The following is a 52677-nucleotide window of genomic DNA, read 5'->3' on the forward strand; positions in this document are numbered from 1 at the left end:
AAAGAATACTGTCAATGGGCCGGCCAGAACGGATGCTAATTCTTTGAGCAATCTGGGATGGAAGCCGTCTGGTCCACATGACTTGTTGGGATTTTGAGCTACCAGGCGCTTGAGAACCTCTTCTTCGTGTATTTCAAAACATGTTAACTTCGAGCCGACTGGGCGCTCCTCAATATCTGGAATACTGTTCAAGCTGTCTCTTATACACATTGGTATCCAAGATACTTTACTGGTCTACTTATAGGACTCAAAAATGAACTTGAGGAAGAGTCTAAAAAACTCTCTGCTTTGCCACTATGTCTAAGTCTATAAAGCCCCTTGCCTAAACTGGGTTTAATTGGTTATTGGTAGCCTACCCAACAGTCTAACAGCTCTGAGAGTTAAAATCTGAAACACAGACAGAACACACTGTTACACACACACACACACACACGGAAAAAGAAAAAAAAACAAGAAAAAAACTAAAAATAACAGAAAAAAAATAATAATAAAATTAAATAATAATAAATAAATATAAATAATACATTTTTAATGCAAAATTAAACATAGATAAATAATAAGGATAAAAGTATTGAATGAAATAAATATTAAGGAAAAACAAACAACAAAACAGCAAACAACAAAATAACAAAACAAAGAAAATACAAAAATTATAAATTAATAAGAAATAAATAAATAAATTATAGTACAAAAGAACAATAAAATATGAATGCGAGGGCGGCGTTAGAAACAGGACGGATTTGAACTCCACGGGTGAAGCAAGGACCGGACAGCTGTCGTTGACAACAGTTTTCCGGAGTCCGGACAACTCTCATATACAAAAAAAAATATGGAAACTCTATGATTTCTGAAAATATTTGATGATTGCCTATCAAATAGCTGCGTCGAAAAAAAACTTTCGTTTTAGACCCGTGCATGACAGTTATGGGAAAATCATATGTTTATCAATGTTTTAACATAACATAACATAGTGATGTCGGCTCTGAAGTGTAGGCCTGATGTGGCCTGTCGCCGATTCTTTTCCATTTCGTGCCTTGTTCATAGATCACGCTGGATACTACTTCTGGCAGATCATTTATAAAAGCAACGAACAAAATAGGCCCCAGGACGCTTCCTTGTGGCACGCCACTGCGCACTGATGCCCAGTCTGACACGGTTCCCATAATACTGACACGTTGTCGTCTACCTACTAGAAAATCTCTGATCCATTGGAGTACGTTTCCCTCAATCCCCAAGGACTTCACTTTACGCAACAGCCGCTCATGCAGAACACTGTCAAATGCTTTGGCAAAATCGAGGTACAATGCATCCACTGGCTCCCTTTCGTCCAGCAGACCAGTCCAATCGTCCAACGTAGATAATAAGTTAGTGGTGCAGGATCTGCCGGCAATAAAACCATGTTGACAATCTGATATGAGATGGTGAGCAGTCAGGTGATCGATAATCCTATCCCTCACAACAGATTCCATCAGCTTACAAACAACACTTGTCAGACTGACAGGGCGATAGTTGCCGGGGCTGCTTTTGTCACCTTTTTTGAACAATGGTGTTACTTGAGCATGAACTTTTATTTAGAGTTGCGTGGATATTTCTAGTCAAACTTCAGCAATGAATAAATTGTAATTATTTTAGTATATGTACTGCTGGTCAGTAGAGCCTCGTACGTGACCGAGGTCATCAGGTCGTTTTTAATCCATTTCTTTCTTTCACAGCAGAAAATCTATTGCTAAATCCTCAGTTGTCTTCCTCTTCATCCCGTCTATCTCGCAGGTAAAGTTATCCACTGTTTTCGTGGTGCAGATTTGCAACTATCACTCTTCCTGGGCGCTGCATTAGGTTTGCTTAGATTTTCAGCATTGCATTACTGTGTGAAAATTATTCTACAATAAAAAAATCGTGTGTATAACTTTTATTGAAAATTTACCAGAACCAATCAAAACAATCGTAAGATTTAACAAATGAAGAGATATTTTGTTTTGAAAACAATTAAGTGAACTTACTTGCAAATCAAAGTGTAGTCGCAGTAAGTCTACATAGCTGCGTGGTACACGTCGTGCAGGTAAGGCAGGGAAAAAGTAGCGTTATCTTCAGCATGATAACGGATCTCGTACAAGAGTTTGGGTCACAGTGAGGTGTAGGGAATAAGATTGATATATATGAATGTTTATATCTCTGAATATCTGCGATGACGCTTAATAAAGTATAGTTCAACATGTTTAGTAGTATTTGATCCTCTGCTATTCAGAAACGCCGTGTTTACTTTAGTCACCCACCCGCTCACGTACAAAAAATATGTTTGTGTCATCATAATATCACATCCATTTTCAATATAAATTTCATGAACGTAATTTAATTTCGTATAATTTCGCTTAACTTTCATGCACTCCTTTTGCTTCGTGCATCGCCGCTTTGAAACAAAAGATTATCGTAGATAAGATAAGAGCGACAGACAACAGACAGATAAGAGCGATAACTACAAGTTTGATAGGGCCAAATGCAACCACTGATCAGTCTGCCGTCTAATATTACGAGGTAAAGTGTCTATTGGAATTGCGCATAATAATCGTAATAACTGTGATATAAATTCCATCAAAAATGTGTTATCTGGTGTCTTCTTATATAGATAAGGAAAAAAATTTTTGTCACGTTTTACCATACTTTTTGGGCTTGGGTACAGTAGATGTTCATCTTTTCTACATTCAAGAAGATCGTACAGGCTCCGCGTATGACAATGAAAATTCGACTAAGATTTTTCATAAACATAATTTTAGCCTTACAATTCACAACGATCCTGATGAATCTAAATTTAATGAAATTCTAGATGAAATAAGAAGAGATAAAAATCTTGATGGCACAAGTGGACTATTTTTACTTTTTTCTAGTTATGGTTGTGGACGTAATAATTTCCGCTTAGCGGATGGGAAAATTATCAATATCATGGATATCATAACTAAATTTAATGATACTAATTGTGCAATTATGAAGGGAAAACCTAAGATCTTCAAGTGCATCTCCTCCGGATTAGATGAGACAGACTTGCCTTCAGTTCCTCGTCGTCCTTATGATCCAGATTGCAATGATATGTTCGTAGCTTATTACTGCAGGGAACGCCGTTGGTCGCCTCGAAATCCAAATAACGTAAATTGGTTAATTCCAGCTTTTTGTGAAGTCCCGCAAGAATTGGACGAAGTTACCATGGCAGATGAAATATTTGCTCTTTCTAAAATTATAAAACCAGTAAGCCTATCGTTTTTCAGTGAATATCAACTACATCTTTATGAATCACTTGTCCAAGTCTGCAATTTGTACAAGGTCTCACTCGACGCACTCATAGATCTCCCCGAGTGCAATTTAATGCGCTGTTGTTCGCTTTTTTATCCTATTATTGGTATGGACGAAGCTCTTAAGCTAGCAGGTATTTCTAACAAGCAGAAAACCATACGAAATAATATCATATATAAGATTCTGAATGAAACCCAGATTATGCGAAATGATTATGCGCCCAGATTATGCAAAATTCCCCCTAAGATTGTTTATGTTCATTCTCTAATGAAATTTATTATAAATTTAATGAAATTAGACCAACGTGAAGAATTTTGTTTCAATTGGAATGATATCCTTCAAGAAAGGTATGATCTTCTTGCGATCGAAAGACAATTTATAGATATTCAAATTACAAAGCTATGGAATTCGTTGCCAGCTTCTTTTCAGTATCAAATGTCTGATAAGGTATTTCGAGATGAATTGAAAAAATACTTGAATATTTTGTTAAATAATTAATTTTTCATATGCTCAGTTATATCATTGAAATTATATGTAATTTTAGAACTGATTACACCACACTTCAAATTTTATTAAAGATTTCTCTAAGAAACGTACAAATTTTAGTAGCCTTCGTGTCATAGGTATAATTTAATTTTACTTATTATTTCAACGGTACTAAATTTAGTGAGATAACAGATACGATCGATCACTACAAGTTTGAAAAGCTCGAGTGCGTGTAATATTACAATTTAATGGCTATATGACAATGTACGTTTGATGATTGATGGAATTTGTATCACAAGTTAACACAATTATTATCCGCCTTTCTGTATGATACTATGCCTTCTGGTGGAGTTATGTCCATCACACGACTATATTTATATATATGTATATTGCACAACATGTGTATATATATACGTCAAGAGTGTCACCAAGCCATCAGTGTTATCAGTCGTGAAATACGTATAACACTGCTGCGCATGTCGCGAGGCCGTTGGGTTCGTCGATATCTAACTTTAACGGTCGTGAAATATCTAAATTCATCGAGGCAGCTACGACTCCTGTAAGCACTACTTTGGCATATTTGAGTACGGTCAACTTCAACACTACGGTTGTGACTCAGCCGTGAGACAACGCGAGAGGCCACGAGATGTCCAACGACTATAACGCAGGCAATTAGAAGATTCAAGTTTCGAGCACTGCGCAAGAATTATATCATCGGTACGGTCATCAGTATCGGTACGGTCGCTACCACCTGCCGCAGAAGCACCGCAAGGATCCGGAGTAATATCATCGACGATGAAGACTACTCCACTATTCAGAAGTACGGTCGTTGTAAAACAATCTACGGCTATACTGGCCGCGAGACATCTATATCAGCAAGACACGACGGTTATGAAGAACAGCGACCACGAGTAGGCGCGGCTACAGCTGCAGTACGGCCACTTGGAATACGGCTGCAAACGTGCACGTTAGGTACTGTAGTTGCGGGAGTCGTACCATTCTACGGGAGCGTTCTACGGTTCAACGTTTTCTGGTAAAAGTAGAACATTTTAATGATGTTAACTGTTAGATTTTGTACTTTGATTGTGTTCAGATTACCTTTTTCATGTACTATCGTAGCGAATTTTGTTCCCAATTTAATATGAAATAAACCAGTGTTTCATTACAACCCTCTTTCTCTACGATTTTTGCCGTAACCTATTCATGCTAAAACTGACATAGGCGCCAGTAAGCCACTTCGGCAACCAACCTGACAAACGATAAATAATAAAAATTTTGAACCATAACGTAACGTAAAACTGAAAGAGCAATCACCCCAATTGTTCAACGTAAAAATATTAGGCGATAGAAAAACTCTTCGCCATTCACAGTAACTCATGTCCTTGCACTTAGATCTTAATTTAACGTTTCTATTGTTCATCCTTTATAATGATCAATGTTTAAAATAATTGTTTGAAGGATACGTGCAGGGCACTCACAGAAATTATAGGATCACTTTTCCCAAACGATGCACTTCTCAGCTTTAATTGACCCACTCCGTTAACTTTTTCTCGAAAAGAGCCATGAACATATACTTTTTGAGAACGCATTCATTTTATGTTTAAAGTTTTGGACATTTCTCTGAGTGTAGGAGTGGCTATTAGTAGATATGGGCAAAAAACCTATAAGTTTAAACACATTAAATGGCAATGGGCATAAAAAATATCATATATATATATATATTAATGAAGCATGAAAAATATAAAACAAATATAATTATCCTCGTCAAAGATGGACCAGAAAGTGGTCTACTTTAGTGATCTAATTCGCCACTCCATGGGCTCATAAATGTAGTATTAAAAATCTAAAATAACCACTGTTATTGCCACATAGTGTACCCATGAACGTACCCATGAACGTTACCATTAACGTTCATATTAACGTACCCATTAACGTTAACATGTTTAAAGCCGACCACCTTAAAAATTGATGGTCCGCAATTTTTGCGCATACCTGCTTACAGGAGTGTTGGGAGGCCACTTTAATTTTTTAAGTAACAACGCTTTGAATGACCTAGAAAATTTGCTGTCAAGATGCAAACTATCGTCGTGCTAGGACATGAGATGCTGTTATTGTGTTATATTTAACAAGAATATCTATGTTTTGCATCACAGACATATGTTTTACCCACAAGCACTCCTATACACGTGGTGTCAGGTTACGTGTATAGTGATCGAAAAGAGTTACGTATCGAAAAGATTGTATAGACATTAGTCTATACACTCTTTTTTAATCACAGCTAACAGTTCACTTCTTTTGTTCAAAACAGAATCCGCGTTCGTATAAAAACATTTTAAAACTTCTTGTGCACACTCACTTTGATGCAAGCGCCTCTTGCAAGGATAAGCTCCTGACATGTCATTGCGATCTTGATCCCGAGGAACTAAAGGTAATTCTGTCTCATTAAATTTTCCGCTGCAGACGAAGCCAACAATGAATTTAGGTTTTTCCTTCATCATTGGACAGTTGTTATCACTGAATTTAATCATGATATCCATGATATTGACGCTTTTACCATCCGCCAGGAGAAAAGTATTATATCCGCAACCTTACATGCGAAAATTGAATTCAAGGTCCGGGTAGGATCAAGATTTTTATCTTTGCTTTTTTCATCAAGAGTTTTATAGAAATCCGATTCAGAGGATCGTTGTAAATTTCATACTTCCAATTCAGTTTTTCACAAGTCTGAATTACCTTGTCATTTTCCTTCGCGGAACCTGGATGATCTATTAGAAAGTTGAAAAAATGTACAGATAGCTTGCCTAAGCCCAATAGGTATGCTAAAGATGTATTTTTACCCAAATCTTTACGGAAACACACCGGATGATCCATTGCAGAGTCAGAAGGAACTTTTATCCAAGTTATTACGATTATTATGATCCGTTTTAATAGTCAACTCACTTCGTTGCCGACAGATTCTAATATGAGACGGTAGACTGAAACTTTGGTTGCATTTGGTCTTATCGAACTTGCTATTATCGATCTTATCTGTTATCTTTTCTTTCAAGGCGGCGATGCACGAAGAGTAAAAAGTGTATCAAAGTTGAACGATATTATATGAAATTAGGTTAAATTTCGAAATATGTATTAAAAATAGATGTGATATTATGAAAACGCATACCCACATATTTTAGTGTATATGATCGGGTGGGTGACAAAAGTAAACACGACGTTTTATATAGTGGAAGATTGAATGCCTTGAAACATGTAGATCTATACTTTATTAAGCGTCATCACAGATATACAAAGATTTACCAATTCAAATATATCAATCTTATTCCCTATATCTAATCTTGACCCAAACCCTTGTACAAGATTCGTTATCATGACGGAGATAACTTTGGTTTTCCCTGCCTTACTAGCTCGACGTGCTTCACGCAGCTATGTAGACTTACTGCGACCACATTTTGATTTGTAAGTAAGTTCACTTGTTTTCTAAACAAAATTTCTCTTTGTTTGTTTAAGCCTATGATTGTTTTGGTTGATCTCATTCAATTTTCAACATTAGTTATATACCGGAATTTTTTATTGTACAATAATTTTTATACAGAAATGCAATGCTGAGAATCTAAGAAAACTCTACGCCCCAGGAAGAGAGTGAGGTTGAGGCAGACCATCTATCTAACAGCAAATTTCATTCTTCTTATAACAGTTGTGTTGTAGAGAGGGCCTGGAGACTGCAATGTTCTCAGTTTAACGTTCATGAAATGCCAATCAAATATTTATAGAGAAAGAAGTTTTAAATCCTTTTCATTTATTTCACGTATGATTCTTGCTTATGGAATTTCAAATCAAGCTAATTAACAAGGTTTTAAACTTTGGATTCGTATCGCCTGATGGAACAAAATTTCAGCCGTGCACTTGAATGAATCAGGGTGGCCCAGTGGTTAAAGTTCAGAGTACCAAGATTGGAGCAGAGAGGCGCGGGTTCGATCCCAGCTCTGTGCGCCAGTTTCTGGTCAGAATCGGCAAGGAGGCCGGGCGGTTAAGCACAGCAAAAATTGTAGCAGTGAGTTGCGAGTTCGAGACCGCAAAATGCTGTGAATGTTCTGCGATGTCAAGAATCGGCGACAGGCCAACGGCCTAATAAACGCTGAAACCGCTATTATTATTATTTATATTTATTAATCGACTTTTTTATTGAGCGATCAGTACCTCGTCATAAACAAGTCTTATCACAAAGATTTATGAGGGTTGTATTTTCTCATGGTTTGTTTTATGTATGCTGTGAAAATATGGCCGCTAAATCTACCAGAATTTACGAACTCAATTCCTGGTATACCACAATTCCACATGCGCAGTATGTAAAGCAGCACCTGAAGTTTTATTGGAAAATGGTAATGTAATTTATATGTTAGTAAATAAATTGTTCATTGTTGATTTGCAGAATATATATAGTCTCGATTATAGATTTTGAGTTACTCTCATTTTTGAAAATGCTTTGCTATTGTATCTTTTGCTGGCATATACAGATAGAAAATCTTCTTTCATTTACGATCGCATCATTTATAAAGTATTTTTCTTTTTCATTAACAATCAACAATAGTTGTCAGAAGCTCTTAACACGTTGCACCAAGCGAAGAAGCATTACCCATAAATCGCGCTGTTTAGGAGCCTTAATAAATCACTAATAAATTACCCGTCGTTTTATTACACCCCTGTACATGAAGCTGGAATTCCGCTGCTAGTTCACATAAATCTTAACATGTCATATTTGATTAATAGAAATGTATTTAAAAAATAAACTGCATGACAATCTTCAACTTTCAGAAATTCAACGTACATTAAATTCAAAATGAACTGAAAAGTGCATTCCTTAGAATTTTTAACGGTTTTGCGGCAACTCTTGAAATTATGCGAGAGAAAAATCTTATGAGGATTCATTTGCAATTCGTCCATATGAAAAACAAAAATAGGATAGCGAATTTCTAAAGAAATTGTTTTTCGCTGCACTGACATACATTTTCTTTCGTACGCGACGATCCACAACTACGTTAATCGTTCCACTGATCGCTACGACTTAGCAAGTAAAGTTTACAACTCTCGTACATATTAACACAAAATTGTTAATAGCGAAGAGAAACCTACAGAATAGAAGAAAACTACAGAAATTAATAGCGAAGAGAACCTACAGAATCAAGAACAGAATTAAAGAAGTGGGTAGGCTACGATTACTACGGATTTTTATGCAAGCTCATTCATTGTGACTTAATAAAGCTAACTAACGTTATTGAGATAATAAAAATGCTAAAATGAGTAGTCAACTCTCCAAATAGGAGAGAAATTGGAACTTGGCTCTCTTCTGTACTATAATCATTTTACATTTTTACAACAATTAAAAGTAACTGATGATGGCTGTGAAGAAGATGCTGATGATTCCTCCGCCGATTGACTCATTGTTTAGCAAGTCTACATGACAGCCATGTTCACCAACATTTTCAAAATTTAACGAAATAGTTCACTTACCATTCCACCATTTCGCTCTTGCTCACTCTCAGTCTTTTTAGAGCTAGATGCTTCTTGAGGCGAAACGGTTGAATCTTAGAAACCTGATACATCCTTTACATTGAATAAGTGATTGATTCACCTTATTTCATCAGTCCGAGATATAAGCGTTAAAACAGTTAAACCATACGCGTTCGTTTGGTTTTAAGCGCTATTGGCGAGTGCTAAATGTTATTGTCGAGTGCACAGTGTTGATATAAATTTAATAAGTGCTTGATTCTTCTTATTTCATCACACCGCATGCTCCTGGTTGAACATTTTCTGAGATATATGCGTTTAACCTGTGGAACCTGAAGCGATCGTCAGGTTCACTAGAAATGATAGGAGATAAGATCGCTGAACATGTCTAAACAGACAACAAGTATATATGTCTCAAACGCTATGGTTCAAGCTTCTAGATTCAATATAATATGAAAGGTTGTGGTTCTTCTGGCACCACTGAAATACAGTGATGTTTTATTACAGCGTCAGCTTCTAAAATTACGGAATCACCCAATTCTCCGCCGCAAACGATCGATCAATTGTTCGCCACGTATTCAGCTACTCACTCTTCAGCGCCTGGCTTGTGTGAGTGTCTGTGACCTTATCCATGTGCGCCGTGCGGGCTGTGCGTTAATGTCCAATATAATCAAGAGAGAATATGTCATCACCACCATGGACATGGTTCACTGGTTCGGCATTAGCAATGGCTTGCACTTTTTGATCAGCTTGCTCGGTTGCTCCCTGAAAAGTTCTTCTGGTCTTCCAGCTGATGACTCCGCCATACTTCTTGCTTTCACACCAGATTCTGTGAATTCACAAACAAAAACAGAAGAGATTTGAATTGATTCTGGTTTTACGCACTTTGATTTTCAGGATTTAGACTTTTCAACACTTTGGCACAACACGTCTTATCACCATGAACGATCAATAGAAACTCCAGGATGGATTTGAACTCTTTCTTTTTTTTCTTTTCAGATTTGCGGGAGCCTCTGGAGACCTAGTCCAATGCGGCCCCACGACCGAGTTTTGAGTTATAGTTGTTAATCACTTTAATTAATCACTTAATTTACTTTAATTAATCATTTTAGTTACTTTAATTACTTTAATTAATCACTTCAATCACTTTACTTAATTGCTCTTTACGTACCAGCTCATTGAAAACCCTGCCTATCTCAAGCTGCCTGCACGGCGGATTTGAACTCCGCGGGTGAAGCAAGGACCGGACAGCTGTCGTTGACAACAGTTTTCCGGACAACTCAAAAATATAAAAAAAAAATTATGGAAGCTTTATGATTTCTGAAAATATTTGATGATTGCCTATCAAATAGCTGAGTCGGAAAAAAAACTTTCGTTTTAGACCCGTGCATGACAGTTATGGAAAATCATATGTTGATCAATGTTTTAGATGATTTACCAATTACCATCACCTTTATTTATATGATCATGGTTTGACATAGCATTTTCGATCACGTTTTTAATAGCATATATTTAGTAAGCGTATGTTCAGTCTTGAAATGCCTCGTATCCTACGGAACAACTGAAATCTAGAAACGATTTTCAATCTACCGTCCGTTGAAAAGATTTCATCAAAACTCCAGTCTTTTAGATCTGCGAACTAGTCAAGAAAAGTACAAGAATCGGAGACAGGCCTATTATCCAATGCCAAAGATACTATACTATTAATTGATCCTGGTCTGAGACTCCGAGTTGTAGGCACTGCTTCTTTGCACATCAGTTCAGCGGTACCGTCGTCCCCAGTCCTCCCTCCAGAGAGTTTATTCTGATTGCTCATGGACGCTCAGGGCGTTACGCTCACGCCTCTCGTGACCAAGTGGTTCAACCCATGGTTGAACTAGTATAAGGTTGACCCATGAGAAGCTCATTTCCGCGGATGGAGCTTGTTGTTCGCATGAGACGTCACTGATCTCAGTGACGTTCCGGGCATTAATCAATCACCGAAATGCGTTCAAACCAGTCAACCAATCCCATGACGGGTTTGTTTACGTTTCTCGATCTCAGTGACGTAACAAAAAAGCTGAACTGACAGGCGGAACTTCTCATGGGTCAACCTTATATATTTCAACCATGGTTCAATCTACGCGACACGATCTACTTCCCCAGTCAGTTGACTATTTAATATGTGTGAGCGTTATACATTTGTTGCATGTTATCCAAATTTAATGAAACTTTGATAGTAACAGATAGTCATGTTGGAGAACAAATAGTATGAAGATGGGGGTTTAGCACAATAGCATATAAAAAAGAATAAAATTAACATTGGCTCCTGATCTCCTCCGTTGACTATGAAATTGGATTAGAATTTATGCTTTTCTCTCCCTTTCGCTGTTTCACAAAAATTATGCAGTTCGCACTTATCAGCTCAAGTCGTTACGACTGAGGCATAAAAGCTCTTGCGATAGAACGAAAAGTCACTTCGAGCCGGCCTACTTTGGTCGGTTTAAATTAACCGAGGCCGCTGATTATAATTTGTCACAAAATTTACCGTCGTAAATTTTTTTGCGTTGGATTTATTGTGTTTATATCAATATTTTGACGGTTATACTTTCGAAATTTGTTGCCTGGCGTGTCATTCCTCGGGTCTAATTTATTTAAATTTATGTTTCGCAAATGTACAAGTTACATTGAATCAGCGTTAGGCTGTTGACCAATAAATGTTGCTCAATTGCAACTGATGTTATAATATTTTTATAATTTTTTCTATTGTAATTCTTTATAATTTTTGTGCAATGGTCGCCCGTGTATTTTATTATCCAGATGTATGGGTTATTGCCGACGACAATATGATATAATCTGATGATTATTTTAGTATGAAAATATGATGGTATAATTATCTAGTGTAAACTGAGAAAACATAACTTTGTTTCAGACATTTTCTTAAACTCATTAGACAACTTATAGGGCAACTGCTTCAGTTAGAAACCTTTTGCGTTCCAATTAAATATTTATAAAGTTTATTTTGCCGCTACGCAAGGATCAGCATAGTTTGAAGTCCAATAAAATTATTATTTCAATCAAATCTTCAACCAACAGCGCACAGAGAAATAAATATCTTGTGACATGTTCACGTCCCACACAAAATATTCTCATAAACTGTTACAACAAACAAAAGTAACTCGCTACATTTCAGAAATAACACATTTTTCTTGCTGTATTAGCATATCACATTTATATTTGCTATAATAAAACATCAGGCTGGGAAAAATTTTAACTCACGACGGCGACGGCCGACGACGAAATGATCACGTCAGCTGGCAGGACGAGGCAGGCGATGTTGACGCAGACGTACACCATCGTCACCATCGGCAGCCTCACCCATATGGCCAACGGCAAGTTCATGCCCATTAAATTCTATCATAATCACGAGTGTTCAATTCAAGTAGTGGTTATTTGGTTAAGAATTTCACCAGTTACAATCTTGTAATTCGATATCGTCAACGTTGCACATTTCTTCTAATCTGAATTTGAAGATTAAGGCCAAATTCAGCTTTCTAGCACAGGCCAGACAGCTTAGTTCGCCAGTCGAGTTAGATCATACTCTATTACACCCACGATAACGGTTGCCAACTTCAAATTAAGTGATCAGGTTGTGCGTCTCCTGCAAATATGTAGTAGACACTTAAGCCCTAGTCGTAGGCAAAAGCTTCCAGAAAGTAAATTTATATTCGCAAGGGCTCAGGAGGGCGCAGATTCGGATACTTCTAATCATAAAATGTGGCGATTGTACCAGCTTGATCACGAGTATGTTAATGGAAGTTATCTGACGATACAACACGAAGTCTACTTACCTATATTGTGAACTATTGAATATCGTTCCGTTCCCTCCTCATGTAAATTTCTTGCATTGAGATGCCGTGACTATGAAATCCAACGTGACTATTCCAAGTTCATATTCCACGTCATGGCATGTGTAGTTGTCTATTCGTTGTTCATCACGGAGACTAGACTAGACTGAATTCATTTATAGATACTTAGCTGATGTACGTTTGAATTATCTTTAGCGAATAGTAACACAAACGTCATATGCTTATAAACGTGATACAATCATTCTCTAATGAATATTCCGAACCCTTAGTTCAGTATTACTAACGCTGACCATGTGCGAATAATTTCATAGTCCTGTGCTTTATTAAAACGAAAATAAGCCTGTGGAGAGAGTGGTTCTGAGTAAGGCGGCTCAGCTCAAGGGGCTGGGTGAGCGCTATGAAAAACTTGAGAAGAAATTAGGTTTCTAATCAGTTTTTTTTTTTTCAAAATAAGCATGAGTTTTTAACCTAAAAATTGAAGAAAAATACCCATTGAATTTTTTATGTTGAAAAAATATGAATAAATTAGGTTTTGATTATATTTTTAGATTTAATTTCATCAAAATTTCATTCCTACATTTCATTTCATCTTGGATCTTGTGTTCGATAGCAAGCACGGGCACTCGACCTCGCTCGGCAGCGTGAAGCAGGGCCAGGAGCAGCAGCTGGAGCTGCAGCTCGAGGAGCGTGAAAATTTGAATCTCACGCTTCAAGAGAGAATACCGAGATGAGAGATCTCAAGCTTCAAGAGATTCGCGCTTCAAGAGAGGAAGGAGATCTCACGCTGAAGCTCTGCTTCAATGGAAGCAGAGCTTCAGCAAATGCAAAAACAGTAAAGATTTTGTAAAGTTTATAGACCTTAGATCGTAAAATTTTTTGTTACCATCGAACTATTTGAAAAATTATTATAGCGGGTTAGTCTGACGATGCCGGCAATCCCAACAATATCAGAATCTAGCACGCCGAACTCGAGAAGCTGGTATTCAGCTTATTTATTACCGTTTACAGGAATCGAGATGATGTATTCAGGATTACGGGATTCTATGTAGAATTGCAGTGCTTATCGATCTCAGAATAAGCTGTGTTAACCTGCTAGTTGAACATAAGAAAACCTCTTCCTCTTCTCCCGGGTTGGCAATGCCTTGCGCCCACTAATAATAAATTGTAACGTCCAGACATTAACTCGACAGCATCACGAATATGCACCCGACCTGCCCCATATATATTCAGGGCGTCTAACTCCTCATGCACACTTAAACTTGGAATATTTAAATATGAATTGCGCTGTTCAGTTTGCAATTAATTTGCAAAGAGGTGGAGAATGAAGCTGCCCTGGCCATACTGCGTGCCGAGGCTGATCTTGCTGGCAGGATCAGGAAATCTCGCTGGCGTCTTGAGCGAGATCCTGTCTTTTAGGTTACTCCCTATACTAATCGCTATTGCTCGAATACCTTCAATGTTGAAAAAATTCTCTTTTACCATTGAATCGTTCATTTTTCCTGCAGAGAGGCGAGAGGGCTCTGTAGAGTGCCTCTACCATTCCTCGCATCGTGGTCAGCGAGGTCGAAGATGGAGGCCCGAGACGAAGAGGCCATACCCCAGTGGTTCCCAAAGTGGGCGATATCGCCCCCCTAGGGGCGGTGGAAAGATTTTGGGGGGCGATACGGAAGAAGAGGGCGTTTGGGGGGCGATAAGGGGGGCGGTAGTCCGAAGTCAAAGTCAGAAGTTCCAAAGTTTGTGTGACAATTTGTAGACAACACGTGCAGCACATGACTCCCAGCGATTATTTTTTCACCCAGATCTGTTTTTTTAACCTCTCCTGGGTATACGTCTCGGACAAATTAACGGCTGGACTCGCGGCCATTCTCACGGCCAATTTCCAAATTCAATGATCAAGGAATATCTCTCAAACTAATGAACTTAACTCGTTGAAACTTGGTACACATATTCATTAGGACCTAACGGTAATGTTTAGTACATGAATTTTTTTGAATTTTGCCTTCATTTGTTTTTGCCATAGTTATATGGCAAAACGGGCCGAAATTCACAGTGAACAAGGAATTTCTTCTAACTATTGAGCAGATTCGAACGAAATTTTGAATTTTCAGTCCTAACTACAGAACGGTAATGTTAGCTCGTGAAAACTTTTTCGACTGTGCCTTTGTTCGCGATTTTTTTTTTCATTTCACCTTCATTCGTGATTTAAACAGCAATACGTGCTTAAATTCGCAGTAATCGAGAAATTTCCTCCAAAACTACTGAATAGATTTGAACGAAACGTATTATTTAAATACCTAACCTCAGCAACGGTGATGTTTAGCTCGCTGCAAATTTTTCGTTTTGCCTTCGTTTGCGAGTTATACGGCTATAAGTATAAGGATATTCGTAAACGGCTCTTAGTTAAACCGGCCGGTAGAAAAGCCAATTGTTCCTCCTATATCTGTATAATTCGCGAACGAAAGGAAAATAGAAAAATTGTCACGAGCTAAACATCACCATTGGGAGGTTAGGTATTTTTATTCAAAGTTTCGTTGAAATCTATTGAGTAGTTTAGAAGAAATTTCTTGATCGCCGCGAATTTAAGCGACAAATTATCCGGTGATACAGGCCGAATATAAGGAAGTGTGAAATCAAGAATGACGGTAAAATAAAAAAAAAAACTCGCAAACGAAGGTAAAATCAAACATTTTTGAAGCTAAATAATCACCGTTTGGTAGTTAGGAATGTATATTCAAAATTTCGTTCAATTTCAAATTTTCGTTCAAATTATTTGATCACTGCAAATTTCGGTCTTTATCGCAATATAACTCACGAATGAAGGTAAAATTTAAAATTTTTATGAGCTAAAAATCATCGTTAGGTACTGATTAATACATGTTTCAAGTTTCATTGAGCTGCGTTCATTAGTTTGGGAGATATTACTTGATAATTGAATTTGGAGATTGGTCGTGCGACCGGCCACGAGTACCTACGGCCTCAAATTTGCCCCAGACGTCCTAGGTTTCTCGTGCTGAAACAGTTAAATCAGCTGAAAAACATATTGGTTCACTAAATGGGGTACTATTTGTGAAATACACATTTGTGTTTAACCTTCATATTTTGAAATTGCAGCGTACTAAATTTCAAGAAAGAGGCGTATGTTTTTATATGTGTCTGGGGGGCGACAGAAATTCACTAGGGAGCCAAAGGGGGCGCCAGCCTGAAAAAGTTTGGGAACCACTGCCATACCCGAAATGGTGCGAGTCACGTGCTTGCAATTATCCATAAGTTGAATAAAGTTCTTATGACAAATGAAAGATATATGCAGCTTCATTCTTCAATTATCTGCAATTTAATTACAGACTGAAAAGCGTAATTCATATTTAAATTTGCCTAGTTTGTGCGTTTGAAGAGTCCGACGTCCAAAATACATAGACAGCTCGGGCTCGTATTAGTGATACTGTCGAGTCCAATGTCTGGGCCTATGTAATGAATGATCTTGCGTGCCGAGGTTCAATAAATTCAGATTCCAGATAGTGAGCGTGCCGATTGTTTCGATTTAAATTAACGAGGAATTGGATATTTACAAAACTTATGGAGTTGGGGAGCAACTTAAGCATGTCCGGTGAAGCTCAATTAGACTTTACTAGTAAGAAAGTATGTAGCAGATGCGACAGAGAGGCAGAAGCGGGATTTAGAGATGGAGGCTAGGGAGGAGACTTCTCGAGGAGAAGGAAAGAGACCGCGAGAAAGGACGGGAGCAACCCCAGTTTGAGTTGGCCAGGCTCAGACCTCATGGGCCAAATGAGATTCCTGAAGGGGGTTTCAACCGTTCTTTGATCAAACTTGCGTCGTACCGAGATGGCGATGATGTCGAAGTTTATTTGGAAATTCATGAAATGGTTAGTTCTGCGAACAAATGGTCAGATGGTGTCGCGATGTCGGCATTGCATAGGCCCTATAAGGAAGCGCCCCAGAGCAGCACAGGGTTTTCTCCCTATGAACTTCTTTTTGGCTACGATGTCTGGGTTCCTTTGTTTTCGATTAAGGAAAACTTTTTAAACAGAGTTGAGGACGACGAGCAGATTCCTGTAACTGAGTTCTTCATGAAAATTTGGCAGAGATTGAGAGAACTTGTGCAGGTAGCAAACGAAAACGACTAGCGAGAATTTAAAGCAAAAAGTGTATTATGACAGTCGTAGTAGCTAGTAGGGTAAAGAAGTTAAGGGTAGGAGATAGGGTTCTATTGTTGCCCACTTCTTCTAACAAACTATTAGCGGAATGGAAAGGTCCTATGAAATTGTTATGAAACTCAACAAAGTATACTATGTTGTACAGGTAGAAGAAGATAGAAGGTATACCATGTAAATATGTAAATTATTAGGGAAAGGTAGAATTGTGTTAACTACGTGTCAATGGATGAGCTGGCGGAAGTAAAATTGTTGGACGAAATTACTACAATTCCTGTCTATGTAGGTGGGAGTGCGATTATGTACAAATATTCAAATAATATGCTGAATGAGCAGAAGAAATATTCCAACAAAATGCGTTACACGCATAGAGGTGTTTTCAAAAATGTTACTGTACCAATTTGATTGAGTACGACACTAAGGTTGATCCTAATGGAAGTCAAATTGCTCAGCTACCTTACAAATACCGTTTCATTTTCGTGACAAAGTTGAGGAAAAGATTGACCTGTGGTTACGAATAGGAATTATTAAACCGTCTTGAAGCCTTTGGGCTTTACCAGATGTCACAGTTATCAATAATTTGCGCATCTGTATAGACTGTAGACTATAGGAAACTTAATAAGAATGTGATGGTAGATCCGTATATCCCATGCCAATCTTGGATCCTGTTCTAAATTAGGGAAAGTTCGATTCATTAATAAGCTAGAATAAACTAAGGCATTATTTCAAATTCCGTTGACCGAAAATGCATCTAAATATAGTTCATTTGTTTTGGACTGTGGACAATGTGAACTTTGTGTTGTGCCATTTGGTAGTAAATTTGCTAGTGCTTTGTGGAATAGAATTATTAGACGACTGGTTGTCGACATGCCTTTCGTAGATTCATTTGTTGACGACATTGTAAATTCCTGTGAAACGTTTGAAGAACATGTTCACCACGTAGATTTAGTTATATCAAAATTCTCAGATGCTGGGCGGACGATTAATTTACGCAGATGTTTGTTAGGTGCAGCTCAAATTAAATTTCTAGGATTTGTCGTTGGTGCAGGTGAAGTATCTTTGGACCTTTCCAAACTTGAAACTGTAAGTAAATTCCCTAAGCCCAAGAAAAAGGACATGCGTTCATATCTGGGATTGGTACAAATTTGTCATAGGTTTGCATCGAAACTGTCTTATGTGTGCTTTATTGTTTGATACGCTGCGTAAGTGTAGTCGGGATGTAATTTGCTAGACCTCAGAAATCCTGGCATATTTTGAGAAAGTTGAGCAGGAAGGACTAGATGGAAGTTTTGACCATTCCTAGGCTTGACGGTATATTTGTATTGAAAACTGATGCGTGTATTTCTGCCATGTTATGCAAAATAATGACGTGGCTGAGAAACCATTATGTTTTTTCAGTAGGAAGTTGCGCGAGAACGAAGAAAAATTTGCCACTACAGAGAAGGAATGTTTAGCTATTTTGATGGGAATAAATAAATTTAGGAAATATTTGCTCGGAGCACCATTCATGATAAGGTCGGATCATGCACCTCTGCAATGGTTGAATGAGAATAAAAATGTTTCCAGTAGGAGAATACAGCCGGTATTTTCATTATCGCTGCAGCCGGTAATATTTGAAATTGCCTACATTGATGGTAAAGATAATGCTCTAGCTGATATACTATCTAGGTGTCCTGTTAGATCAAATTGAATTAATCTTTTGCGAAAAAAGGGGATATGTAGGGATCCTATTCGGATTTTTTTAGTCAACTCTACGAAGGAAGAGATCAGAGGAACAATGTGTTGAATGTAGAATTGGGAGTGGGGGTTGACGTTTCCATAGCAGTGTGCGGTTGCTATGTGGACTTGCCTTTGGGTTACGTGCAATGATTTGTATGTGGAATTCATCAACTGCAGGAGGTAGGGTTGGTCATGTTTAGTATTTATATCCTAGTGTCGTGCGCCTAACCTGGCCCTCTAAATCAGATACACGCTGCCGAGCGAGGTCGAGGGCAAGTGCTTGCTATCTAACATAACCACCTAGATAAACTTATTTTAAACAAGAAAAAATTCGATGGGTATTTTTCATTAATACTTTTTAATAATTCAATATGATAAATAAATGAAAAAGGTTGAAAACTCCTGCATTGAAAAAAAAAATTTTTAACAATCTCCTCCACTTGTCAGCCGCCTTATCAAGAGCCATTTTCTTCACGGGGGTCTTTCGGTTTCTAGCCTGAGATGCGAAGCTGGCACACACGAAGCAAATTGGATGAATTGAAGAATTTATGGATATTGCAAGCGAGATTTGAATGCACGTTATCAATGTATTTTTAAAAATTTTGCTTATCGCAGGTTTAATTAAATCCTCAAAAAAATGACTCCTTAAAAATGATCCCATATGTCGCCTCTCAGGACCTCCATCGCAGTCCACCTCGGGGCTCCTAGTGCCAATCTCGCCACTCTATTCTGTACCATTTCCAGTTTATCTAGCCTGCCTTAGGCTGCAGGTACCCGCAGCACAAGTCAACCTCGACTACCCCCGTATACTGCAATAACAACCACAGCAAGAAGACCAGAAGTGGCGATGGAGACATAGTCCCACTCAACGCGGGCTCTGCCCCCACCCTGACACCCTCACGGCCGTCGTCGTGCTTGATACCGCGCAGTGACGTGCATGATATCGTGCAGTGTCGTGCATGATACCGTGCAGTGCCGTGCTTGATACCGTGCAGTGCCGTGCATGATATCGTGCAGTGCCGTGCATGATATCGTGCTTTGCGTGCAGTTTTAGCTCTGTATTATCTCATTATACGTATGTTGAACTGTTAATATTATTTTAGCACATTTATCTTTCGCTTTTGGTATTATCAAATTGCGTGTATTTTGCACTGGCAACAGGTAAGCCCTCTGCACCAGTGCCCTATCGTCGGCGAAGACAACATCATCCGTTGCAGTATTTCATGAGTTTCTTGATTGAGAATCTAGAACGGTTTCAAATAACGTAAAGTAACGTATATCATGACTTTTCACGGGTAAGGAATGTTTAAAATAACGTAACGTCTGTATTTCCTGAATTTTCTCGGGTGAAAAAGGTTTCAAGTAACGTAACGTACTGTATTTCCTGATTTTTCACGTAAACTGTATTGCCTGATTTTATTTTTTTTTCAAGAATGGTTTTGTAATAAGTTGAAGGTTCCAGTATGAAGTCTTCAAGCCATGGATCGTCGCCCCGTCGGTGTTCGCAAAGTGCGGAGATGTCGCTGTGTTGAGTACCTTGAAGCAGCTGCTCGCTCAGTCATGGTGATAAGACGTCTCATCAACTAAAGTTATCAGGTTAAAAATCTAACTTGTTTGAAATCATAGTGACCGAGAGCCGTTACGGGTTTGCTGTCGGATAGACGTGTGTCTATAGTTGTTCGGTTGTTAGAGTACTCGGTTAGTCGACATCAATCGTTCGTTTTCCCTGATAATTTGAAGAGACTTGATATCTGATAATTGTTTTTGTCGGCCTTATTTGTAGCAAAATCACATATTCATACGTTTTGTTCAGTTTTTTCTAATGTATTTATTGTTCGTTACCTAATTTTTATTTAATTTATTATTATTATTATTATTATTTTCATTTGCTGCCTCTGAGCACTCTCCGCCGCAGGGCTGGAAAAGTCCTATTTTATCCTGAAATATCGCAGCTCTAATATCATATAATTTTAGTAGGTATGAAATCTCGCGGCTCTAATGTCATGCATTAATGTTTGATTGAAAAATCGCAGTTTGCACTCCGCAAATATGTCATTTCATAAAATTTCAAGCTTCCGTAATCCGCAATTTTTCAACGATCCTGCCAAATATCCGGCACAACGAAACAACTAGTCAACCTAAAACGTTTCTTTATAAATCGCGTAGATAACATTTCATCACAACAGTGATTCCGTTACGGGTGCTGCTGTCGGACGGACGTGTGTCTATAGCTGTTCGGTTGTTAGGGTACTCGACGCCAATCGTTCGTTTTCCCTGAAAATTTGAAATGACTTCATTGACTTGGCATCCGATAATTGTTTTGTGTGGGCCTTATTTATAGCAAATCATATATTCATACGTTATATTTAGTTTTTCTATTGCTACTTATTTTTTTATACCTATTTTGTTTTTTCGTTTGCCGCCCCTGAGTGTGACTGTGTCTGTGTGTGCTGCCATGGCAGATGCGATAGGGTTGGCTTCTGCTGTCAATAGTGTGGCGGCTATTGGCTAATTACGCCCCGGCCCCCGCCGGCCGCCGCCTGCCACTCAGGCTGAGTTCAGAGTACTGACAGTCTGACACTGTTAATAATAGTCTAATAGATGATAACACTCTGCATGCTTCAAATGTTTAAAATTGAGTTTTATTTCAAGTGTCCCTTATTACTCCGTTTCCAGATTAATTCAGGAGCCTTTTATATTGCGTCCAGGCGGTCCAGCACCTTACAAATAGCATGGAATTTTTTTTGGAGATGCCATAGGATTGCTTTTGGCCCCTTGCAAGTTGCAAGGACCTTTAAAATATGCTGAGCCCAAACTCGTTTATGAAATGTTTCATGGTAAGAAGTTATTAACAAAAAATGCTCAAAACCATCCTTTATTACCCCGTTTGACGGTATTGTGTATGTGTTCAAACTTCAAATGCAATCTATTGCATTCTAAAGCAATCTAGTTGAACCTAAGCCAATCTAAGGTAACGTAATGCATTCTAATGTAACCTAATGCAATCTAATGTGTTGTAATTCAATCTAATGTAACCTAATGCAATCTAATGCCTTCAAATTGAATATGATACTTTCTAATGCAATCTAAACCTAAAGTGTTCTTGTGTAACCTAATGCAATGTAGGTAATGCAATCTAATGTGACCTAGCTAATAAAATCTAATATACCCTAACACAATTTAATGTGTCCAAGTCACAAGTGCATTCTAATACATTGTATTGAAATCTAGTGCTATCAAATAAAAGCTTGATGCATTCTAATACATTTAATTCAGTCTATTTAATTTAATGAATTACGTTGGCTTGAATTTGGCTGGAATGATTTGATTTGGGTTGAATTGAATTAGGTTGAATAAAATTGGGTTGGGTCAACTTGGGTGTGGTTGAATTGGTTGGGTGTGGTTGAATTTGATTTGGTTAAATTGAGTTGGATGTGTTTGAATATGGTTGAATCAAATTGAATGAGTTAAATTGGTTTTGGTTGAATATGGTTTGATTAGGTTGAGTTTATTTGAATTGACTTAGGGGGGGTTGAATTTGGTTGGATTGAATTGGGTTGGGTTGAATTGGTTTTGGTTATATTGGGTGGGGTTTATTTAGATTGGGCTGGGTTAAATTTGGTTAGGATGAATTGGGTTGGGGAAGGATTAAGTTGATTTGAATTGGCTTGGGTTGTTATGGCTTGTGTTGAATTGGTTAGGATTGAATTGGGTTGGGTTTGGTTGAATTTGTTTGGGTTGTATTGGGTTGGGTTTGATTGGGTTTGGTTGCATTGAGTTGGGTTGGGTTTGGTTGCATTGGGCTGGGTTCAGTGAGATTTGGTTGGGTTCAGTTAGATTTAGTTGGATTCAGTTAGATTTGGTTGGGTTGGATTGGGTTGCACTGGGTTGGGTTTGGATTTGGTACGTGCTACAGTGCGTAGTTCAGATGGCTAGACTTATGTAGTCTGTTTATTTAAAATGATGAATCACAAGCTGCTTTGTTATCCATCGTCAGTACCGTGAGGCTCTTTCAACTCCAGCACTCAAATATACTCACTTAGAACCAAAGGAACTGCATGCTACATCAAGTAGTTCAGTTAGCTCTGAGCATGTATGCTTGGGTGCCCAAATTTGTGCATATGTGCTAAATTTGAGAGCCAAAGATCATTGTCAATGCTCAATGGCATGTCCATGGATATGGTAATATCACATCAATAATATGGTTATGTATGAATATGGTAATATCATATCAATAAAGGAAAATCAAGTACAAATAACAGAAAATGTCATTTATTCTACTTCTACCTTGGCTACAAAAGAAGAGTTGGACTTCAGAGTACTGTTAGTAATGGATGAGTACACTCTGCATGGGCCAAACATTTTAAAATTAAGTTTCCAAATTAAGTTAAGTTAATTGTTCCAAATTATCCTGTTCCCAGGGGTAATTCAGGATGCTTTTATTTTGCATCTGGCACCTTACGAATAGCATATGGAATTTTTTTGGAGATGCCATACTATAGCCCTTGCAATGGCCTTTAAAATGAGCCCTAACTTGTTTATGAAATGTTTCATAGTAAAAAGTAATTAACTAAAAACACTCAAAACCATCCCTTATTACCTACCTCGTTTGACAGTAGTTAAGTGCAATTATGACTCCCAAAATTTTAAGTTACTTGAAGCCACTTTATATTGACCATTCTCTTCCTGAGCAGGTTAAATATAGCTTGTGGTATTTATAAATATTTGTTTTTCTTCACAGATCAGTGCTTAAGGTTCTACTTCAATTTTTCAAAATGTCTTTAGCTGATGAGCTGCTCAATGACTTTGAAGATGGTGATGATGAGATCTTGGAAAATGAGGTCAAAACTGAAATTAAAACAGAACCCATGGAGGATAGTGAGAGTTCTGATGTTTTCAAAATCCCTTTTCCTGTTGATTCCTCAACATCAAAGATCAAAGGGGGCCTCACCTCAGTGCGTCAGGTAGCAAAACTCTGGGACTCAGATAAGCTTAAAAATATTAAAGATCAGGTTGAAGCGTTTGCTACAAAGATCAGGAAATCTGATGATTTAAAGGGGTCTGTGGAGATGGATCCCGAATATCAACTCATTGTTGAAGCCAATAATGTTTCAGTTGATATTGATAATGAAATAGGTATTATTCACAAATTTGTTAAGGAAAAATATTCAAAAAGGTTTCCTGAACTGGAATCGCTTGTTTTAAATCCACAAGAATATTTGTATGCTGTTCGTGAACTTGGCAATGACATTGACAAGGTAAAAAACAGTGAAGTATTGTGTCAGTTCTTAACTCAGGCCACTATCATGGTTGTGAGTGTTACAGCTTCTGCCACTCAAGGCACAATGCTTACAAACCAAGAGCTGGATTCAATAGAAGAGGCGTGCATGCTGGCACAAGATCTCAACATGCTTAAGATGAGGATATTTGAGTATGTTGAGAGCAGGATGAACCTATTTGTTCCTAACCTGTCAAACATTGTTGGTTCCAACACTGCTGCTAAACTCTTGGGTTCTGCCGGTGGTCTCACTAACCTCTCACGAATGCCTTCATGTTATGTGCTCATGGTTGGCAAAGAGAAGAAGAGTCAACTGGGGCTCTCACAAACCACAATAAAGCCTCACACTGGCCACATCTACTACTGTCCTTTGGTACAGGAAGCTCCTCCAGGTTAGTTTTTTTTACAAAGTCATGTTGATTTTTGAGGTACATGTATGTATGTTACTAATAACATTGTAGTGTTTTCAATTTCTAAGTTTCATCATTCATGAATGAAATTTAAATTTACATTACGAGTCTATCTTTATTGTACTAAATAATTACGTAAATAATGGTGGAGTATTTGCATTTGTTTGGCTGAAATAGATTCATTCTTATTTTTATAGTACTTGTGACATTCAGTCTTAGAATAGATTTGTATTTTCTCGTTATTTTTTCATCTGATTTTTTGAAGCTCTAGGCCAACAAATAATTGTTTGATAATGTAAATCTGTGCAGTGAAGAATAGATTTTGTTCTGTTCAGATTTACGCAGCAAGATGGCTCGCCTGGTTGCCAATAAATCAACTATTGCGGCCCGCATTGATAGCCTGCACGCGTATCCTGATGGCTCAGAAGGGCTTCGACTGCGCGAAGAAATTGAGAAGAAGCTCGACAAGCTGCAAGAACCTCCCCCAGTGAAGGCTGTCAAGGCACTACCCGCACCCATCGACGTGCCAGGCAAGAAGAGGGGCGGCCGGCGCGTGCGTAAAATGAAGGAGCGAATGGCAGTCACTGACTTCAGGAAGGCTGCGAACCGGTAAGATGACTGCACAAAATGATCCTTATTTAGTTCCATTTCAAGCTTTGTGTATTGTTGGCTGGTTCATGTCCATTGTTAAGTGAAATCATTTTCTCTGTCACATTTCGATTGTTTTTCCGTTAGACCTATACCTACCATAAATATCCATTGATTTAAATATGTATGCACCGCTATTGATTTATTTCTAGAGAATTTTCCTTGCTTGGCAGCTATACTCAGTTTATTATATTAATTTTAATGAATATTTCCGTGGCCAGAATGACGTTCGGCGAGATGGAGGAAGACCTGTACCAGGATGACCTGGGGTACACGCGCGGCCAGATCGGCAAGGGCGGCGCCGGTCGCATCAGGAAAGTCACAGTGGACGAGAAGACGCGCGTGCGTATCTCCAAGAACCTGCAGAAGGAGGTAGCGCGGCAGAACAGCTACGCGTCTGGTGGCGCGACTACAGTCAAGAGGCAGGTCGCCGGTACCGCCTCCAGCGTCGCCTTCACGCCCCTGCAAGGCCTTGAGATCGTCAACCCTCAAGCCGCTGACAACAGCCATGCCAAGGCCGGCAATAAATATTTCTCTAAACTCCTCAACTTCAAGAATGTTAAACCATAAATCTTAAGATTGTGCTACCGTCGCCTAAATCCTTCACTTCCTGCCGGACTCATTTTCATAAGAAACTATGTTTTAATATAACACGAGAACGCATCGTGATCTTTCTACCCTCTCTTTGAGATTCTATAGAGATTATGATTCTGATCCGATTCAGTCATCGTTGGTTTGTTGTGATGCGCTACACCTTCCATTGTAATCTAAATTTATTTCTCTGAACATTTTAGTAGGCGTTCTGCATTCGCGTACTACTTCAGCAATATTGGGAGTCAAACTGTGCTAGAATTATGCTTAGGTTTGGCCTACACGAGCCGGACGCAATGCACTAATTTTTATCAAAAATTATTCCAGCATAGTGTTGCTTTAACCTAATGAATACATATAAACCAAATAGTATTAATTCCCTTTCGACTATTTTCTTAAAGATGCAAATCGTTTAGTCGAAAACTTGTATATGTATCTAAATCTCTCTTTTTGTGAAGCCTATGATAATTCTTGCCTATTTTGCGAATACGCGTTCTCTACAGGATTGCTCTGTAGTATAAAGATGCCACCGCGATAGACCATTTATTGCGTACAGCAGACCATTTATTGCAGAAATATTGGTGGCAGTCGTAGTCCGTATCGGGCAGAGAGATCAGTAGTGTCGTCTAGTGTGTCCTGCAGTGAGGTTGTATCCCATGTGCCTCGTTCGGTCAGTCCATGCAAGCTCCTTATATGTGGCTATTTATCTTTCTCGTAGTGCCCTTGCTATTCGAGCATGGAGGTTTTGTTAGAAAGCCTGCCAATTATACATTGTCACGTAATTATTGTTAGGTTTAAAATATACGTAATGGCGTCGTGTTGTCTATTAAGGTGTTTTGATTGAAGTGTGTAAATTATTTTTTTTTTCGCTAATCTCTAATTCACGGCGCGAGCCCGGCTCTGGCTAAATGACCAGTTGACAGCAAAGCATGTTCAAAAGTGCTCAATTCGGCAATACCTCCGGTATTACATTCAATAGGATGTGAAGTGATGCACCGAAACTTTTTTGTTTTTTTTATATTCAACTTACTTGAACGTAGATCAATGGTGTTCATGGTTTGACCATCATGACAGTAATGATCATGACAGCGCGCAAGAGCTTGTTTTCGATCTAGGCAAAAGTACCATGTTTTATTAGATGTGTATTAATCATCAAGTACGTCGCTAAGTGATCATTTGACATGTATCGCATCTGTCGAATAGATGCACGCAAGTGCTGCTCAATTTTGCACCAGTTCAGTTGGTTGAAAAAGGACGTACTAGGGGCAATTCTTCAGTAGCGGTGCAGGCTTAGCCGCCGAGAGCAGAAATCATGGCGTGTTTTAGTCGTCAGCTGGAACTCCCGACGGGAGTGTGTGTGTGTGGTCATGGCCTTCTTGATTTCTTCTCGAGTGTTTATGTAGAGTTTTCATTCATCATAATCACGTTTATCAAACAATTGTGGTCTGATAACTTAGCACGGGCAGAGCATAAATATTCCTGTTGAGTGATCCCGCACCTGACTGAACTTATTATTTTTCAATGGTTTATTTCCAAGGCTGTAACACCTCATCATTTTTTCATAGCTGCTTTCGGAAAACATTCAGCGTATGTTTGTCTTCGCTCGTGGTTTGAAAATCTCAGTCAAGAGTGGCTGAATGAATAGTTTTTTCGCGAGTGGCGGTAAAGCCACCCGCGCCACAATCTCATGCCGGTAAAGTGGTTGATCGATTCAGTTATCGATTATTGATATGATTTGCTTATTTTTTCGAGAAGCTGCCATGACCATTCTTACACTTGGGGATCTGTGACGACCCCTGGGGCCCGGAGTCACAAGCAACAAAAAACTGAACTCTTAATTTGCGTACTTCTATTGAAATTTGTTCAATTTAATAACTCTCGTAGATTTTTTACCAAATTTGAATCTAATTATAGATTACCAGTGCCTTGGTAATCTATAAGTGATCATCCATTATATTGTTCATCTAAATTTAAAGCTCAAACATTTCCAGATGGTAATGGTAAGCTGACGCTTACCATTGCTCATCATAAGTCCCAAACATTTTCACGTGCCTGAAAACGTTGCATTCCTGTCGTCCCGAGCGTACCGGAGAAAACCAGCAAAGAGTGGATGGCAATAATTGTGGGTCTGTCTGAGGGAGCAACTTTAGCTACCTTGAGAGTGTGAATAGACATTTGGAGAACGTGTGAAGGTTCAAGGTTGAGGGAGAAGGTTTATAGTGGGGTCTTGAAGAGTGGGGGTTTGAGGGAGGAGAGGGCTGGAAGGCTAAGTGACCGTGCCGAATGTTTTAGTACATTGTTTCTGTTTTTGATGACATTGACATGTATAACTGAATGTTTCAGTCTATAATAATTGTAGTGAATACTTCTAAACTGAACTTTTTTTAGCTCCCGAGCGCGGCGCAAACTTTAATCCCTTGTTTTTTTGTTTTGTTAGTAAAAGACATATGCCGCGTGGTTGTTGGTCTAAAGGTTTTGACCGGAGATCAGCGCGTACCCCAATTCAAATTCATTCACCAGTTGTGGGTCTGGTCGTCTTAGTCTGGACCCCTTGCAATTCACTCCTGATTAGCCTTTTATTATCCGGTAGAGTTTAATGCTAATTCTTCAAGTTAGGTGTGTTGCTTTCATCCTCCCATGACGTCAAGTGGAGCTGTGCGATTGAGCTTTTCGTTCTTTCAGAGTGGAGTTTGACGTGACCAAAATGCTAGGAATACAAATTTTGATGGGAGGCTGTGAGCTGGAATATAATGAAGTTTATTAATTTGTAAATTGGTTGAATTTTTGATGAAAGTGAAGCACGCCCTGAATTTAGCTCACTAAACGAATTACTAGTGTTACCAGGCCGAAGACTAATATTTACTAATAATATTTGCCTAAGACCGAGGCTAATACGTACGATGAACGTAAATTGATATCCTGTAAAGCAGGCGATGTCTCTTTGATATTTTACTTTAAGTAATTCCCCTCGAGTATCAAATTGGCTGAAGTCATGACATTTCAATCTCACATAGAAGGGAAGAGTCTGCCTGAAATAAAAGACTAAATTACCTAGGGAAGTTTCATTTATATTACAGATTGGTAATCAAATATTTCAATTGAAAATTTTCAGCAGCTGAGGATTGATGTCGGTGCATAAATACCCATTTTGAGCAGAATTGGCAGCCCTGAATGTCAGTGTTGTTGCGAGTGTTGAGTATCCTGCAGCTGCGGGCAGCCTGTCGCGGTATCATCATCCCCACTCTGAGCTCCATCACCTGCCCGGCTACCAAGTTACCTAGTAAGACACTAGCAACTAGCGTAGGAGACTAATTCTGCCCTGTTGCTTCAGCCCTGTTGCCACCTTATTCAACTATTGGCTGTGCGCGTGTTAAGGCCAATCGCTCTCGAGGTGATAGAATAGAAGTGTTGGCACTGAAGAAATAGGTCCATGGCCTGTTGCCGATTCTTGAATTTTTCGTGACTTGATTCGCGAGGGATCCGGCCTTTGGAAGCCGATCTTTCCAATTTCCATAACTGACGATTGATTGAGGTAGCTGCTGGACTTATTGCGAGGCACGTAGGTAAGGTGCTAGGCATTTCAAGACTGAACATATGCTCCTGCATGGCCTTGTCTAGTCTGTTCTTGAAGGCGTTCATACTCGGAGCGTCAACGATGCCATCGGAGAGGCTGTTCCACATGTCGGTGACTCGAAGCGAGAAGAAATGTTGTCGCATGGATGTGTTCCAACGCTGTTTTTTTAGTGTATAGCCGTGGCCCCTGGTGTTGGTTCTTGAACGATTATTTTTTGGCAACCCTAATGCCCGTTGTTTCTTGCGTCGCGTCAAAAAACTATCGTAAGCGGCAGTCACTTGACTCCATCTTTTTATTGAATAATTTAATTATTAACTTCTATTAATTATTTGCCAATGCTGCCTAGATTGAGGATAAGACTTGGACCATATTTGTTAGGTGCCAGTGTGGTCAGAAGGATGAGCAGCGTGGCAGTGCGGCTACTGAACCAGCAGGAGGCGGTCGCGCTCGACCAGGAGCTCTTCACAGCTTACCAGTTCAGCGTCGACCAGCTCATGGAGCTCGCTGGGCTCAGTTGCGCGCACGCCATTGCGCAGGTAAATTTACGGGTGTCATGGAGACAAATTCAGAATAAAGTGATAATTTTTCACTAAATCCCGCGATTATAATCAGTATAAATTTTTAAAATATGAAAAAATTTTCGGTAGGAGTGCCTTCAAAATTTGCCTAATTAACGTGGATTAATTGCAATTTGAATAGTGGCTTGAAAGTTCTGAATTTGTAAAATGAAATTCCTAATAATAATAGGTAAAATCTTGTCCCGCTAGAAATATCCTGCTAGCACACACTCGAAGGTGCTTGTCGCATGCGGGCCCGGCAACAACGGAGGGGACGGTCTGGTGTGCGCGCGACACCTGCGACTGCTCGACTACACGCCCACCGTCTACTACCCCAAGCGCACCGACAAGCCGCTCTTCGATAACCTCGTACGTCAGTGCCAGATGTACGATATTGTCGTCTCAGAGGAGCTACCAACACTGCTTGAGATCGACGGGTGAGAATTAAATTTATGGGCGCCATTGCATTAAAATGACTGTGAAAAATTGTGTAAAAGTGTGGCGCATAGATAGTCGTAATAAATGACCCTATTTTATTACATATCTGAAGAAAACTGAAATTAAGCGTGTGTAACCCCCACGCTTCCTGCTTGGTCTTTTCAGTTTACTCAAATATGATGACAAGTAAGAAAGTTTCCGGTCTCTATTAGGAAGCAAAATATGTATTTTATTTTACTGATTGTACTTGTACTTTAGGAACAAAGTCAGTCACTAACGCTTAGTTGATGACTAATAAAATTCAGAGACAAATGTATGGATGAAGCCTATTGCTTCTCTTGCACCGCCATAGCCACTGTACGACAACATCAACGAGTTATCGAAATATTCGTGAATATATTTGTGTTTCAGGGAGTTCCAGCTGGTCGTGGACGCGGTGTTCGGCTTCAGCTTCAAGCCGCCCGTGCGGGCGCTCTTCTTGCCCGTCATCGAGGCCCTCAGCAGGGTAGGTGCCCCACAACCTGACGGACTGCAGCCCCACACGGGGCGCAATTACTATTTTGGCGCCAAGTTAATATTATGGGACCCAATTACTATTATGGGACCCAATTAATATTATGATACCAAATTAATATTATGGGAGCAAATTGATATTATGGGAACCAGTTAATATTATTGACTCCAATTACTATTATGGGGCCCTTGTTACACACATGGGACCCAGGATCTTTCGTCTATCATAACATAGCATAACATAACATGGTGATCTCGGCGCTGCAGTGTAGGCCTGATGTGGCCTGTCGCCGATTCTTTTCCTTTTCGTGCCTTGTTCACAGAAGATCGAAATCGTGTCATTTGACCGGATCTTTTCATGACTGACGATAGTTTGAAATAGCTACTAGACTTCCACCGGGTTCGATAAGGAGCTAGGCATTTCAAATCTGAACATATATTTTTCCATAGCTTTATCTAGTCTGTTCTTGAACGCGTTCATACTTGGAGCGCCAACGATGTCATCGGAGAGGCTGTTCCACATGTCGGTGATTCGAAGCGAGAAGAAATTGTAGTAATGTAGTATCCTAAAGTAATGATTCGGTGAATCAGGTCTCGGTATGATTTTCTGTACATGTCGTCCAAAAAATATTATCTCAATAGATATTTCATCTGAAACTAAACCTCGCGCTATTTCACGCCCAAAGTCCATCGCTATTTGCACAATGTGTTGAATATTTTCCTGAGGGTGTAACTACGTATATTAGCTCTCCCGCAGACGAAGGTGCCGGTGGTGAGCGTGGACATCCCGTCAGGGTGGGACGTCGAGGCAGGTCCTCCCACTGAAGGCTTCGCCATCGCTCCGCAGATGCTCATCTCCCTCACCGCGCCCAAGCTCTGCGCCAGGAGCTTCAGAGGTCAGTCCATCACACTAGATTGTTTCCTTCATTTTTCGTCTGCAGAAATGAACTCTATTTGTTTCCTTTGTTGAGCTTAAACTTTTCTAGATTTGTATAGTTTGTTGAGAACTTTATATTTTTAAAGACTATTTTAATCGGATTTTTAGGTTAAGCTTAAGCTACCCATTTAAGCTACCACAGCTGTAATGCCGTTACCGTGCGCAGGTCGCCACCACAGCTGTAGTACCGTTACCGTGTGCAGGTCGCCACCACAGCTGTAGTACCGTTACCGTGTGCAGGTCGCCACCACAGCTGTTGTGCAGGTCGCCACCACAGCTATAGTACCGTTACCGTGTGCAGGTCGCCACCACATGTTAGGAGGCCGCTTCGTGCCGCCGCAGCTGGAGCAGAAGTATCAGCTCAACCTGCCGTCCTACCCCGGCACCAACCAAGTCGTCGATGTCTCCGTACAATAGATTGATTACCTCTTCAATATTTCTCTATCTTTTCTGCGGTAAAAAGATCGTCTTTATTGTTCCTGCAGCCTTTACATTTCCGTTCATTTTTAGAATTGGTTAAGATTTCCATAAATGAATTTGGATTACTTAGCAGCAGTGTCGGTCATTGCTTCGAGAAGGTGATGGATTCTTGACTTATTTCTTTCAACAACCTCCGCTATTATGGTTTATACGTTTGTTGACGGTGAGCACGAACACGCGTTAACTTGTAAGCCAATATAGCATAGGGTACGCACACAGTGAAAGCAGGTTGCCAGCGTGCTGGTTACCTGCTCAGGCTGGTGCCTGAAACCGTAGAATACAGAAGCCTATTCGTTCAGGTTTTCACTGTGAACATTTACATTATTATCCTATGTTCATTCTTGTGGCAGGTTGGAGCAGGTTGCCCGCGCGGGCAAACCTGCTTTCACTGTGTGCGTACCCTAACGCTGAACAACTGTCCTGACTGCAGCACAGCTCTTGATGCATTTGTATTATAGGCTCCTCTTTTGGCCGCTTTTATTGACTTTTCGCTGCTGCAAATTCTTGTTATTCTTGCTAGTTTGTTATTTGTCAGGATGAATGGTTTTTTGAGTTTTCTTCTATTTGAAGTACGTTGGCTAAAACCTACCCATTGTCGCTTTCTGTTGATTGATTCTGTTGAATATTGGCAAAACTCGTATCTCAGTTCACGTTTACAAATCAAATTTCTGTCACGGGACGTGAATTGCTCAAAGATTTGGTATTCTATCAAAATAACTCTAAACTTCTATTGTTTCTTGAGAGATACGATTATTATAAGTATTTATGTTGCTATTGTGATTCCAGAGTCTCGTCCTCTAAACAATGTGACGATGTTATTGTCTTTGCAATAGCCTGCTCATATATGCGCTAGCCGTTGAATGTTATTCATATGTAGACGTTTTAAGAGTATTTCATCGTAATCTTGAGTAATCATAAGTGAACTGGAACTTTTGTTGCCTTGATATCGTTGAAATACTTGACGATATTTAAAGTATGAAGCAGCTTAGACAAAGGCGTGCTATTCCTTTCGCAACTGTTCTGCCAGACTCAACGCTGTTTTATAATGGTGTATGTGTATTGATGTCTATCCTATATAGTGACCGGAGTTACTTACCTTTCTCTGATTCCAACGTGATGGGCGAAGTGAAGTCGACCTCTCAAAAGCGTTGCGTAAACTTACCTACATTTTAGTTCAACCTTACCTACATTTTAGTTCATTCTAATAAAAGCATAGTTCGAGCAGTTTTCTTAGATCATCCTATCTATTAATCATGATTACATGCCAAACTTTATTTGAAGTCGAGCGACAGTGAAACAGATCAATGTCAGCGAAGTGCCCGTGAAGCAAATGCCAATGTAACAGATGAATATCAATGAAACGCCCTAGAAATGCTGTTAGTCTTTGAGCCGCAGTGCGTGTCGCATTGTCTGCATTTGTCTGATAAGCGGCCACTTATAAGCCGGCTAAATGAACTATTGTTATCCCGGTAATGGCGATTGAAAATCTCCGCTCGTCTCCTTGATTGTAAGCGGAACTCAGGCTGCGGCCAGTGAACTGTTCTCCGAGAAGCTGCTGGACTTGTTCTTTATAAATGTTATTTTCTTTTGGATGTTGCTCTATTTCGTTACGGCGAGTTATCGTTTCTCTCTTTTTGTTGCGTTGAGTTTTTCCCAGGTTAAATAATTTAGAAATAACGTTGAATGATGATGTTTTCAATAAAGTCTGTCATTTGTGTTGCTGCTATTTTAACCTATTAATTCTAGAGCTATTCTATTTAGGGTCTGGTAACATAAATTCGTATTTATTACTAATGATTCTAACTAATGATAATAACGGCTCTAACTAATAATATAGCATTAGAACATCAGTAGTAGAGCACCAGCAATGCTTTTTTAATGAAAGTCTCGAATAATCGTGCATAGTGCACATCTGGTGTGGAACTGATAAGCACTATTCGAAGCTCTCATTTGGAATGTACTAATTTGTAATCAAATAGAAGCTCAATGTGATCAGCATTTTCGAATCTTCAGGATTTTATAATTTTTCCTCGCTGGATTAATTGTGTATTTGCCTGTTATTTCAATGTGTTCTATCCTGAAAAACTTAGCGCTACTTTTTTCGTCTCCCAAGTATGCGTACCGGTTGTCAGTCTCTGCAGCACCACAACAGAACGTAAATTTTAAATACTAAGATATTTGTTGGTACGCAATATATATGCGCCACTAACGGATAACGGGGCTTATGACTGGGAATTTTTCACTTGAAACGCTCTAGAAAATTTGGTACGTGAGAGCACGGCATGGAGAGTGAGAACGTAACGTGACATACATTTTTGTATTCTTTATTGTACATGTTTAGTCGGAGAAACTTTTTATTTATTATTAGGTAAATCTTAAGAAGTGATGGTAGGAAGTTAGCATGTGATGCTTTCGAGAATGACTTTGATATTTGTTCCGTTACTGCCGATCGCGATCATTCATACAGGAGCACGAAAGAATCGCTCGTTCGCCGTCGCGCCATACTTGGTAATCCTTTGGCCGGGCGCCCTTCAGATTTAGCTTCATGCTGTTTTCTCGCTTGTCATTTAAAATTGCATACAAGAATATTGGAAGAGTCTATAAAGGAAAATTGAATAATTGTAAGTTTATCAGTCGCCCCTACACTAGCAGCCGAATCGTTGCATTGCTAAGTTCTTCAGATGAACTGCATAATTTTATTTAAAATTTTCGAATCAATTGTGAAAATGTTAAGCTTCCAAAATCAATAGCATAATTATGTAAGTTCTAAGAATATAGTACGAGGTAGTACTTGCCAAGTTATCCATGCGATTCGAATGCATGAAAATTAAATTTTAAAATTGCTAAACACCCATGCACTAGTAAAGCTTATCAAGCCACCCGAACAATTGAAAATGCTCACCAAGTCCTTCACAAAGATGAAGGATGCCAAGTTAACTACACAAAGATGAAGGATGTCAAGTTAACTGCACAAAGATGAAGGATGCCCAGTTAACTGCACAAAGATGAAGGATGTCAAGTTAACTGCACAAAGATGAAGGATGCCCAGTTAACTGCACAAAGACTGAGGATGTCAAGTTACTGCAACAAGGTGAAAGCTGCCAAGCCAACTGTATGAAGTCGAAGGTTGACAAAGTACGTGGCACTTGGGAAGCTCATCGCAGCCAAGAACACAGCGGTGCTTGCTTCAGTCACAAGCGACGCTCATAGTGCAGTGAACCACAAGTGTCGGCTCTACGGGTGTGTCGTCTTGGCCGCTTTGAAATTTCCCGTACGATACTCCTAATGCTGCTCTCATTTGAAACTGTAGAATTCTTCCAATTTCGATAAAAATTAATCATTAAATTTGCACTAATTATTAATTAAGCATCAATAATTGAATCAAAATCGATGCTTTACATACAGCAGGTGTAAGTGAAAATGTACGAAACGTACATCTTCATATAAAACTCTCTCACGATATTATTGAATCGTGTGCAGTATTATTATTATTTTTTAAAGAAAATATTCAGAATTTTCATGGGCTTCGTTCTGAAAAAGGTCCGGATTTTCTTAAACATAGTTACGGAACAATTCCCTTAATATCGCAGTGTTTTCTCACTAATAGTAGGACGTTATGTTTATATGTGAGTACGTCTTCAAACTAATGGCGTGAATGCCCACTACTGCTGAGACGAAATAATTGCCATGACAATAAAAATTCTCTAAACTTCTTTGTTATTTTTGGCAAAGATCAATACTAGTGTTTTTCGATAGTTTATCTCAATCTGGGTACTTGGTAAAAAAGTTGCCAGTTCTCAATAAGCGCACTTCGTTTCCTTGCAATAGCCGACGTAGCTCTGATAACAGGTTGGGAACATTCTCTCTGCATAGACAGAGACGCTTGCAGAAGCTCATCTTAAAGATGACAGCTCGCAGCTCAATCTACATACTTAACTCTGGCAAAAAAATTAATCTCGGCTACCCAGAAAGTGAGTATGCATAGAAAAAGGGTATTAGCATGAAAACAGTTCATTAGGCTACTATCTAGAGCCATTTTCCACTTAATGCTGTCAAATATCTACTAATGTATGACGACTAGGTCTTCAACCAATTTCTCATTTTCAGGAGTTAAGCATGATTTCTCACAATACACGTCAGAGAGTAAGATTTAGAATGAGAATAAGTGCAACAGAACATCCCTTTTGTCCTGAGATCAAACTTTATATTTATATGAAGTGCTCATGAAAGTTCGCTGTGAATAACTAATTTGTTTATTTTGTGTAGTTGGACACCTGTTATCACTGGGCAGGACTCAGCAGACCAGCTGAGGGCTGCAGCAAATGCGCACTTGGACATCAGCCAAGGCTTGCTTATTCTGAACGTTACGCAACTTATTTCACAGTCATATACACTATAAGCTTACATTAAAAAAGTTGAGAAAATCCTGCTTCACTATAAATCTAACCTTAGGGTGCTCCACTCAGATGTAATGTATAGCCTCAGTCTAGGATGGATAAAATCATGCTGAACTATTTTGAGGGTGACATCAGTTGAACTATTACTATGTAAGCAGTCTTTTCCCCAGCCATTCAACAATCTAATGCAAAACCCTCATGACAATCCAGGCATTTATTATTCTATAATCATGTGTATTTAAATGAATTTTCAACAGGATGCACGTTATCGTAGACTCGTGTGAGACATCTAATTTTATTCTCGTTCTTTAGATAAAATATCTTATTGCATTTGCAGTCGAACTTGTTTTTTACTGTTAAGGTAGTTTCCTATCCAGTTTCCTTATAATAAGAATTATATAATAATTTTTTCAAAAATGGAAGGTGCTTTGGCTGCCATTAAAATGGGTCATAAGAAGTCCCGAGTTCACATGTGGAAAACGTGCGGTACGTAAATGCCTTAATTTACTTTTGGTTATAAATGTGTTCTTAACTCTTGCGTCCGCTCTTATGAATGATAAGAACGTAGCTTCATCAAGGCCTATGATCTTGTCTAGTCGAATTATTACGAAAATTTGTGGATTATTGATGCATTCTTTGGAAATTACTAATATAATATTGGTTTTTGATAGTACTAAGAATACGCACATTTGGAAAGAGGGCTGCGACCAGAGCAAGGTTAAGATTGTTTAAATTGAAAAGATATTCTTCCTACTAAAACTTATACATGATAGTAAATAGCTACCAACACGAAATAGCTACCAACACGAGCCCTTCGCTTGGTTGGGCTGTTCGAGTCCACAAGTTCCATACTCAGGTCCATTTCCTCGATTAATTGGTCTCAAATAACAAATATTTTATTATTTGATGCAAGATCCGGCATGATCATATTACGTCAATACTTGATTTTGCTTTCTCCGTCATCGGCGACATTGATGTTTTGACGTTGATTTGACTGAACGCATGGCTTGTCATCGGTCACTGACTAACGTGAGCTACCACCCTTCTCGTTGCAGGCTAGCCGACCCAGTCCCTCCCTGACCCCGCGTAAAGCTCCCTTTTCCCTCCCTTTCGTTGTCCCGACAACCACGTCGCTTCCACCATGGGCACGAGACACACCCTAGCTACCATTGCAGCGCACGCCGAGGCTTGCAAGCGGGAAGAGCGGCTTGTTTGGAAGCGCCGTGGTACGAAGTGGTCGCATGCTTGTCGTGCTCATTATAAGTTACCCTAAAAATTTCACGGTCAAAACCGTCACAGTCCCGGCTTATGAATATTTTTTTAATCCTTATCCAAAATTTCACTCATTCTGACTGATGAAAAGTTTCTTGTCTCAGTTAGTTTGAGAAACATTGAAATCTTTATAACCCTTTGAAATGCCGAACAAATAGATAAAATTTGAACATGAGACTGCACTGAACTTTGTACGATGTCATAATTCGGTAAAGTGTCCCAATGAACCCCATGGACTATCCAAAGGTACCCCGGGTCGGGGTACTGAGGGATATTAAGCTTCATTTTGTATTTTGATTATTTCTAATCTATGGAACAGTTCTAATCTTTGCTCAGGTAGTTAGCAATGTAACCAAGGATGTGACGCTTAGTTTTATTTTGAATTTCGTATTTTAAAAAAAGGAATTAATCGTGTTGTTTTTTTTCACTTTTTTTTGTCCCATTGTACCCCACTTTCCCGTTTCCCTTCAGTAACAGAAGAAATGCTTTCTCGTGTGGGACGAGTTTGGCTACCGTTTAGATGTTTACCGTGCAGCACAAGGGAACATGTTAAACCTTTATGAATATGTAAAAGAAAACTCTGAATATTTTTCTTTCTATTGATGTATAAATTATTTATTTTGACTTCATACTGGAATAAATACGAATTTATTAAATTGGGCTCATCATATAGAATAGCCTGTATATATTTCCACTGCCATGTGCAAGATCTCATATCAAGCTCTGCAATGCATCATCGCAGACGACGGATATGCAATGAATTTTTTATTACTATATATACAATATTATGTAAAGCATATAATACTGCCTAATTACTTGTTGAAACTTTAAAATTAATTAATGCCTGGTCACAGACGACGATGAGGCGGTGAGCTTGGGCGCGCTGTTCGCCGGAGAGCGGAAGGAGGAAGATCCGGACCACGTGTACGGCTTCTGGCACTTGCTGCCCGACCTTCTCCTGGAGAAGGTCTACACATACCTCACCATCAGGGAACGGTACTACGCGTCCCAGGTGCTCGTCTCATTAATTTCAATTTTGGACCATGTCAATACATGAAAAGACGGTTTTTATTAGGCGAGAAACTTCAAGAAATTGCTTAATTTTTCTCGGTATAGGTGCTTGTGAAATAGAATACGGATGACGGTGGAAATAAAGTTTTAAAGTCTGAAATGAATTATTTTTAGTTCATTTGAGATTGTTTCAGTAAGAACTGGATGCCAAACTACTTAACGACTTCTTACATATTTTGAGCCCATTATACATGCGACGAATTTTGATTTCTATCAACAAGGTTCTATTTATGATGGATTAATATAATATTTCTTTATTTATAAAAGAAATTTGATGGTTCAAAAATTTCTGAGGATCTTTAAACTATTACATATCACAGAAATTTATTTCTTGCATATTGTCCTATTGCTGAACTTCCTGCCGTACCATTTGCACCGCAGGTATGCCGGTCCTGGTACCAAGGTTTCAACTTCCCCCGCGTGTGGTACACGTTCGTTCTCTACGATAATCTGCTGACCAAGAGAAAGTTCAATTACTATGCAGGTTGGGAGGTAAGGTCACCCAAGCACTTTGATTCAATACCCAGGTAGCTATCTGAATACCTGAATCGTGTAGAAATTATTGCTTTAAGATTATCCATGGCCGTGATACTAATGTATTTTGTTTTCGTGATTGTAAAAATTCACGAAAGAGTTTACGAAGTCAGTATAACAAATGTCGTGCATTGATGGCACCAGAAACTGCTCGACAGCGTACGCGTGTCCACATTCCTCACCAAGCGGGGACCTATGATTCGATCGCTCATCTTCAAACCCATGGAAAACCTGTACAACCTCTACGAGTTCCTCAACCTCTCCCACTATCTCAAGAACAACGTGCCAGGCGTCTTGGCCAATGTCCACACCCTCAGGTAGCGTGCGTATGGTGTTGTGTGCAGGTAGCGTGCGTATGGTGTTGTGTGCAGGTAGCGTGCGTATGGTGTTGTGTGCAGGTAGCGTGCGCATGGTGTTGTGTGCAGGTAGCATGCGTATGGTGTTGTGTGCAGGTAGCGTGCGTATGGTGTTGCAGGTAGCGTGCGTATGGTGTTGTGTGCAGGTGGCGTGCGTATGGTGTTGTGTGCAGGTAGCGTGCGTATGGTGTTGTGTGCAGGTAGCGTGCGTATGGTGTTGTGTGCAGGTAGCGTGCGTATAGTGTTGTGTGCAGGTAGCGCGCGTATGGTGTTGTGTGCAGGTAGCGTGCGTATGGTGTTGTGCGCAGGTAGCGTGCGTATGGTGTTGTGTGCAGGTAGCGTGCGTATGGTGTTGTGTGCAGGTAGCGTGCGTATGGTGTTGTGTGCAGGTAGCGTGCGTATGGTGTTGTGTGCAGGTAGCGTGCATATGGTGTTACGTGCCAGGAAGTCACAGGTTCTACTGAACCTTTTCTTTTCTGCCTGCGATCAAGCCTATTTTTCGTACATCTAATTACACAATAGCTTGGAATAATATATATTACAAATGATAATTATTTCAACCACACATTTATCGTTATCATTTTCCGTCGTCTTCACATGGAAATAAACAATACTGCTAACCATGTTATTTAAAATTATTTGTCCAACAATTACTGGTTTTACACTCTCCTAACATAATCATAAGCATATCAGTCGTGATTTAACCAAGAGTCTGATGGCAGGTTCCACTTCTCATGCCACTTGGCGCACCGGTCTGAGGAGGTGGTCTTCGGCACGGGCGGCCAGACGCTGGCGATGCTCAAGAAGGTCCTAGGCATGCTGACCGAGCTGAGGACGCTCGAGCTGAGAGACCTCCTGCTGGAGGGCAAGGAGGGGGTACATCTTCTCGACGATGTGAGTGATCATGTGTATTATGAGGTGGTGTGAGTGATCACGTGTATTATGAGGTGGTGTAAGCGATCATGTGTGTTAATAGCGGTTATAATAGCTATTTCAGCGTTTAGTAGGCCGTAGGCCTGTCGCAGATTCTTTACATCGCAGAACATTCACAGCATTTTGCGGTCTCGAACTCGCAACTCACTGCTACAATTCTGCTGTGCTTATAACCGCCCGGCCTCCTCGCCGATTCTGACCAGAAACTGGCGCACAGAGCATGGGATCGAACCCGCACCTCTATGCTCCAATCTTGGTACTCTGAACTGTAACCACTTGGCCATTATGAAGTGGTGTGGGCGATCGTGCTTGCCAATTGACATTGTGAGAGATTATGCGCACCTTCTGGTGCTGTGAGAAGGGAATGTTCAATTCATAAAAAAATTGCTATTTATCAATGTTGATTCATGTCAATAAGTAATGTGCGCTGCAGGCGGAGAGCTTCTTTGCTACCGTGATCATTAAAAAAACATGGATTTAACAATTTATATTTTACATGAGTGATTGCGACAGATATAAATATTTTCACGGCTATTCCAATGTTAACAGGTTTGCTCAGTATGCTGCGAGACGCTACGAACTCTCATTCTCATCAACGTCACCAAAATGAGTCACACTCTGCTCCATCCTGGAGCTTTCGTCAACTTGACGATGCTGGTGATATCGCCTCAGGTCGGTGAAGAATTTACGTGTCCATGTAAGATTTCTAATTTTGATGAGTTTGTTGATGATTCAATTTTAACATCAATACGGAATTTAGGCACGACTGACTCAGATAAATGGCAACTACACCCAAAACAATAAAATAGAATAGTTTCGAATCTGGTTCAATAATCAGACTAATGATGAAATACGCACATCTCAGGTCCGCAAACTATTGTGTTTTCGCTTATGATAAAGTAATATATGATATATATGATAATATAATAATGTAATGTAATAAAATCACAAGTTGTAATTTGGAATTCTCGAAGCCTCTTAGATCGTACGTATTTCAGGGCGGGAAATTTTTTCCTTGCAGAATATTGGAGAGGATCTCCTAGAGCTGTTAGGTCAGAGCAAGCTACGCAACATGCACATTCTGCAGAACAAGTACACAGAGAACGGAAGATCTGTTCATTATAAGTCATGGAAGCAATGCCGGCAAAACAACCCAAGGCTCAGGTGAGAGAATCTCTTAAATTTGATTATGCGAAGTTCGTTCTATGCCCGAAAACTGAAAACACTTGCTAAATGATGGACTGTTCCTTTTTTAAGATTTATTTGTACGCTAACAGACTTTTTTATTACTTCTTCTGCATTGAATATGAATCTTTCACTCACGGTTACGAAAGGTAAACACATAATGAAAATTATCGTATTTTCACATATCTATTAAAACGCAATTCGTTGCTTACTGCACCAACAAATTTGACGTATTATCCAAGATGCTATTTGGGCTATTATACGCAATCCTGTATAAATGTATACCCATAAGAATTTAGCCACCGCTTATTCATAATGCTCTCAGTATTGCAAGTATAGAATTTTTCCTTTAGTTCAGGGTAAAGTTCAATTATAAAGTAAACTATTGTGCAGAGTACACCTGAGTACCGAGGGCAGCTCCAAGAAGGAACTGTACTGGCAGCAGCGCGCTCCCGTCAAGAGCATCGTCTATGATTCTCCGTACTCGAAGGTGAGTGGGGCTGCGTATGCTAAATTATGGCTCGAAATCCATTAGCCACTAATTATATATGGGCTAAAAAATATGCGAGCAAAGTAAGGGTCCGGATACGGGTGGATTCAACGACTTGGATGCACGCCATTCGGCGGCGCTCCAACGAGGCCTGCGACCTTTACTGTACGTCCGAAAGACTTATTAAGGATACCAAGAGTTAAGATACAAGGGTTCCTATAAGTAAGAAATGGATGAAGTGGTTGTTGGTCTTACGATCATCGCTATATGATCACAAATCTACTATCAATAGGTCTAATGTTTAACTTGAGTGATGAATGAGTGAAGGTTTACAGTATTGCAAATATATTTAAGTATATATGACCCATGAATGGAAACTCGGATTGAATATCACAAGTATTTCTAGTACATAAACGAGAAATTAAATGGATGAGCACAATTATTTATATCTGGAGTCCAGTGCATCTACCAAGTTGCGGTAAAGTATTCTTTTCCACGAAAATACACTGTGATCCGTATAAGAATACATCACGCTCATAACTTCCACATATATGCTCCGCGTAATTGTGTTAATGATTTCAAAAATATTCCTAAAACATTGTTCTTTGTTTTATGTTCATTCACGAAACAGTTATATTTATTATTTATCATATTAAAATGGTTCAATGCAATTTTTAAGGAAAAATAATGTCGAAAATTTTATGTGTGTTATCTTTGAATAATGAATATGATCAGTCCTTCCCTGCTGCAGATCACAACTACACAGATGCTGCAGGTAGTCGAGTACTACAAGGGAGACCTAGAAGTGTTCGCTCATAAAAGGCTGCCTCGGTTCTACATGCCGCGGTCTTTCCACGACAGAGTCGACTCCTCCTTGCTTCTCCTGGCCAGACAATGCCCCTACATACACACATTGGTAAGCAGGCTGTACTATTCGCTTTCACTTCATTGAACAATATTCGCTATTATATAATAATGAGCTATAATAATGTATTTAAACTTTGAAAGTCGTAATTGGAATTGTAGCTAGAGCAATCCATCATAACATGCAATAACATTTATCTCATAGCAACAAATGAGATAATCAATTGATTGTATAACGATCGATGTGTACCTGCAGAGTATCAGTAATAAATACTACGGGATCACTAGTATAAAGTATTTCAAGCTTTCCTGTTATTTGAAGCGCTAACAATTAGCTCTGTTGCGAATGTCACGGTTTAAATTAAGCGGCAGTGTGCTGGGATCAGGTGAACGGCGAGTGACAACCGATAAAAATAATTAACAGATTATATTGTGTTCTATATCAACATTTTTGGCGAAGTGACAAATTCTTAAAAACTAATTATGGTTCATGGCTCTGGAATTGATTTTTTACAGTAAAATTCTATTTGTACCACAGTAGAATTTATATATCACTCATAATTCTTTCATACACACGATGAGCGATATGCAAATCAACACTACGGCGCCGGAGTTACTGTTAAGCCGCAAAGTAACGTGTCAATTTATACAGTTATATATGAGCGTCATAAATTAAGTTCTGATGACGATGCGTCCAACTCCTACCCTGTAAATAAGTTGATCGTTGTCAATGCGACTTTCATCTAAAAGACTCAAATATATATACTGACAGGAGAATAAGAATTTAGTAGCAAGTAATCAGTTTATAAAATGTTGATTTTACAATATATGATGCATTAATGAGGCTTTGATGATCAGGTAATCAGAGAAAGAATATCTACAGCGACGGTGCTGCTGCTGGCGCACACAGCCAAGAACTTGCACCTCTTCTACGTCAGGAGGAATGCCGTCATTCTCAGAGTGAGGGTGGAGGAATATACAAAACTATCGTTCTGAATAAAATATTTGTTTTTCGTCAGATTTCTAGCAATACGACTTAATTCTTTTATACGTTTTCCTTTTCTCTACTTGTTCTTGCATTCGCAGCATTTAAAATATTATATTGAGTAATTATACAATGCTCCTAAATCATTTTTCTCCTCGCCAGTATACGTTTTAAAAGTGAATACTCATGCCATAATTGGATCGTGATTCAAGCTCGATACTTTTTCAACTGTATCAATTATAATAAATTAGTTGTGCGGGCAGGCTGACTGGCCGCCCCATCCTGACTGGACGAGCGAGTTCTACGAGTGGCTGCGCTCTAACGCCCGTAGCTACAATGCGGTCGAGAGGGAAGTCTCACAGATACTCGGCTACCGCTGGCAATTGATGTCTGACAAGCAGTTCAAACTCATTAAACTGGATCTGCAAGCTTCGTTCTACGCATGCTCGTGAATTCCTGCATCATTAAGTATTAGTAACGGCAGACATTTCTTGTGCACGCCTCCTTTGAACTGTTGAAGCTAGGCAGCTTTCATAATTTAGCGAATGACAATCGGGAAGGGGTTCTAAGCTGAATCTGAAATGAGCGTCAGTTCAAGCAGCAAATATTAAATCTGATAGCACCAAATTTGCTCGGGTGGCCGATTTCAAGATCAGCAAGATTAAGGCAGCTAGCTGAGGTTTCGAAGCCCACAGCTAGTAGCGAAAATTGTGGTCAAAACAGCCAAGGTTGCCGGATGGCTGAGAATCGGCGACATGCCAACATGGCCTAATAAAAGCTGATACCACTATATTGTTATTTCATAATAAACGCTGATACCACTATATTATTATATCATAATAAAGGCTGATACCACTATATTATTATATCATAATAAAGGCTGATACCACTATATTATTATATCATAATAAAGGCTGATACCACTATATTATTATATAGAAAAATTTTGTAACCCGTCAGATTTGATCACCATAAAGATCGATCGGGAAGCTATGGTGAACCTGCATCTTGCCTGAGAATGCCTGTAGAGTTAATGTCTTTCATTTAGAAGTTTCGCATAATTCGATTAAAGTGACGACTAAGAAACAGAAATTTTCTTCCCTAGGATAGAAATTTGCAAATATGTACAATCAGAGCACTATAATTCCCTGTTATATTTTTTAAGTGTATGCAAAACTATGGATGTTGTTTAAGTAAATAGAATTGTTTAATGCATTAAAGGAAAGAAAGAACTATTCTTCAAAAAACTGTGTCAATATTCAGGTAAAGTGGAATCTCCACGTGTAAAAATGCCACGTATAAACTTGGAATGAAAAAAAATAAGATTGTAGACTCGTTCTGAAATTTTTTGGCACCGATTGCAAGTATTTTAAAGCAAAATCTATTCATTTGTCACAAAACATAGCGAGAGAGGCAGATATTTTTGGAAAGGCTGAACCTCCCTCTGAACGGTGGTAGCAAAAGCTTGCCACAAGAGAAGCCCTTTGATCTAGCGTAATGGCATTAGTATTCTTTTTGACCTTGTTGGAACCGTGAATTCAAGTAAAAACTGAAGCAAGACGGAGCATTTGAAATGTTTATTTATTTAGTATTCTTCAACTTGCTTTCAGTACCTAGGACACGAATTTTTTGTAATCACATTGTAATTAACGGATCTTCAAGCTATTCAGAAATTTAAACAAATCTCGAGTTCGCGTGTACTTGTGAAACACGCGTATCCATGATTCAATTACTACTAACTACACCCATGGACGAAAGACACAATAACTTCAAGACGGAAATCCAATAAAACTACGGGTTGGTAGAATTGTTGAATCAACATTGGAGCAGTGAGTTGCGAGTTCGAACCTCAGCTAACTGTGAAAAATTCTGCTCGAAATTTGCGACGTGACCAGGTGGGTAAAAACAGCAAGATTGGTGCAGTGAACTGCTGGTTCCAAACCCAGCTGTTTATGAACATCTTGCTATGTCTAGCATAGGTGACAGGATAGACCTAATTTTCAAAGCTTACACGAAAGGCAACTGCGTGACATTTTGGAATTGAAAATGTGAACTGGTAGAGATTTTGTATTAGATGTAAAAATTTATTTGGTCGTTGTATTAGGGTTTTTACTAGTCATTGTTCAAGAACTGCGATGAGTGCAATGATGACTTTCCTGCTTTGAATGGTCGAGTAAACGCTGGGAAGCCAGGGCGTATCTATTCCTGTATAGGAACTTTGTTTTAAAGAGAAATTTTACCTTATTTTCCAGCTTAGGTCAAATTAAAACCATACGGTGAGTGCTGTAACACTGATAAAAATTTATTAACAATGCAAACGTGCTAAGCTTGTTTATACAACTGTTGTCAAGGACATCGTAACAGCAGCCACATTTGAATCAAATTCCAAGTAAACAGGCACTGAACTGTGAAAGAAAGATCATTCGAAGAAAATTATGGCAAATCGAAAAACTGAGAATTAATCTACGCACATAGAGACAGTTATGTCACTAGGTTCGCTTGATATTTAATTACTCCGCTCAGGACGAAAAACAACAGTCAGAGAATTTTTCAACTGTGATTCGATACGGCGTTACGATGAAATTCATTCGCATAAAGTATTTATAATAATTCAAAATTTTTTGGATTACTTTTTAGAGAATTGAGTTGCGTTTGCACTAAAAGGTTCGCATGATGAAAATAACCACTTAATCAACACGAAACCTTGTACAAATACTGAATCATGTCTGAGATTCGGTGTCGGAAAGAAAAAATTGACTGAACGCTAGGAAAAAACATAATTACCGTCAAGAATATTCTTTATAACCACAATGAAATATAATTGGTGATTATAGTCAAGTGTCGCAAACTACGGGAGAACGTACTTCATTAATTAACTGATAGAAGAATTAGGTAGACATTTGAAATAACATGAGTTCTGGATTAATGAGGAGACAATAACCCTGGAACTAACATTTTTGTTAATATCTACACAGTAGATATTAACAAAAGATGCGCCGATGATTGCGCATTTTGTTAATATCTACACAGTAGATATTATGGATCGTCTTTATTTACAGTGTAATTTCTAACAATATGATGGGATATTTAACCCTTAAATGTTTCTCCATTTATTATTAAAGGAAGCATGTCGGGCAAAAAAAAACTTTTTTTTTATTTACAGACGGATCATTATGAATCTTGGTACACATATGTAAAATGAAAACCAATGACTTTTTTGTTAATGCAAATTTTTCGACAAAATTTAAGAAAACGTGAAATTCATATAAAACGGCAAAAACGGATATCTCCTCCTTCCTAGGATTTTCAAGCTACAACATCGAGAGACATATCGTTCAATGGGTAGAGACCAACCATATCTGAAGATCAACCGGTCATTTTATAAAATTTTTCGTTTTTTTTTCAAGTTTGACCCCTGAACTCTAATATATAATCAAAACAAACGAGAAATCGAAAAAAACGACCGGATAATCTCTCGAGACTTTTTTAAAATCAAATGGTAGGTATATCTCTCAATGCTGCAGCTTGAAAATTACAGGAAGAGACAGATTTTTAAGATGAAAGTTCCTAGTTTTCAGGAGGACCAAACAGCTGTAATTTGTGATCATTGAAGGTATAGGTTTTTTTGCGCTGCGACGGCTGTCGACATGGCGTAGGTCAAGAAATGCGCAGTATTTGGACTATTTGGACCTTTAAATGAGGAGACTAAAAACCGGAAAAGCCAAAATTTTCGATTTTTGACCGACAGGCTCCCTTTAAGTTGAAATAAAATATTCTTGGAGCACCTGATCATTTTCAAACGTAGCCACCTCTCGTCACATAATAGGTCGGCGCATCTTCAAGCCAAGATGACTCCAAATTGTAACATTGATAATACACAGCTTATAAAGTTTTGAAGACTATGTCAGTTCATAGTTATGGAGAAAATGGATCAAAAATAGAATCCATTGGACCTATTTTTCTAGATGCTATTTTAAAGATTCAATGAAGATAAAATCATCTGGTTGATCTGTCTTCGTTTTCCTCCTTCTGTTGACCCTTCTGGTCAACACGCATGTTGCGGGTGCCTACAGGCAAGCGCACCAGCATGCCATCAAGGTCCTTGCGTAGTAAAATTTGACAGCCTGCCCAGTTACAATTTGCATTATTCAAACTGGTTCAGTTATAATCCAATTGTAATTTAGTATTTACTTTGTTTAAGTTTCTAGATTATATTTGCAACAGTAATTGTTAACCACTAATAAATTTTCATTTCATCGATTCTCACAAGAGAATAAATGTAAGTACTCTTGGAGCCAGCCATCGTGACAGCAATTTGGGTGAAGAAAAATCTGATAAGTAATTCATAACAATGGAGAAAAAACAGCTACAAAATATTTTTGAAGCACAAAAATTCATAAAAAGGCATTGGTTTAAGTAACCATAAATGTTGGGTTGCATCAGGTTAATAGGGATGAAAATTTATTTAAAAGAACAGCATGACAAATTTGCTAAATATAAATGCAAAACAACAAAATGTAAAAAATAATAAATTCTCATAAATGAAGATAATTATAAATGTAACACTTCCCTGATTTTTTAATTTCCTCACCAGAAAATATGCCAATACATACGTACCATTGATTAAAAAAAGACACTTACCTAGTCTGGAATTTTCAGCAAGGAATGGAGCCATGTCAAGTAAGTCCTCCTCCTTGACATCAGGCTCATCCAGTCGTTCAAAGTAAGGCTCCTCAACATAGACATGACAAGTGCAGCAAGCTAAAGAGGCTTCACACGCCCCTGCAATGAGTTAAAACACTGCAATGAGAAAAATGTGGTGGTACCCCAAAGGTAAAGAGTTAAAACACTTCACACTTCTCCCAAAGTAAAGAATGTGACTAAAGAAAGGTTACAACAATTATATATTTGCATGCCATAAATGTTTCAGACAATGCAAATAAGTGAAATGTTCATGATAAAGTTAAAAAAACTAACATTTCCTCAGATTATACATACAAATGTTATAAAAATAAAAGAACAATCACCTTCAATATCCACATCATGGAGCTGTGCCAGCATCATGAGGTTGTCACCAACTTTGCCTCGGATGTCAAATTCTATACCATCCCGGTCCACAACTCTAATGTTGACTCTGATAACGAGATTAATAACAAAAGAAATTTCAATACATTGAAAAACATGATTTCAAATACAAAAATTCACAGTCAATATCTTTACTGGAAAATGTTCTTATGACTCTTGATACCGTATATACCGTCTTGATACCATATATGACACACAAATTATAGCAAGAAGAGCATCATTACAACATTGGTATTCAACCATTTTGTTCTATTAGATAATAATGACAGTTTAGAAGTACTTTAGAAATTTGATCAATAGTCATATATATATATGGTATAATATTTGATAAAACAAAATGGAACTATGCACTACAAAAAATATTTCTAACACAGAAACAAGTCTCAAAAACATCACATCATATGTTAAAATAATGAAGAAAGCTAGCATTTGATTTTTAGCAATAAACTGCAATTTTAAAATCACATTTATTTAAAACAAATGAAAAAAAAATTGTAGTCTCAAGTACAAGGTGATCAATATTCTGTATTCTAATCAAGTTCAAATTGAATATTTGTGATGGTTTTTCATATATAACATATATATGAAATTATAAAAAAGAAAATGGCAATGTAACATAATTTGAAATTGTACATAAGCAAATTAAAAGTGTTAAACTTTTTGATGAAGGTATGTATAGTCTAGAAATCTGCAACTAGTTGAGTGGTCCAGCAATGGATTTGTGACTTCATTGTGTCCTTTTTGTATAGATTCACTCCATCTCTATCAATCTATCTTACCATTGATTTTCATTAACAGCAACACCAGTAAATATTTTTTGTATTGATCTTCCATTCATTTTCTAACAATAATTCATCTGAGAAGCTCAAACACTATTTCATCTTACATCTTGAATTTGATGTGATAAATATTGATCATACTGAGTAGAAATGTAAAAAATAGCTATATATAGAAGTTTAATTACTTACACATCTTCTTCTGATTTAGGTGGTAATCGCTCATATTCACCATGCTGCAGGGCTGAAAACAAAAGGGGTGCATAGTTATAGGCTCTTCTTCATCTTGGCCACAATGTGGCTTAATTTGGCTAGATTATTAATTGCATGCTATAAGACTATAACAGACTACTTGATCCTATATATTAATTTTTATGAATAATTATAATTTTACCCATCATTTAATATTAAATCATGAATTTTTGTTGAATTTTTTTTTATCATAGATGTACTAATTTTCTCATATGTACTAATTTTCCTTCTTGGGACAGAAATGGGCGGTATTATTGCAGATTAACTACATCCAAAAAAAAGGGTTTTTTTTTTAATTATATGTTTTTTGGGGTGTAGATTACGAATCTGAAATCCATTTTTGGCGGTCGGCATCGGAAAACCGATTTTTTGCAATAATACCGATCACACGTAGCGCACGACATCTTGAATGAAACTTACCCGTTGCACTGCAACGGGTAAAGAAGACGAAAATGTTACCCGTTGCACTGCAACGGGTAACATTTTCGTCTTCTTTGTCCATAAATCTGGAGATACATTGCCACATCGAGAGATCACAACCTAACGCCAACTCGCAGGTTGGGTTGGTTCGCCCAGGTTCCTTTTAGATCAAAATGCTATCTAAAAAAAGGAACTTGGCTGACTTAACCCAACCTAAGAGCTTTTTGTAAAATTTCGATGAACAATCCGACCCTTTATATAAAGGTGAGTGGGTAACGTAAGTTACGTAACCCCCATGTTAGTAAATAAAGGTGAGTGGGTAACGTAAGTTACGTAACCCCCATGTTAGTAAGTCGCGAAAAAAATCGGTTTTCCGATGCCGACCGCCAAAAATGGATTTCAGATTCGTAATCTACACCCCAAAAAACATATAATTAAAAAAAAAAACACCCTTTTTTTTGGATGTAGTTAATCTGCAATAATACCAAATGGGCTTTAGCATACAATGAGAGAGTTATATATTTGTATTGCCACAGACATAGTGACAAACAGTAATTTTTTAGAATCAGTTCATTTTTAATTTCCTCATTTACTCAAGACTTAAACCAATTTCTTATGTATGATAGGCTAATGCTGGTATCCAGGATACTTTACTGGTCTACTTATAGGACTCAAAAATGAACTTGAGGGAGAGTCTAAAAAACTCTCTGCTTTGCCACTATGCATGATACTTTACTGGTCTACTTATAGGACTCAAAAATGAACTTGAGGGAGAGTCTAAAAAACTCTCTGCTTTGCCACTATGGCCAAGGAAATTGACAGAATTGATTAATTGCTTCAAATACCTTAGGCTATTGCTTCAAATTTAGAAAGTTTCTGCACATTTTGGTACATTTGGTATGTTTTCCTCAAGTGTCTCTTTACTGCATACATGTGAATATGTACTACTTAGATCATCATCACTCACTCACCGTGAGTGATGTTGATCACTCACGGATGTTGATGGCCCAACCCATTTGAGTTTTGATTGACAGCTGTCAACATTTGATCAACAGCTTGATGTGCCGTCTGCACCTTTATAACTTACCAGAATATGTAGTAAAAAGAGCTTTAGAACAGGTTCGTGGTTCAAAATGACGAATTTTATGATGTATTCTTCTAGGTAAAACAATACACCGAACTTTTAAAGAAGGAATGAAAAGATTGTGAAGCGCCCTAAGAGCAGGCAGTGACATTGCCGATGATTGCGCGTTTGTTGTCTAAACAACAATCAGCTGATACATCGTTCCAACTCAGATTTTACGGTCATACGGAAAGAAATAAAACTTGACTTTTAATCCAACGAGTTAAAGTCGCGTTTTTTTCAAACATATAAATTAATAAAACTTCTCCAATAAGATATATCGCAAGAAAATAATTTACTCTAGATAGGGCCGAAATAATCGCCAAAAGTATTTTCATTCGATTCTTTTTTATAATGCCAATGCCAGTTAGCTTTTCGTCATATACCAGTGGAAGCACTTTTCACAAGCGAAAATTCGCGTACTTGAATCCATAATGTTAGATTTTATGAGTAGGATATCATGTTTAGATATTTTTTTCTAGAGTGACCTATTCATGAATGA

At 38.6% G+C, this 52677-nt stretch overlaps 5 protein-coding genes across 9 annotated transcripts; 4 read left to right on the forward strand and 1 right to left on the reverse strand.

Annotated features, from left to right (window-relative positions):
- Positions 1-2536: 2536 nt before the first annotated feature.
- On the forward strand, positions 2537-3747 carry LOC108682826 (the record flags this gene model as incomplete). Its single annotated transcript, XM_018172066.2, has 1 exon — positions 2537-3747. A coding segment is annotated over exon 1 (1152 nt), but the record flags the coding sequence as incomplete, so codon positions are not given.
- A 19976-nt stretch (positions 3748-23723) lies between these two features.
- Positions 23724-26006, forward strand: LOC108682855 (U4/U6 small nuclear ribonucleoprotein Prp31). Its single transcript, XM_018172100.2, has 3 exons — positions 23724-24676; positions 25030-25303; positions 25564-26006. The coding sequence occupies exons 1-3, from the start codon at positions 23782-23784 to the stop codon at positions 25910-25912; spliced, it is 1518 nt and encodes a 505-aa protein (XP_018027589.1). The 5' UTR covers positions 23724-23781; the 3' UTR covers positions 25913-26006.
- Positions 26007-28151: 2145 nt separating this feature from the next.
- Positions 28152-32633, forward strand: LOC108682853 (NAD(P)H-hydrate epimerase). Of its 2 annotated transcripts, none has more exons than XM_018172097.2 (6): positions 28152-29213; positions 29886-30043; positions 30275-30501; positions 30914-31007; positions 31773-31911; positions 32119-32197. In XM_018172097.2, the coding sequence occupies exons 1-6, from the start codon at positions 29105-29107 to the stop codon at positions 32172-32174; spliced, it is 783 nt and encodes a 260-aa protein (XP_018027586.1). In that variant the 5' UTR covers positions 28152-29104; the 3' UTR covers positions 32175-32197. The 2 variants fall into 2 exon arrangements, with proteins under 2 accessions (XP_018027586.1, XP_018027585.1); XM_018172096.2 differs by lacking the exon at positions 32119-32197 and adding an exon at positions 32254-32633 and having other exon boundaries at positions 28154-29213.
- Positions 32634-35902: 3269 nt separating this feature from the next.
- On the forward strand, positions 35903-45363 carry LOC108682857. 4 transcript variants are annotated; one of them, XM_018172103.2, is made up of 12 exons: positions 36342-36403; positions 37885-38055; positions 38956-39113; positions 39554-39664; positions 39851-40023; positions 40785-40956; positions 41545-41667; positions 42017-42159; positions 42574-42670; positions 43422-43586; positions 44393-44494; positions 44783-45363. In XM_018172103.2, exons 2-12 carry the CDS (start codon positions 37971-37973, stop codon positions 44969-44971), a joined length of 1518 nt encoding a protein of 505 aa, XP_018027592.1. In that variant the 5' UTR covers positions 36342-36403; positions 37885-37970; the 3' UTR covers positions 44972-45363. The 4 variants fall into 4 exon arrangements, with proteins under 4 accessions (XP_018027594.1, XP_018027592.1, XP_018027593.1 ...); XM_018172102.2 differs by lacking the exon at positions 36342-36403 and adding an exon at positions 37252-37315; XM_018172105.2 differs by lacking the exon at positions 37885-38055 and having other exon boundaries at positions 35903-36403.
- A 2377-nt stretch (positions 45364-47740) lies between these two features.
- Positions 47741-52334, reverse strand: LOC108682833 (adrenodoxin-like protein 1, mitochondrial). Its single transcript, XM_018172074.2, has 5 exons — positions 52140-52334; positions 50573-50624; positions 49547-49653; positions 49161-49301; positions 47741-48643 (listed from the first exon to the last, which is right to left on the reverse strand). Exons 1-5 carry the CDS (start codon positions 52285-52287, stop codon positions 48516-48518), a joined length of 576 nt encoding a protein of 191 aa, XP_018027563.1. The 5' UTR covers positions 52288-52334; the 3' UTR covers positions 47741-48515.
- Between the last annotated feature and the right edge of the window lie 343 nt (positions 52335-52677).

Source organism: Hyalella azteca, unplaced genomic scaffold (genome assembly GCF_000764305.2).
Source record: "Hyalella azteca isolate HAZT.00-mixed unplaced genomic scaffold, Hazt_2.0.2 contig1316, whole genome shotgun sequence".
Taxonomy (NCBI): domain Eukaryota; kingdom Metazoa; phylum Arthropoda; class Malacostraca; order Amphipoda; family Hyalellidae; genus Hyalella; species Hyalella azteca.

Bases quoted from the DNA above. Each gene is read 5' to 3' on its own strand.
- LOC108682855 (XM_018172100.2), top strand. From the start codon at position 23,782: ATGTCTTTAGCTGATGAGCTGCTCAATGACTTTGAAGATGGTGATGAT. The intron at 24,677-25,029 runs GTTAGTTTTTTT...TGTTCTGTTCAG, and splicing joins GGTACAGGAAGCTCCTCCAG to ATTTACGCAGCAAGATGGCT. The intron at 25,304-25,563 runs GTAAGATGACTG...TTCCGTGGCCAG, and splicing joins TTCAGGAAGGCTGCGAACCG to AATGACGTTCGGCGAGATGG.
- LOC108682833 (XM_018172074.2), bottom strand. From the start codon at position 52,287: ATGTCACTGCCTGCTCTTAGGGCGCTTCACAATCTTTTCATTCCTTCT. The intron at 49,302-49,546 runs GTGATTGTTCTT...AACTCATTGCAG, and splicing joins CCATGATGTGGATATTGAAG to GGGCGTGTGAAGCCTCTTTA. The intron at 48,644-49,160 runs GTAAGTGTCTTT...GTAACTGGGCAG, and splicing joins TGCTGAAAATTCCAGACTAG to GCTGTCAAATTTTACTACGC.
- LOC108682853 (XM_018172096.2), top strand. From the start codon at position 29,105: ATGTCAGTGTTGTTGCGAGTGTTGAGTATCCTGCAGCTGCGGGCAGCC. The intron at 31,008-31,772 runs GTAGGTGCCCCA...GCTCTCCCGCAG, and splicing joins TCATCGAGGCCCTCAGCAGG to ACGAAGGTGCCGGTGGTGAG. The intron at 31,912-32,253 runs GTCAGTCCATCA...TACCGTGTGCAG, and splicing joins CTGCGCCAGGAGCTTCAGAG to GTCGCCACCACATGTTAGGA.
- LOC108682857 (XM_018172103.2), top strand. From the start codon at position 37,971: ATGGGCACGAGACACACCCTAGCTACCATTGCAGCGCACGCCGAGGCT. The intron at 40,024-40,784 runs GTAGCGTGCGTA...GTCTGATGGCAG, and splicing joins GCCAATGTCCACACCCTCAG to GTTCCACTTCTCATGCCACT. The intron at 42,160-42,573 runs GTGAGAGAATCT...ACTATTGTGCAG, and splicing joins CAAAACAACCCAAGGCTCAG to AGTACACCTGAGTACCGAGG.